This window comes from Poromitra crassiceps, assembly GCF_964638095.1.
Source record: "Poromitra crassiceps genome assembly, chromosome: 4".
Classification (NCBI taxonomy): domain Eukaryota; kingdom Metazoa; phylum Chordata; class Actinopteri; order Beryciformes; family Melamphaidae; genus Poromitra; species Poromitra crassiceps.
The window spans coordinates 38,416,522-38,488,078 of record NC_139626.1 but is presented as its reverse complement, the minus strand read 5'-3'; the positions used below and the strand labels follow the sequence as shown (position 1 = coordinate 38,488,078).

The following is a 71,557-nucleotide window of genomic DNA, read 5'->3' as shown; positions in this document are numbered from 1 at the left end:
TAGCGGTTAGAAACGGGAAGATCTCATACAAAGTGGACTGAAATTTTATAAAGTATTTTAAAAAGTATTTCTTCTTCTTGGGACCTGTTTCATGCATTTTCAGTGGCAAAGTGAGCGGAGCACATTGACTGTATACATGCGGTCCTCACCCGAGAGCTTGCGCTGGGTTGCCAGGTCCCACGACACATTATACAGTCTCTGGACATATTACAGAAACTGTGAAACACCCATTTGAGTTGTTGTATCACTATGAAATCAGGAGACTAGCGTGAGAAATTACCAATCTGGAGCACAGCGGGAGAAAGGGTTAAAAATAGGGAGACTCCCCCGTAAATCTGGAGTGGTCAGCTATAGTGTGTCAGTTACTCAGTGGTGTTTTGAGAAATTGTTATGTGATGTGAAAAGGTAGTTCTAAGCCACAACTAGTCAAGTCAAGTCAACTTTATGTATAGAGCACATTTACAACGACACAGGCCGATCAAAGTGCTTTACAAGTAAAAACAGAGCATAAAGCAGGTACAAATGCACTAATCAGAGAGCAAGGTGCAGTACAAAGTGCAGTAAAACAAGTAATAAAAATGGGTAGAAGTTGAAAGACAAAAAATGGATAAATGCACAGCCGGGGATTTGCTAGGAACTTCAGTAGGCTAGAGGTGGGCGGGTGAAAGATGATATACCGTAATCGCAATTTTGTTGAAAAACGTTTAGCCCTAGTGGATACAATGGAAAATATAATCTTCATTGACTTCCTTATGTGATATTTTGCCCTCTTATAGTCATCTTGCACTAGCCTGGGTAAAACCAGCCTTCAATGTGACGTCACAGGCTATGCCTGTAGCGTAAGTCTTTGTGACTGATAGAACATAGAGGTCACATGGAGGCTAGGTTTACCCAGGCTAATCTTGGACAGTCTCTGTTGCATCTCGTATTTGGAATGCTTTGTGACTGAAGAGATAGGAAGAACATCTGGCCACTAGATGAGATGGGGGAGGGGGGGATGTACCATTTGACACTACTTGAGGTGGGGGAGGGGAAACTAGAAACAGGCTGTACCATTTTCACAGCCACTAGAGATGAGGTGGGGGAGGGGAAACTAGAAACAGGCTGTACCATTTTCATGGCCATTGGCCACTTGAGATGAGGTGGGGGAGGGGAAACTAGAAACAGGCAGTACAATCTTCAGGGCAACTAGATGGGGGGGGGGGGGGGGGGGGGGACTAGGAACAGGGCTATACCATTTTCAGGGCAACTAGAGATGAGGTGAGGGAGGGGAAACTAGAAACATGCTGTACCATTTTCACAGCCACTAGAGATGAGGTGGGGGAGGGGAAACTAGAAACAAGCTGTACCATTTTCATGGCCACTAGAGATGAGGTGGGGGAGGGGAAACTAGAAACAGGCTGTACAATATTCAGGGCAACTAGAGATGGGGGGGGGACTAGAAACAGGGCTATACCATTTTCAGGGCAACTAGATGAGGGGGGGGGGACTAGAAACAGGGCTGTACCATTTTCCTAACTAAATACAATCCAAATTATTGAAATTCCATTAACATTAACAACTCTGCATACTCTCACAAATCCCAAATGTGTGACTGCATTACACAGCAATACACTCAATAGGTTACTAAACTGTATATAAACTACTAAGAAAAAAGTGTAGGAATTATCCACTGCAGGTCTAGAAAGCAACCAAAATGGACAAACTGCTCAACCGTTGACATTAAGCCACACCCACATTCTAGGGCTGTGGTGCATGGAAAATTACTGGACTGTACCACTTTAGGCCAAGAGGGGGGGTTGACAATACAATGTGATGAGAACTGCAATTTATTCAACTTCAAGTTGCATGCTGTACAGTTTAATACCAAGGTGAATGAAATGTACGCTTCAATTTAGGCCTACTTTACAATAATTAGTATTACAAATAAATAACGAGGCTAATAAAAGTCCCCGGAAAACGCAGAATTAACACTGAAAGCTTTCAGAGGGTGTTAAAGTGACACAGTGAATAGGCTATCATTCCCAACACTCATATGTCAGGGTTGACAAACTCATACCAAAAATCTGTCTCTGTTTTGCCTCTCCCAGACAGTCATCCTTGCACAACATAGCTGCTGCTTCATTGACCTGGTAGGTAGATTGTTCAGCCTTTGAGCTGCAAATAAATCAAAGATCCAATATTGTCTAAATGCTATCATTCCAGTCCTTTGATATGAACTGTGACTAAATGACGTGATTAGCCTGCCCTATATGATTGCTGGCACTGGAGTAAGGACAACATGTCCTAAAAACGTCGTCGCTGGGCGCTCTGGTCGCTGGCTGCTCGCTCTCAGTCCTCAGCAGTCACTGCCAGGGGGCGGGGCGTCCAAGCAGCGCTGCAGGCAGGCGAGAGCACCCGAGTGCAATCAGATGAGGCGTCAGCAAGGAGCAAGCTGAACACTCCCAACCAGCCAGCACACACTCACTGCTCTTTTTCTTCTTCTACAAAAACTTAAAAGGCGCCACCCACACTCACTGCTCAAATGACCCATCACTGTTGCTTATTTTTATTTTAATGTAGGCATTACAGGTGGTATTTATGGAAAATAAGCAGTGACATCTTGGAATCTTGGAAAAGAGTTTCACTGTGGGTGTGTGATGCACCTGGGGAGTAAGTAACTGTGGCGCCTCGCTCCAAATCTGTGCACGCCTCAGTCCCACGAGAGTCCCGTGGCTCGCACAGTCGGGTAGGCAGAGCAAGTTGGACTACTTTTCTAACCAACATACAATGGACCAAGCCAGTTGCTGGTCGAAACTGCACAGGATTTGCTCATCTCAAACGAGCTAATCAGTTTCAGTTGTGGCCAATGAGTCATGTTTTTTGTAGTCGAGCTATTCGGCAGGTCTGCCATGAACTGTGACAAGCAGGGATGTATTACTGAACGAGCCTACCGGGCCCAGGGGCCCAAGAGCTCAGGTGGCCATAGAGCCTCTTCGCAGGGCCACCATGTATCCTGCCCGGGCCTGGGACCAAATGATTCCTTAGGGGCCCAAACCTTTATTTTTGACAAAAATGTCCCATAAATGTATGGACACTTAGAGCGTTATTGTGCTTTTAGCTTTAATTGAGTGTACCTGTGCTATAAAGCCTGTGTTATTGAGATACAGGTGAATTTATTTCTTGTTATTGTGCTGTTGGATTTGAGTGTTCAGGTGGCTGTGCGGTAAATCACATTGAGATGCAGGTGAATTTGTGTCTTAGTTATTATTTCTGACCGTATGTGTATGTGTGCTGTGAGGGGGGGCCCTTTTATGGGTCCAGGCCCAGGGTCCCCTCATGTCCTAATCCGCCTATGGTGACAAGCATGATTAAATAAACAGACTTCCACATCTTTCTGCAAAATGGTACCTAGTCTCTATTTCCAAAAACACTAACTAAACACTAAAAAACTAGTACATACTTGGATTCAAAGCCGACGAAAGAGGTGAACTGAAAAACACAGACGAGGCAACGTGTAAACACACCGCAGGAAAAAGTCATAGCAAAGGGTGCTCCACTCTCTTCTTCTTCTTATTTCGTGTTTATTGTCGATTCGCAAACCAGCTTAGAGATTACTGCCAGCAACCACCAACACCAACAACTGGAGTTGCTACACTCTCATTATGTCAAGATGTTCCCCTCGGGAGCGGCTGCTGAGTCAAGTGCAACACCTAGTGGTGAAATTTTGTGTATATTCAAGATTCAAGATTATTTTTATTCGTCCCAAGGGAAATTTGTCTTGGACATACAGACTGCCACATACAGTACAACAATGCCATAACAGTGCCGACATGTGCACACATACAATTAAAGTGCAGACATTAATCACTTACAAGTACAAACACTTATGACCTGAGTTGAGGAGATTGACTGATAGTGGGATGAAAGAGTTTTTATATTGAGGTATCTTTTCTTGTTCTTGGTTAGGACTCTGTAACGCCTGCCAGATGGAAGCAGTATATTCTGAATACAAGACATGAGAGGAGTCAGCAATGATTTTTCTAGCTTGTCTAATTACAGTTTTCTCAAACAGTATTTGAAGGGTGGAGTGCTCTCACCCCCATCACTTTCATTGCACCAGTCTATTTATTTGTGATTTCAGCTTAACCGATAAAGTTGCCAAACCAAGCAGAAATTCCATAACGAAAAATAACTCTATAACAGCATGATAAAATAATAACAAAATCCTCTGTCCGACCCCAAAAACCCTGAGTCGTCGCAGGAAGTACAGCAGGAGGTAACCGGTGTGGTTTGGTGTTTGACTTCATATCAAACCGGTTTGAACATTTTTACACTGGCCCAACTCTACCTCAAAGCCACATGCTGCCGTAATGGCTAATTTGGATTTCCATAGTCATGGAGCCCTGCTGAACCATGCTGAAGTGTTCCCATTGAGTGTTCCCCTTCCATTCCAATGGACATCACTTTTCTAGGATGTCTAGATCTCTGATTACTGTCCTCTGACTCCACCCAAATGCACAAACGTCTTTGATTGGATGTCTATGAGCTGATCAGAGTGTTCACATCATCTGAAGTGGACTGCAGAGCCACACAACCTTTTCCACCAAGCATGGCTGACCGTGACGTCACATTTTAATCTATTAATCATATGGCTGAAGTAGCCTAGTGTTGTAGAATGGAATTTAACCACTCCTCATCGGCATTATAATGATTCAAACAGCTTATATAAACTTATATGAGGAGTGGTGACATCATTTGTGTTTAAACTGTGTTTAAAGTCCTGAACACGGCCCCTCCCACCACCCAGATGCACTTTGCCACTCCCCCTACCCACCCCTTGAACCCTGACTCTCTACGACCTTTCTATGTCTAGCTACGGCCCCTTTTCACTAGCCCTGCGCCTTTCCTGAACACGGCCCCTCCCACCACCCAAATGCACCTAGCCACTCCCCCTACCCACCCCTTGAACCCTGACTCTCTACGACCTTTCTATCTCTAGCTACGGCCCCTTTTCCCTAGTCCTGCCCCCTTTCCTGACCACACCCCCTCACACCACCCAGACACACCTAGCCACTCCTCCTACCCACCCTTAAAACTCTGACTCTCTATGACCTTATCCCTAGCTACTGTATGGCCCTTTTTCCCTAGCCCTGCCACTTTCCTGACCACACCCCCTCTCACCACCCATACACACCTAGACACTCCCCCTACCCACCCCTCAACCGCTGACTCTTTATGACCTTCCTATCTCTAGCTACGGCCCCTTTTCACTAGCCCTGCCCCCTTCCCTGATGACGCCCGCTCCCACCACCCAGATACACCTAGCCACTCCCCCTACCCACCCCTCAAACCCCGACTCTCTACGACCTTTCTATCTCTAGCTACGGCCCCTTTTCCCTAGTCCCGCCCCCTTTCCTGATCACACACCCTCCCACCACCCAGATACACCTAGCCACTCCCCCTACCTACCCCTCAAACCCCGACTCTCTATGACCTTCCTATCCCTAGCTACAGCCCAGTTTCCCTAGCCCTGCCCCCTTCCCTGATGACGCCCGCTCCCACCACCCAGATACACCTAGCCACTCCCCCTACCCACCCCTCAAATCCCATCTCTCTAGTCTACAACCTTCCTATCCCTAGCTATGGCCGCTTTACCCTGGCCCCACCCCCTTTCCTGACCACACCCCCTCCCACCACCCAGATACACCTAACCACTCCCCCTACCCACCCTAGAACCCCGACTCTCTACGACCTTCCTATCCCTAGTTATATAGCCCCTTTTCCCTAGCACCGCCCCCTCCCTTGCCCTGCTCTGGATTGGATCCGTGCCAAAATTTAATTTAATAGGCCCATGCTACACCCTTCCACCAAGTTTTGTGACAATCGGCCCAGTAGTTTTTCCGTAATCCTGCTAACTAACAAACAGACAAACGGGGCCGAAAACATAACCTCATTGGCAGAGGTATACAGTGCATCCGGAAAGTATTCACAGCGCTTCACTTTTTCCACATTTTGTTATGTTACAGCCTTATTCCAAAATAGATTAAATACATTTTTATCTCAAAATTCTACACACAATACCCCATAATGACAAAGTGAAAAAAAAGTGTTTCTTGACATTTTTGCAAATTGATTAAGAATAAAAAAATCACATGTACATAAGTATTCACAGCCTTTGCTATGACACTCAAAATTGAGCTCAGGTGCATCCGAGACAGGATTGTAGCGAGGCACAGATCTGGGGAAGGGTATAGAAAAATGTCTGCAGCATTGAAGGTCCCAATGAGCACAGTGGTCTCCATCATTCATAAATGGAAGAAGTTTGGAACCACCAGGACTCTTCCTACAGCTGGCCGCCCGGCCAAACTGAGCAATCAGGGGAGAAGGGCCTTGGTCAGGGAGGTGACCAGGAACCCGATGGTCTCACTGACAGAGCTCCAGCGTTCCTATGTGGAGATGGAAGAACCTTCCAGAAGGACAACCATCTCTGCAGCACTCCACCAATCAGGCCTTTATGGTAGACTGGCCAGACAGAAGCCACTCCTCCGTAAAAGGCACATGACAGCCTGCTTGGAGTTTTCCAAAAGGCACCTAAAGGACTCTCAGACCATGAGAAACAAAAATCTCTGGTCTGATGAAACCAAGATTGAACTATTTTGCCTGAATGCCAAGTGTCATATCTGGAGGAAACCAGGCACCGCTCATCACCTGGCCAATACCATGCCTACAGTGAAGCATGGTGGTAGCAGCATCATGCTGTGGGGATGTTTTTCAGCGGCAGGAACTGGGAGACTAGTCAGAATCGAGGGAAAGATGAATGCAGCAATGTACAGAGAGATCCTTGATGAAAACCTGCTCCAGACCGCTCTGGACCTCAGACTGGGGCGAAGGTTCACCCTCCAACAGGACAACGACCCTAAGCACACAGCAAAGATAACAAAGGAGTGGCTTCGGGACACGTCTGTGAATGTTCTTGAGTGGCCCAGCCAGAGCCCAGACTTGAACCTGATTGAACATCTCTGGAGACATCTGAAAATGGCTGTGCACCGATGCTCCCCATCCAACCTGATGGAGCTTGAGAGGATCTGCAAAGAAGAATGGGAGAAACTGCCCAGAAATAGGTGTGCCAAGCTTGTAGCATCATACTCAAGAAGACTTGAGGCTGTAATTGCTGCCAAAGGTGCTTCAACAAAGTACATGTATTGAGCAAAGGCTGTGAATACTTACGTACATGTTATATTTTCGTTTTTTATTTTTAATAAATTTGCAAAATAAAATAAAAAATCACTTTGTCATTATGGGGTATTGTGTATAGAATTTTCAGATAAAAAATGAATTTAATCCATTTTGGAATAAGGCTGTACCATAACAAAATGTGGGAAAAGTGAAGTGCTATGAATACTTTCCGGAGGCACTGTATTATGCAGGACTACAGTCTGCAGAGGCAAGTGAGACAGGAGATGTCAAAGCTTGCAAAACACATGGTGTTTGCTGATGTGCCTAGGGGTTAGAAACGGGAAGATCTCACACAAAGTGGACTGAAATTTTATAAAGTATTTTAAAAAGTATTTCTTCTTCTTGGGACCTGTTTCATGCATTTTCAGTGGCAAAGTGAGCGGGGAAACTAGAAACAGGCTGTACCATTTTCATGGCCACTAGAGATGAGGTGGGGGAGGGGAAACTAGAAACAGGCTGTACCATTTTCACAGCCACTAGAGATGAGGTGGGGGAAGGGAAACTAGAAACAGGCTGTACCATTTTCACAGCCACTAGAGATGAGGTGGGGGAGGGGAAACTAGAAACAGGCTGTATTAATATTCAGGGAAACTAGATGGGAGAAGGGGGGGGGGGCTAGAAACAGGGCTATACCATTTTCAGGGCAACTAGATGAGGGGGGGGGGGACTAGAAACAGGGCTGTACCATTTTCCTAACTAAATACAATCCAAATGATTGAAATACCATTAACATAGGGCAACTCTGCATACTGCCACAAATCCCAAATGTGTGACTGCATTACACAAGACACTCAATAGGTTACTAAACTGTATATAAACTACTAAGAAAAAAGTGTAGGAATTATCCACTGCAGGTCTAGAAAGCAACCAAAATGGACAAACTGCTCAACCGTTGACATTAAGCCACACCCACATTCTAGGGCTGTGTGGTGCATGGAAAATTACTGGACTGTACCACTTTAGGCCAAGAGGGGGGGTTGACAATACAATGTGATGAGAACTGCAATTTATTCAACTTCAAGTTGCATGCTGTACAGTTTAATACCAAGGTGAATGAAATTTACTTTTCAATTTAGGCCTACTTTACAATAATTATTATTAAAAATAAATAACGAGGCTAATAAAAGTCCCCGGAAAACGCAGAATTAACACTGAAAGCTTTCAGAGGGTGTTAAAGTGACACAGTGAATAGGCTATCATTCCCAACACCCATATGTCAGGGTTGACAAACTCATACCAAAAATCTGTCTCTGTTTTGCCTCTCCCAAACAGTCATCCTTGCACAACATAGCTGCTTCATTGACCTGGTAGGTAGATTGTTCAGCCTTTGAGCTGCAAATAAATCAAAGATCCAATATTGTCTAAATGCTATCATTCCAGTCCTTTGATATGAACTGTGACTAAATGACGTGATTAGCCTGCCCTATATGATTGCTGGCACTGGAGTAAGGACAACATGTCCTAAAAACGTCGTCGCTGGGCGCTCTGGTCGCTGGCTGCTCGCTCTCAGTCCTCAGCAGTCACTGCCAGGGGGCGGGGCGTCCAAGCAGCGCTGCAGGCAGGCGAGAGCACCCGAGTGCAATCAGATGAGGCGTCAGCAAGGAGCAAGCTGAACACTCCCAACCAGCCAGCACACACTCACTGCTCTTTTTCTTCTTCTACAAAAACTTAAAAGGCGCCACCCACACTCACTGCTCAAATGACCCATCACTGTTGCTTATTTTTATTTTAAGGTAGGCATTACAGGTGGTATTTATGGAAAATAAGCAGTGACATCTTGGAATCTTGGAAAAGAGTTTCACTGTGGGTGTGTGATGCACCTGGGGAGTAAGTAACTGTGGCGCCTCGCTCCAAATCTGTGCACGCCTCAGTCCCACGAGAGTCCCGTGGCTCGCGCAGTCGGGTAGGCAGAGCAAGTTGGACTACTTTTCTAACCAACATACAATGGACCAAGCAAGTCGCTGGTCGAAACTGCACAGGATTTGCTCATCTCAAACGAGCTAATCAGTTTCAGTTGTGGCCAATGAGTCATGTGTTTTGTAGTCTAGCTATTCAGCAGGTCTGCCGTGAACTGTGACAAGCAGGTATGTATCACTGAGCAAGCCTACCGGGCCCAGGGGCCCAAGAGCTCAGGTGGCCATAGAGCCTCTTCGCAGGGCCACCATGTATCCTGCCCGGGCCTGGGACCAAATGATCCCTTAGGGCCCCAAACCTTTATTTTTGACAAAAATGTCCCATAAATGTATGGACACTTAGAGCGTTATTGTGCTTTTAGCTTTAATTGAGTGTACCTGTGCTATAAAGCCTGTGTTATTGAGATACAGGTGAATTTATTTCTTGTTATTGTGCTGTTGGCTTTGAGTGTTCAGGTGGCTGTGCGGTAAATCACGTTGAGATGCAGGTGAATTTGTGTCTTAGTTATTATTTCTGACCTTGTGTGTATGTGCGCTGTGAGGGGGGGCCCTTTTATGCGTCCAGGCCCAGGGTCCCCTCATGTCCTAATCCGCCTATGGTGACAAGCATGATTAAATAAACAGACTTCCACATCTTTCTGCAAAATGGTACCTAGTCTCTATTTCCAAAAACACTAACTAAACACACACAAAAACTAGTTCATACTTGGATTCAAAGCCGACGAAAGAGGTGAACTGAAAAACACAGACGAGGCAACGTGTAAACACACCGCAAGGAAAAAGTCATAGCAAAAGGTGCTCCACTCTCTTCTTCTTCTTCTTTATTATTTTGTGTTTATTGGCGATTCGCAAACCATCTTAGAGATTACTGCCAGCAACCACCAACACCAACAACTGGAGTTGCTACACTCTCATTATGTCAAGATGTTCCACTCGGGAGCGGCTGCTGAGTCAAGTGCAACACCTAGTGGTGACATTTGGTGTACATTTGTGTGGTTTGGTGTTTGACTTCATATCAAACCGGTTTGAACATTTTTACACTGGCCCAACTCTACCTCAAAGCCACATGCTGCAGTAATGACTAATTTGGATTTCCATAGTCATGAAGCCCTGCTGAACCATGCTGAGCAGTAACTAATGATTAACTACTATATTCACGAGCTGACATTTAGTAATTATTAAGTATTGATTAACTACTCTACTCAGGAACTTAGATACTAATCATTAACTAATGACTACCTACTCATTAACTATGATTAACTAGTGATTGACTAATGATAAATTATTCCTTAGCTACTCATTAACTAACTATTAGTTAATGATTAGTTTACTAGTAACTACTACATTATTTGTGTACGTTATTGTAAAGTGTTACCGAAATAAGATTAGAGCTGGGAAGCACAAACTGTTTTTTAATGCATTTTGTTGCTGTTATAAACACAAGACAGCCAAATCCAACAATTTCAAAAATCCCATCTCTTGCCACCAGGGGGTACTGCAGCACCCTCAGCACCCACCTTCCACCTCCCTTGTGCTGAAGTGTTCCCATTGAGTGTTCCCCTTCCATTCCAATGGACATCACTTTTCTAGGATGTCTAGATCTCTGATTACTGTCCTCTGACTCCACCCAAATGCACAAACGTCTTTGATTGGATGTCTATGAGCTGATCAGAGTGTTCACATCATCTGAAGTGGACTGCAGAGCCACACAACCTTTTTCACCAAGCATGGCTGACCGTGACGTCATTTTAATCTATTAATCATATGGCTGAAGTACATCATTTAGATTTTTATTTGGAGGAGGGGGGGGGGGGGCCCTCCTCCAAATAAAAATAAAAATCCGTCCAGTGGGATGGATGGGGGATTTGAAATCCAAGGCAATTTGCATAACATCTTGCGCGTTTTATAGCCTACCTAAATGGTGAATGGAAAAATCGATTGCCTTGTGCAGGGTGCACTTGTGGCACTGTGTTGCAACAATAATGGATTGTGCTCTCCTGCGCGTGGCTGATAGGCTACAACTTCATTCATAACTTTCCACTTCAATGGAATTGCACTGGACTAACGTTTTATCATTGGAGTGGAGGATGAGCGGGTTGTGGCAGGAAGGCAGGTTTGTTTGGTTATAGACTGATAATCAGCGGAGAGGAGAGACTGTGCAGCGCGCAGGAAAGCACGGAGGCACATTAAACATGGATCTGGGTATCCTGAAAAGATTTTTCTGCTAGCACAATTGTGGAGGGGATTTCGCTGCGCTCGCTGTCCTTTATACGAGCGCAATACGGCTCTGGAGCGCATGTGAGAGGGAGGGAGAGAGAGACACACAGCGCGACTGCTTCTGCTGCTCTGGAGGACATGTGGCAACTGCAGCCAGTCAGTGTTAATTGGCGTGAGAATTGTTTGGGCAGAGTGAGCGCGTGAGATTGAAGGTGAAAGTGTGTGCCAGAAACGTGTGAGTTGGCAACCCTGATCAAAGCTGAGAATCACATAAAGGTGAATGTCTAAAATAAATGTTAATTATTACTTACAGACACAGAATGTAGTTTTATTGTTTATTGTATGTGTTGTAACTATTTATGTGTTTTTGTCAAGTTTTTTATTGTGCATTTGTTTTAGAATAATTGTTTAATTTTTTTATTAGGGGATGCGGTTACACGTAGAAGAGTGGGATTGGGGCTTCTCAAGGGCAGTCTGACTGAGTGTATGCCTGTGTATATGTTTTCATAAAACTGGGCCAAATAACCAGTCTGTATTTATGTATTACTAGTGCAGTGCCCGTTCCCCCCAAAGCACAACCCCGTGGGTAGTCCAAAGCCAACCCCCCCCCCCCCCCCCCCGCACACACACACACACACACACACACACACACACACACACACACACTGCACTCTGTCAGGTCCACTCTAAGTGCACTCCCCAAGTTCGAAGTCGATCCATTCTCGGGATAGCCTATGCGAAGGACAGACATAAGGTAAAGTAAGTTAAAGGTAAAGTCCCACTGATTGTCACACAATGTGTGAAATTTGTTCTCCGCATTTGACCCATCCCCTGGGGGAGCGGTGAGCGGCAGCATGCGCCGCGCTCGGGAATCACATGGTGATTTAACCCCCCAATTCCAACCCTTTGATGCTGAGTGCCAAGCAGGGAGGCAAATGGGTCCCATTTTTATAGTCTTTGGTATGACTCGGCCGGGGACCTCCCAGTCTCAGGGCGGACACTCAGACCACAAGGCCACTGAGCTGGTAGTGATAGTGAAAGTCCTGGAATTATTGTATAAAGAAGATATATATAGTGCAGTGCCCCGTTCCCCCCTTTCAACACCATCATCAGGTCCCCCTAAGTGCATTCCCCAAGTTTGAAGTCGATCCGACAAACGGTTCTCGAGATCCGCAAAGGACAGTCATACAGAAGTCGATCGGACAGACAGTTCTTGAGGTACGTGAAAGCTGTAATGTTATAGGTTGAATAGACTACTTGCACAACTCCACTACTTCCTGAAATGAGTAGTGCATCTTGGTTTCCTGTCCTACACTATTCACCTTATTCTTTGCCCACACATGGACGCTTCCGCATTACGTCATTCCGTAATAGTATTTCCGTTTTGACTTGCCAAAAACTCTGCAGGCAAGATGGCTGCGCACACTCACTCCGCATCTAAACTGGCAGAATTACTCCGCCATAAACTAACATATCTTGGCCAATACGTATGTAACATGCAAAATAAAACAACCCGTAATATCTTAATTTTATGTAGAATGCAGAGAATATGTAACTGTTTAGTTAAAATTGCATTCCAGGAATATTGTGCTCTTAAGATGACGTTAGTGGAGTCGAGGCTGTTGCGTCCTGAAACCCACTAGCGTAACCTATGTGCGATTCGAAATAACGCATCCGAGATAGAAACGTTATGAATATAGCCACGTTATAAACAACAAACTAACGCTGTTGATCCGTATGGAAACAGTGTTACTCGAAATGGTTAAAATTTATTATCAATTTGGTCATTCAGTGGCATTTTACTGCCATATAACATAACTAACTAGTGGCTAACCACAGAAGCCACAGAAGGCAACTAGCGCTGAACCGGAAGAACAAATACGTTTGCGTTGAACGCGGAAGAGAGAAAAAGTGGGCGTGGTGAATAAGGTGAATAGACCAAATCACCGGGGATGTTTACATTTACTTCCTGTTACCCCTGGTTCCGGTTACCTCCGCACAAACTGACGTGTTGAAGACAAAAACAGACAAAGAAGACAAAAATGGTTCATTCGTGTTGTGTTGTTGGGTGTCCAGTGACCATAAAGAGCGGGTCAAGATTTGGATTATTCTAAATTCCCTCTGCAAAGGGCAAACATGAGCAAAGAGAACTCTGGATTCGGCAGCACAGGCTTACTACAGCTACAACATCCGGGTTCCGAGCTGTATCCGAGCGGCATCAGTAGCCTCTGTCTGTAACGTAACGTTAACGAGTCTGCAAAAAAACTGCGAGTTTGACAGTTGTAAACAAACGTTATTAGCTAGCTAACACTACATAAAACAAACACAGAAGAAAGGCTAGATACGTCGGACAAGCATGTTTACCAACTGTTTGAACATTTAAATTGAAAGTAGTTGGTCGAAAACAACGAGAGTTTGACAGCATTTATTTGACAACACGCAAATTTAAACCTGGCGCCTTCCCGAAGTGGTACCCGGAAGTAAATGTTGTTTACATGGTGACGTCACAGTGATTTGGTCTATTGGATGAACTGATTAATGTCAGGTGTGCCTGACTGCTGCAGTCACAACAACAGTGATCAGGCAGGCACACCTGACATTAATCAGTTCATCCAATAGTGTAGGACAGGAAACCAAGATGCCCTACTCATTTCAGGAAGTAGTGGAGTTGTGCAAGTAGTCTATTGCACAAAGTTTACCACTGAAATTTCTGGGGTTCCCAGCAACACACCCGTCAAGTTTGAAGACGATCGGATGAATGGTTCTCGAGATACAGTAAACCGCTTTTTGTGTTGCCAGTAGGTGGCACTATGACTATGCATAAGTCCAAATTGCATGAAATGTGGCACCGCACTCCATCCGGGTCCGAGAAGCGCTGGGTCCATGAATAGATGAATATGGGCAGCAAAGTGTCCTCCGGCCATGCCATTTCAGCGGCCAGAACCCGGAAACTCCAGGGTGTATTCGGCCACCGTACCCCGTCCCTGGCGGAGATTCAACAGGCGAGTGGTGGCATTTCTGCCCCAGGCGGGGTGATGGAAAATCTGGTTAATTTCTTGTGCAAAGCAGGAATAATCTAAACAAAGTCCAGACTGCTGCTCCCACAAGGCATTAGCCCACTGTAGCACTCTGCCTTTTAATAACGTGATTACGTAAACAACCTGGGAGACATCGGAAGGAAACGAGGACGGCTGGAGTTGAAATACCAGGGAGCATTGCGACAGAAAACCACGACAGCTTTCTGGATCACCTTCGAACCTCTCCGGAGCTGGAACATGAGGTTCCTGTTGGCTTGCTTCACCAGGCGCGGGGGCAGCCTATTGATGTCCAGGCAGATTAACAGGCATGCTGCAATGTTCTGGACAGTGGTGGCCAGGTTAGTGAGCTGAGTATGCAGATCGGTGAGGGCCTGACCATGTTGCCCCAGTTGCTGTCCCTGCATGGTCAAGGCCATCCGCATCTGGATGAGTTCTGCTAAGGTCCATACTGGCTTGATATTTCTTTCACAGGTTTAGAGTGGACCCAAGAGCAGAACAACACGACTGGAGGCAGGTTTATTTATTTATTTGTTTATTTGGACGGGACAGTGCAAAATTAATGAACACAGAAACCATAGAACAGATACTAAAACCTGGAACATAGTAAAAGTGTAAAAATTGCCGGATTTAGCACGAGGCTAATTTCCATCCGTTGTCCCCATAAAACATAAAACACAATAAACATAAAATGTAAAACATAGTAAAACATACATAAAACATAGGTGATAGCAGCAGTACACTCTAAAACTAAGTAAAACATAAGTAGCAGCAATACACTCTAAAATACATGGCAGCAATTACTCATATAAAAATAAAATTACATAATACACTAAAAGAAAAAGAAGGAAAACATACTACCTGTGAGTACATGACTGGTTTGTTTTCAGCCATTTTTTGAGACTGCTTTTGAACGTGGCAAGGGTGGGGCTGTCCCTTATGGAGACGGGGAGACTGTTCCATATTTGGCTGCCTTTTATTGACAGCACATTCTGGCCAAACGTGGTCTGTCTACGATTGACCTTGCAGTCTCCTCTGGTTTCTGACCTGGTGCCAAGTCCAGTGCTTCTATTTTTATGGATGAATTCCTCTAAAGGAGGGGGAGCTAGTCCATATAGGCACTTGTAGAAAAAACAGGCACTCTTCAAGACCTTGAGATTCTCAAAGCTCAGGAAGAGATGTTGTTCCAGAATGTTACAGTGGTGGTATGACAAAGGTTTTCTAGCAAATGCCTTGATGGCTCTGTGATAAAGCTGTTCAATAGGTTTTATGACAGTGGCACCTGCAAACGACCAGTTTGTGAAGCAGTATTCAATGTGAGAGAAAATCATGCAGTGGAGATATGTTTTAGCTGCATCAACTGTTAAGAAAGGCCGGATTTGTCTAAAATTGGCTAAATTAAAGTTAATTGTGCTTTTCATTTTTTTGATGTGTTTCTTGAAGGAGAGGTTCGAGTCCAGAATGACTCCGAGGTACTTGAAATGGGAGACCAATTCCAATTCCTCCCCCCCCCAGAAACACATTGGACCTTGTTATGCCAACTGGTCGTTTGCTGAACATCAAACATACAGTTTTTTTTGTATTTAGCAACAGGCACGTGTTTTGCAGCCAGTGATGGACCTTCTCTAATACACTCGTGAGATTGCAGGAGATCAGGTCGGTTGTTTTTCCCTGTACAAAAATGACCGCGTCGTCAGCGTACATCTGCACGCCGAGGTCAGGGCATATGTCCGGCAGGTCATTGATGTACAGGGAAAATAATAATGGCCCAAGGATCGATCCTTGTGGCACACCAACTGGGTTGTCAAGAAAAGGGGACTTGACACCATCAACCATGACACACTGTTTTCTGTTTGTTAAGTAGGACTTAAACCATTTTATAGTATCAGCAGAGAAATTGAAATGAGATCATTTAGCCAGAAGTACTTGGTGGTTGACAGTGTCAAATGCCTTTCTGAGATCCAGGAACACAGCACCAACATATGGGTTTTTGTCAAGCATATGCTTAACCTTCTCAATGAAAAGACAGTTAGCTGACTCGGTAGAGTGATGCGCGCGGAAGCCAAATTGTAGTGGGTGGAGTGGGGTGTGACCTTTGTCAAGATGTTTAATCATAAGTTTCGACACCCACTTTTCAGCAACCTTAGATATGGTAGGTAGGATGCTGATTGGCCTGTAGTTGGCCACATGTGCCCTACTACCTGATTTAAAAATTGGGGTCACAATGGCCACCTTCCAGGATGATGGTACCTCCTTTTGTTTAATTGATTGGTTCACCAATATGGTGATGGGTTTAATTACAGCGACCGAGTGCACCTTTAAAAAGTCTGTGTCCAGGCCATGGGTGTCCCTGGCCTTAGAGCGTTTCAGTGCCACAAGGATTTTTCTTACCTCTTCCTCTGTTATTTCCTCCAGCTCAAAGAGGGGTCCAGCATCCACAGTTGGACTGGGTGAAACACCAGAGGGGGTAGAGATAGTAGAGTAGAGATAAAGCTAGCAGATAGCAGAGAGATAGCATAGTAGAACATCGCTTTTATACCTCAGCACATTCGCGGTATGACATCATTGATGACCTCACAAGGTCCCGGGAGGTATGACATCATTGATGACCTCACAAGGTCACGTCTGACATCACACAGTCTGGAGACAGCCTAGACCGTCTGACATCACCGATGACCTCACAGGGGAAACTCTGACATCACCGATGACCTCACAAGGTGAACTCTGACATCATCGCCGATGATGTCACATCATCGTTGCGTCGCGGGCTCCTTCGGTTCGAACAGGCCTGATGGTGGGGCCTTACGGAGCCTTTTCTACAGCCGCCCCTGTATTCTTCCAGAAATGGCCCTCCAGTCCCATTAGGCGTAAGCAGGGTTCGGTTAGTCTGGCAATGAGGGGAGCTGAATAAGCTTGGCCACGGGCCGGGTGTAAGTACGTCACCTTTATGTCAGCAGACCTCACTTCGTTGTCCAGTTCAGGGGAAAGTTTGGTGACTGTCCCCATCGGCCAAAGTGCGCGCGGGAGTCGGGGGTCTATGATCATCTTGACACCACAACGAGGAGACTGAGCTCATCCGCGTGGGAGGGCGCCTACGCCACGCGAACCAGCTTGACCCGGAGGCCGTCCATCCAATCGTGCTCGATGCTAATCACCCAGTCACACAGCTGATCATAAAGGCATTCGAACAACAGCTGCATCATCCCGGCCCCGAACGAGTCTTTGCTGAGATACGTCGGAGATACTGGATCCCCCATGGCAGGGAGGCTATTCGCCGGTTCCAGACGGGCTGCGCCAAATGTCAGAAATGGCGCAACAGACCTGACGTCCCCAGGATGGCCGACCTGCCTCCAGCGAGGTTGCGCCTAGATGAACCTGCCTTCTTCTCCACAGGAGTGGACTATTTCGGTCCCTACTTGATCAAGATAGGACGAAGGAGCGAGAAACGATGGGGGATACTCTTCAAGTGCATGACAACACGGGCCGTGGATATTGACCTGCTGTCCAACCTGGACGCCGACTCCTGTCTCATGGCTTTGAGACGGTTTACCGCTCGTAGAGGCAAACCCTCCGAACTGCTATCTGATCAGGGGACCAATTTTAAAGGAAGTGACCGCGAGCTAAAGGAAGCAGGCCTTGCACTTTTGGGTTCATTCGGATCCCCACAGAAGATTTGTCGCACCGAGTACACTCCTCAAACAGGCTAGAACGGGAGCCTGCGGGGCATGCTGCACGCGCTCTGTAAATGACACTTTTTCTGTCAGATCACGGTTCATTATGGTTGTAAATATAATTATTTAGCTAATAGCTAGAAGCTAAGCTAACAACAACACAACAGTCAACGTTGATCTGCCCTGGATGGGGTTACAGTGCTTATCTTCCCCCTTCTGTGGTTTCTCTGAAGAAGTGTGGTTTCACAGAAGGGGAAGATAAGCACTGTAACCCCATCCGGGGCAGATCAGAGTTGAGTCGCTCGGTGATGTTGTTAGCTTAGCTTTTAGCTTGGCATTATTATAGATATCTGATGTCAAGATTATGGACGTTTCAATTCCATTACCGCTCGTGTGGAATCATGCCACATATCGTCAACAACAAACAGCAGCGGGAGATGTGATCTATCTATGTGATGGACACCTGGACAGCAAACGGAGTGGGCTGTCGGGACTCCCAGCAGACGATGGTTAGTTAGATATCGATTTCATGTTCTCATAATTATATTTACAACCATAATGAAGCACGATGTGACAGAAAAAGTGACATTTACAGAGCGCAAGCACCTTGCCCCGTATGCTCTCGTTATAGCCTGTTTGAGGAGACTACTCGGAGCTCAAAATCTTCCGTGGGCATCCGAATGAAGCCAAACATATTTCGGTGAGTAAAACATCATATTTTAAGCTGGAAATGGGGACCGTGGTGTAAAAAACCGAAATTCTCCTTTAAGTTCTACCTTCCTGGTCTTCAGGCCCGCCAGAAATGGTGCACCGAGAAGCCAGACCTGCTCATCGGAAAGGTTGTGATGATCATAGACCCCCAGCTCCCGCGCGCACTTTGGCCGATGGGGACAGTCACAAAACTTTCCCCTGGACTGGACAACAAAGTGAGGTCTGCTGACGTAAAGGTGGGGACCCGTACCTACACCCAGCCGGTGGCCAAGCTTATTCAGCTCCCCTCACTGCCAGACTAATCAACCGAACCCTGCTTACGCCTAGTGGGACTGGAGGGCCATTTCTGGAAGAATACAGATTCCCTGCAGGAATCTGAGGGCGGCTGTAGAAAAGGCTCCATAAGGCCCCACCATCAGGTCTGTTCGTGGGGTAACTAACGCCCATCAACCGAAGGAGCCCGCGACCCAACGATGACGCCGTGACATCACACAGTCTGGAGACAGCCTAGACCGTCTGACATCACCGATGACCTCACAGGGGAAACTCTGATATCACCGATAACCTCACAAGGTGAACTCTGACATCATCGCCGATGATGTCACGGCGGTATAACTATCAACTGGCCATTTGTTTGAAAAGTAAAGCTTCTGTATTGGCTTAAAATATTTGATATTGTGAATCCGCAATGTTTCTACAAGAACTTCTTACAAAACTTTGTTCGGTACGTCCATATTTTGTTAATGACTGATGAGTCTCGCGTTGAGGCTAGTTGTTTGCCGTTTTATTTTCTTATTCGTTGTGTCTGATTCTCAAGTGAACGAGCTATTTCCGCTGCTTGTTTCCTGTCTAGGGCGGGCTCTAGGCCGGAAACAGGCCGAGTGACAAAATCCCTTGTAAACGGAGGCCAGGCTCTTTCTCGCCGAGAAGAGCCTGGTGACGCGAGGGTAATTCTCAGGATACAACACCTACCGTGACATCACCGAGAGATAACTCCAGGACCACTCCCCTCTCCTCTTCACACACACACACACACACACACACACACACACACACACACACACACACACACACACACACACACACACACACACACACACACACACACACACACACACACACACACACACATCTGCACCAGTGGTCAAGTTGTGGTGTTTATTGTTTATCACAATTAGTTTAGCCATATATGTGATTAGTAGCTTGTAGTCATGTATAATGATTGTTTACCTGCAGTATTAATGTTCCATTGATATTTTCAGAGCTAAATAGCCTCTAGTGATTAGAATTCATGTATATACCTATATCTGTGGCCAAGTTGTGCAGAAGCCAGTGTTTGAATCCAACCTTCTGGCAGTCATAGCTGTACAGTGTTAAACTATGAACACCTAGCTCCTAGCTATTATGAGATTGATTGATGTGGTTTGGTGTCTATAGTCATAACAAGGCTGTTAGACTGGTGTGTAGTCATATCTACACTGGTGCCCCTTACAATTTGTCTGTTTGTTTCAAGTCCTGTGTTCAGCCACAGCTATGCCATTTTATGTGCGATCGGGCTGAAAACTTCAGGGTGTGTAAAGGGCGGGCGAGGCCGCGCAGCAGAGTATTAATAATTCATGAAATATTAATAATCATATTAATAACCAAACCTGCTCTGAAATCCTTTATGCAATCTACAACATACCGCTGCACTATACCTGGACGCCCACTGGTTGACAGCTTTGTCTTGAATTTAATTTCCTCATGTTTAATGCTTGTGTTATACAGTACCATCATCCTAAACCTTTGACAGGCATCTAACATAATTTGGGAATCCCTCCTTCATCCATCTAAAATCTTTTGTCAGTTTCCCCTTAATAACAGAGCTTCTTCCTGATTTACATGGCTTTCATCCTGCCCCACTTTAGGTTGTTTAGTTTACCAAGCAGCCGTTTTCTATAAGGTCCTGTTGTAGTGACTGTAACCACACCATCCATATCTGACCTGGTATGAGGCACAGTACTGAAAACAATCCATGTTGATGTTCTTGCCCACATATATACTGGCATGCTATGGACTCGTGTATGTTTTCGACAAAGAAATGACACTGCTGCTGATGAAACCAACTTGTGTCAAAGCTTGACTCCATTCAGCACTGTATTTTCTTCTCTCCTTTTTTGGCTGATTTTCAGTAAATTGGGTATTTCAAAACATTTGTGATGTAAATTATTTGTTGGTGCAATGATGTATTTTGGATCAATGAAATGATAAAACTTCTAATACAATTTCCACACTTTTTTAAAATTCTCTTGGAATTGCACCAACACAAACCAATTCCAAACTGAGACTCTTTTGTGTAGCATATGGTATAATATGAGGTATGGTGGAACAATGATATTGATATTACAAATAATATTTTAAGCATTTTTGGGGGGGGTTTGATACAAATATTCACATTAAATAAATCATTATTTTTGATGTTTGCCATGCTATATATTGCATCATTATTTCAAATCAAATATTTGGTAAAGTTTTCTTTCTTTCAGATTTTTCCTCATGTTTTTCTCCCCAATTGACCAATTTCCCTCCCTGCTGTTGTTGCTCCACCCCCTCTGTTGATCTGGGCAGAGTTGTAGAAAAGGACATACTTCCTCCGATACATGTGCAGTCACCAGCCGCTTCTTTTCACCTGACAGCGAGGAGTTTCAACAGCAGGACATATAATTGTGCGTCTGACCAAGCTGGAAGTAAACCGCTACCGGGAATTAAACCCGGGTCTTTTACATCTATCCCCAAATATTTGATATGCTTGATTCTTTTTGATTGCTGAATGATGCTGTATGTTCTATGTTTTTTATTTGAAAAGCAAATTAATCAGATAAGTAGCAGCAGCAGAGCTGGGTGTCTTCACACTGAAACCATAACTGTGCAACCATAGGAGCTAAAATCGAAATAGATTTGTAAATTGGTTAGACAAGCGCAAAAGTACTCATTCAAGAAAAACATGGAAATTTACCTTTATTGAATAAAGAATAAATTACAATAAATAATACATAAATGTATAAATAACTGAATTACATCTCAATGTATCACAACAACTTTGAGAAAAGTGGGTATTAAATGAAAAGAAAATCACATTGTGAAATACTGATATTCAAAGAGATGAGTGATCTGTGGAGAGCGGGCTGAGAGTTTAGTACAGGAGTTAGACAGCAGTGCTTTGTCTTATGATTTAGCAATTCACTGTACACACATCACACATTCAGAAAGACTTGATGTGATAATGCAATATGTGAACTGATTGGCTGTCGGTCTGGAGGAAACAGGCTACATGGCTACAAGCATGCACACAAACACCGAGTAAAAACAGTGAGAAAGTTCCCTTTTTTGTAATATTGTTTCAACTGCTCCTTGAAACCCAATGACTGCACTAAAACGACAGATGACTACAATGTGTTTTGCAGACACCACATGTCATATCAAACTCAAGCGCATACGCATGATTGTATAAAATGTTTTTTGTTGTTGTTTTTTTTTGGGGGGGGGGCTTGAAGATACAATTCAAATAAAAAATATTGATAAATATAGAACGATTAAATTGCTTGTAATAGTTGGATATTGTGCTCTATTGAAAACAGTGCATGACAGAACACTATAAAGGTTGATTTCCTGAAGAAAACTTGGTAAACATGTTAAGTAATAAATTGGTTCATTTGGAATTACGACACCGGTGCTCTGCTACTATTCTTGTAAAACTGATATGACTCCCAATGTAGCAATGGAGGACCCAAACTCTTCAAACCTCATCAGGAAAGGCCGGCTTAAAAACAACCTAAAAATCCATCTGGCCAATCGGAATATCTGAGGCGGGAACAATGTTGAACAAAGTGCTTCTGTCTGGCTCTAGTCGGCTCCCAGACGTTTGGTGAGCAGTGCCAACAGCGCCACCTACACCAAACTACTACTCTACTCTGAGCGAAGCGGATAGACTGAGAACTGAGTCTAGTTTGGCTCTACTGAGTTTGTACATGGCAGAGCACTGCCACCAAGTGGTGGAGAGGAGGAACTCCACCTCAAATTTGCATTGGCACACAAAATAACTGCTCTCAAGCGGTGAAGAGTCGGAGCACTCAAATGCTTTACATGGCACAAGACTTCAAATCGACAAAAGAAAATGACAACCTGTGGGTTTTCACTTCAGTTGTCATCTTTTACAGTAGTGATGCAAAGGTCGACCCGGTTACACATGTAGGTTTTGGGTCATAAAATAAAATAAAAAATGTTCATGAATGGCCGGTGGATAAGATGGAGAGAAAATGCATTAGATCACCCAAAGAAGAAACTTTGTGCAAATACCACTGTTTTTAAAAGGCTGGTTTAGGGCCAGAGGAAAATCAAGAGTCTCCAAATCGCTTTTGAGAAATTGTGATTGTTTTAGACTGCAAAGTTTGATTTTATGAGGTTATTGACCACGCTGCACTGTCATAGCATTCCGCAATTTATGCAATGTAAAATAGATTGAATTAAATCCCGCATGCCTGGAACCTACAAAAGTGGGTACATTTTTCAGATTCAGAAAGTAGCCCCCAAAAGAAAAGTTTGAAAACCATTGCTACAGGCAATCTATCCTCTCCAACATTGCAAGAGCCAATAGCCAATGGAAAGGAGCACAACAATGCTGTGTGACAACGCCTGCTATAAGCTGTACTGTCTCAAGCATTTCACTTTGTGTTTGTGCCACTATGGTGACTCATGGAGTCTGCAGCATGTGCAGTCGTGCATCACTGCATCCTCTGGATTCTCCAAATACATTTGGTGAGCGGCACCCACAGACTTGTATTTCACATGACAGCTATCTGGCTGACGATGGTCTGAAGACCCAAACGTTCTTTTTTCTGTTTGTATCACTTGTCACTTCTTTTTTTTTGCACTATGGTGAATTAAAGCCGGATTTTTTGCATCCGTATGCCTCATTTTTTGAAAGTGTGCGAGCCCTCTTCACTCTTTGTTTGGACTATTTACCTGGCCTCCCGCACCTTTAGCAATCGGTTGTAAGCCTGAGTCTTAAAGAGCGCAAACTTCCTCTGCTACTATCGATTACATGACCGCTATCTCTCATCTTAGTATGCAAGTCAGTGCACACAGACTCATTTCAAATGGAAAAACAAACATGAATAGAGTGAAGAGGAGAAGAGTTTAGTTTGTGTTTATGCTGATGGTGGCTATAAAAGCACTCCTGACAGAGGAGTGAGTGCAGTCAGGCCCCTAATGAGCCGTTATTGCTGAGAGAAAGAAAAAGAAAAGCAGTCTGTTGTAATTAGACTGTAGAGCTGGCCTTTGCATCACTACACAGCAATTTGGTTTTTAATCATCAGAACATATCATTGCTTGCCTTAATTCAGACAACAGGTGCGTCACACTACTCAAACAGATTTAAATATATACTTAGAAAATAGGCCTCATAAACAGACAAACAAACAAAACCCCTACTGATGGCACATGTTAAGCTTACACTACCTGGGCAATGAGAAAATGTGAAGGCATGGGCAGTAGAGGAACTGGAACTGTCCTTCTATCGAACTATTCTCTGGAATGACTTGGAATGAAAGTTGCTGGAAGGGATGTGCATGTGGATGGGGGGATGGTGATGACCTGTGCTGATGTTTACCAGGCCTGCAGGAAGATGGGGGGGAGTTTGGGGTTAGACGTGGAATGATTCAATGACACCGATTTACACAGATATAAATGTTCTCCGAGCATGCAGTGATGCCACCATGACATGATATAGATTCATCTATCAGCTTCATTGCACTGTTTTGGTTCTCTCTCTCTCTCTCTTATAGAGACACTGCATGAAATAGGCCACGCCCATCACGGGGGAAAGCTCTCCATTCAGTTCCATACACCAGCGTCATTTTCCTTGAATTAAACATAGCTAAAAGCTGTCGTGTGGTGGGCTGCGCAGACAACAAATGTAAAAAATCTGCAATTAAAGTTTTTTTGTACTCCCGAGCAAAACAAGGAAGCCATTGAGAATTGGCGTGAAGAAAAATGTGGATCTAGCTGTCAAGGAAGTAAGTTGGTGTTCATCTTCCGTATATGTGATCTTTGTGTGCAACACGTGACATAGGAGAACGACAGGATTGGGGGGGGGAGTTTTTGTTTCCCCCCGTTTTGGGCATGGTTTCTGAATGAGGATGCACTCCGCAGTGTCTCTATGGTTTCTCTAACTGACTCGTTACAGGTTGCTCTCTTGGGTGTCATTGGAGGATATGGGGTGCAGACCTCCGTTCTCGTTGAGTCTCTTGGCACGGTAGGTTTCATAATGTATATTATGGGTGACCTCCTTCAAGTCCTGGAGGTGAGACCTGAAGAGAAACAGAGAGAGAGAGGGAGAGAGCATATCATTCATATCTATTTAGCAGGTATCAAGCTCTTCATTGCTGTATTTTAATACAGCTTAATGGTTATTATAATTTGGGTTTAACCGAAGAGACTATTTTACCTGATCAGGAAATCTCTCAGCTGGGCAAATTCACAGTGGTTGGGGTTTTCCACTGCAACAAAAGAGAATCAGGGTGAGGAGCTTGCCACAGTCAAAATGTCTCCCATATCTTCAGTTATGAGCACTTTAACTGAGACCACTGACATTGTCTTTGTGGTGAAGGGAGAGGGAGGTCACTGCTATTAATAACGGAGGCCATAAACCCACCTTCTACCACTCCCCACGCCGTCTTCCTGCCCAGAACCCGTTTGCCATTCACTTGATACTCTTTATCGCTGCCCACGACAGCAAACGGCATCGCCTCCTATGGATAGAGACATTTAAACAAGGTTCAACGTACCGAAGGGAACTGGTTTATGAGAGGGAACAAATACACAGAGTGACATATTTCAGTAAGGGAGGGAAGGCAAATTGCTAAAAATAACAGTTTCAAGCCTTTGTGGTTTCATCTTGGTCATGTCGAAAAGGATGTTTCAAGACTCGTTATCTTAATTAAAGAGGGAGAATGTCATTCGTACATTATCGGCTGGACTGAGCGATGGATAGCATATAAAGTGGTGCATGCGCAAGAGAAAGAGTGGAGCCACTTACCCTGATCTTGTCGTTGTCACTCTTGTCCTCCATGTCCTCGTCAAACTCTTTCTGTGGGTAGAACTCTATCCCGCCCATGTCCAGCTCCTTCCTGACCTGCAGGACAAAGCAAAGTCAGGACGAGCACAGTTATGCAACACATCTTCATTAGAGCAATGTCATTAATCACACTTTTACCCAACACTAAACTGAAATATCTGGGTTAGGGTTCAATGAATTTCAGGAATTTAAGCATTCTACATGATGAATGTCTTGAATTGATCGTGCTTTTGGAGTGTGTGCATACTATAGTCTTAGTGATGTTTATGAGATTTTTACCACGGCTCCGCTAGCAGGCGCCGTGGTCATAAGGATGCATTTTCGGGTGAGTCAGTCAGTCAGTCAGGAGGGGAAAGCGAGGCGTTGCTTTGTGAGCGCTGTGGTCCTGTACAGGATCTGTACTTGTTTAAATTGACTCAATCCCAATGGAAGTGAATTGATCTAAATGGAAACAATCTAGACCTGCAAGAACACAAATAAAGTTCTGGTAGAACCCAATGCGATTGACAGTGTGGTAAGGTTGCAGGGTCAAAGGTGAAAGTCTCACCCTCTGTTTGAACTCCTGCCTCTCATCGATGGTCATGGTGTCAGCCTTGGCGATCACAGGGATGATGTTGACCGAGTGACTCAAGTGCTTCATGAACTCGACGTCTAGCTGCCGAAGACTGGGTGCGAGAGAGACAGAGAGAGATAGACAGAGAGAGAGACAGAGAGACAGAGACAGACAGACAAATAGGAAGACACAAAGTCATTAAGTGGGTTTAATCTGTGAATCCAAAAGAAGGCTAGTTTTACCATTGTGAAAATATGATGAGGATAACAATAGCGGAGTGTTAGATAGTGTGATGTGTTGAAAAGTGGCCTCATCTCTGGGCAAAGGTTGCGTCCCAATTTCAGTTTGAAATCATTGCAGATAGTGAAAGGACTGTGCACAATGGTAAAATGGTAAATGGCACAAAACACCCTGCTGATCACAATGATCCTGGTTAAAAAGGATGGGATGCACATGCTACAATACACAGAGGACTGTATCCGTTTATCCAATAAAGAGCAATTTCACAGTTGTCAGCATGAGCTAATTGTGAGCTGTTCAGAGGATGGAGGTTGTCTGCAGCAGAAAGTAGCACACGGCTCAGGGCTTTGTTAAGAATCCAAATTGAAATGTATTTGGATGAAAGGTCATGGAAACTCTGTGTGTGTGTGTGTGTGTGTGTGTGTGTGTGTGTGTGTGTGTGTACGTACGTGCGCGCGCGCCTGACATCCTGCTCTCACACGGTTTGAATGCCAGTGCCAATAAGCCAAGACTATAAGAACATGCCCCTTGTGAGATCAGATACTTGAGGATGATCTGACTGATTACTCAACGAATCTCCCGTCCCAACCAGTTTAACTCACGAGTGTCCGGTCGGGGAGATGAAATACAGACAGCAGTGCACCCTGGTGTCGGGGATGCGCTTCTTCCTGGCAATGTTGACCTCCTCCTTTAGGAACTTTTCATACTGCTCATTGATGTACTTGGCAATGGGCTCCCAGCTGTGGACAGACAGGAAGAGGTCAGTTTGACAGCGAAACAAACGGGGGGGGTGGGGGTTGGGTGGACAGTACTTGAGTTGAATCGTAATCGGTTGCGTGCTGTTTCCCCCCCATCACAATAGCATGTGTAAGTAAGGTGACATTGTTTTTGATTCGATAAGGCAGTAATGATGCCATTCATGAGGCAACTATTGATGAGTTACAAAACCCACCAGTTGTCATTGTTAATCTGGTCCCCAAAGCCTGGAGTGTCGATGACGGTTAACTTCATCTTGACGCCACCCTCCTCGATGACTGGAAAAAAGACAAATAAATCAACTTAAAGTGTTCCTTCGGGTTTAACACGTTGACTGCCACTGACGTATATATACGTAAAAAAAAATCCAGCGGTTCACTGCCATTGACGTATTAACACATTCACTGCCAACAACGTGTAAACACGTTTTCAGAATCCAGCTGTTGACTGCCAACAGTTCTTGGCATCGATTTTTTTTTTTTGACGGTGGGTTGTGCATCTAACCCTTTTACATATCTTATATAAGTATTGGACGTGTACAACGTGTACAACCCATTCCACCGACCCACTAAGTGGCGACAAGGAAGTAGGAAGGCAAGCAAAAAGCAGTGTGATCCATTTCCATTCTCATGAAAATGGATTGGCGGAGGCGCTTTCGTTTTCGCGTTGATTGCTGGCGGTGCGGGATTGCAAACTTGCATCGTGGATTGCGGATGGAGCACACTTTGAGGCACGCAGCGTAAATATGACCAGAGTCGCAGGGGCTTCATCGGAGCTCTCGGCCAGGGCTCCGGGAGGCGGGCGAGTCCAGCCGGGCTTCCTCGGGGAGCGGCCACGCAGACAGGCACAGCCAGGCACAGCGGCAGCGGGGCAGTGAGGCTGGTGACAAGCAGCAGGCCATTTTGCCTTGCAAAATAGCACCAAATTGGAAACAGCCATTAAAGGCTTTTAGAATGGGATTTTCAACCCATTCTTTTTTGTTTCTTTTTCGCTCTAATTTAGAGTAATTTAATTTCTATTCAGAAATTTATTTGAGAGGTCGAGAGTATGAGAAAGTGAATTTGCACAGGTAGGAAAGTGCTTGTTACACGGCGCTGCAGCCAAGAAGAACGCCCACGGAGGGAGGAGTTGAAGCAACTCTCCCTCTCGCTCTCTCCCTCTCTCTCTCTCTCTCTCTCTCTCGCTCTCTCTCTCTCCCTCCCTCCCTCTCTCTCTCTCTCTCTCTCTCTCCCTCTCCCCCTCTCACTAGGATTAAACCTAGTGCGTCTCCCTCCCCTCGGGAGGGAGAGAGAGAGAGAGGGAGGGAGAGCGAGAGGGAGAGAGAGAGAGAGAGAGAGAGAGAGAGAGAGAGGGAGGGAGAGCGAGAGAGAGAGAGGGAGGGAGAGGGAGGGAGAGAGAGAGAGAGAGCGAGAGGGGGAGGGAGAGAGAGAGAGAGAGAGCCAAAAATGAATGGTTAAAGTGACTGTTCTATCCAATTTCACAAAAAGCCGTTTATCTCTGAATATTTTTTCTGACGCTAAAACCATGCTGTATTCAACTGCTAATGCTTACATAACTACTAACTCTACAAACTAACTCTTTTAGACAGAGAAAGTACACATTCTATTAGTACTTTTGAGATATTGTATGTTCACAAAGTCCAAGCTGAAACGAATCCTCGGCTCTTGTAAAATGAGCCAGAATCCTCAAAAAACGGCTTGGCAGAAGCTACCTACAGCAAAAAAAAACGTTTTTTTTTTTTTGACGGTGCTACGTGGATCAATGCCCCCCGCGTCTCCTATGGAGATATTGGAAGTATTGAATGTGTATAATCTATTTTACCGACCAGCTAGGTGGCGACGGTGCCCTCCCGACAGAGAGAAAGTCAACCAAAAGCAGCCGCCTCCCGCGGCTGCTTCCTCCATTCTCAAGGAAATGGCTTGCCGATTTTACAGTCATCAGTCACCAGACTCGCCGCTCTCGGGCCGCGCCAGCAGCAGCACACGGGGGATTGCAAATTTGCATAAGCCTAGAGTCGCACGGGGCTTCATCGGGGCTCTCAAACCCAAGAGACGAGTGAGACCTATCCACACTCGCTGCCAGGGAGGGAGGCTGCTCAAACTCGCTGCCAGGGAGGGAGGCTGCTCGAACTCGCTGCAGCAGCAGCAGCAGCAGACCACTCGCTTGTGACAAACGCAGGCTGAAAGCCACTAGACACGCCCACGGAGGGAGGAGTTGAAGGAGAGGGCGTTCGGAACTATATTGTTTGGATGTCTGATCTCTCACTGATGCCAAAAATAAATGGTTAAAGTGACTGTTCTGCCTGTTTGATTGAATTTCACAAAACTGCGATTATCTCAGCTTTCACTCTCAGACAGCTGAAACCATGCTGTACTCAACGGCTAATATCTACATAACTACTAACTCTACAAACTAACTCTTTTAGACAGAGAAAGCACACATTCTAGTAGTACTTTTCTGAACTTTGTGTTCACAAACTCCAAGCAGAAAAGAATCCTCGGCTCTTTTAAAATGAGCCAGAATCCTCAAAAAACGGCCTGGCAGAAGCTACCTACAGCAAAAAAAAAACGGCTGGCAGTCAATGTGTTAATGAATGCAGTGTTATGGATCTGTATCCAATGTATATTTTGATGCATGAATGCATGAATTAATTGATGTATTGACTAAGCATTTATGAGAAATAGGGTCTTAGCACTGAAGCAAGTATAAGGAGGATATGAGCTTTCTAGACAGACACAAGTCGCCAAGGACATAAAGTAGAAATGATGCGATTGGGCCATCTCGCCATGCTTCTGCTGTTCCAGTCTCTGACACTGCTGGCTAGGGGGCGGGGCTTAATAATGCCAGGTCATTCTCAGCTGCAGGCACTGTGCGTTAGCCTGGTAAACCAGCGTGTAAATAATGAATTGATTTGATATAGCGCTTTTCAATGACCCACAGCTGACTTCCTTGTTCCTTCACAAAATATTCTCACATTGATTTCACATGTCAAGTCAATAAGTGAGGGAACAACAAGATCAAAGCCTCAGAGGTCATACTGAGCATGTGTAACCCACGTTGTGCCTCCGCAGCTGGGAATCGAACTCTGAAACTCCGGCATGGGAGGCGGACGCTCTAGCAAGTAGGCAAAAACCCATGGGCTCGAGCGGCTGTCGCTAGAGCATCTCTTGAGGTCTCAGTGAGTGAGGTTTACACACTGCACAGCACTACCCGCTGGCTACTGTTACACATGTGCATATAAAAGTAAATCCAAGCACTCTACTGAAATGGGAAATTTAAGTGATGTTAAATTGGGCAAATTAGCTTTTTAAAATTAAAGCTGTAACTTTTTGAAGAGATAAATATATATATATTTTTTTTAAAGATTCGCCGATATATTTGATGAAGGAACCATAGGCTATGCAGACCAATAATGGGACGTTTAACAATTGACCAGTCACACAAAATGTCTGTAGGTAAGGCAGCAGCTGACCAGCGTGTTTGTAGCTCAGCTGGAAAAAATCCCAAGCTCACTTGTCAACTATCAGGGTGCACTGATGTTGGCAGGCTATGTAGGATGTCAAAGATAATTTGTTTTCTTTGCTAAAAAAACCAATATCTGGCCTTTTCCTATACTCACAGTGGGATACTGCTTTGATATCTACCGTCTTGGGGATCTTCTCATCACGGGCCCATCCTGCACTCCTCCTGCTCACCTGGGACTTGAACAGTGTGTTCATGAGAGTCGATTTGCCAAGCCCACTGTGACCTGGGACCGAGAGAGGAAGAATGGAAGAATGGAGAAAGAGAGTGATGGAGAAAAAGAAGAAGAAGAAGGAAGCGGGTGAGAGAGAAAGGCATACAGAAGCAGAGGGAAAGTGGGCATATGTAAAGGAGGGAGTAGACAGTAAAACGGACAAAAAAGAAACCAACGATAAGGTAACGCATAATATTCGAGGATCTTTTTCAGGTGTATTTGCCCGTCTTTGACTTACCCACTACCATGATGTTGAAATCAAAGCCAGTTTTCATGGTCTTCTTCCTCATCTGCTCAATGATGGTGTCAATACCAATGTATCCCAGCAGTGTGGATCCACCTCCGGAGCCTCCACCATGCGCTGCAGCGTGACCTGCGCTGTGGCCCGTAACGTGGCCCGGGGCGTGACTCCCAATGGGAACCGGAATGTTGCTGGGAGGAGGCACACAGACGCCACCCCCGATGCCCAGGCCCTGGGGCGGGAAGGGGCTAGAGGGGGAAGGAGCCCCCACATGAGGGGGCTTGGCTGGGACGGCTGGTTTGGGTCTCACTTCTGGGGGAACTACGTCTGACATGTCTGTAGGAGAGGAGAGGAAGAGCCACTTGAATGGACACAAAACAAGGGCAACTTTGGCCCAGGACCACGTGCGTCATGTAGCAACAAGCAGGCGACCTCATGCAACTCAAGCCCATTCGAGGCATCTTTCAACAGCCCAAGTTTGGCACTGATGACATCACTGATGACATCATCCCCGTTCAAGCCCATTGGCACTGATGACATCATCACTGATGACATCATCACCGTTAATCCATTCCTGACTGAATGCCTGACTCACCCCAAAACGCCTTGTCTTGACCACACGCTGAGTAGGCTGCGCACATGGTAAAAACAGTCCAATAAAATCATGAATATCCTCAGAAAGTAGGGCAAGTTTGAGGCCTCGTCACCTCACTTGTTCTACATTCATGAAGGCGTAGGGCAGGGCGATATGTTTGAAATCAATATCATGATAATCATAAGGATTATTCTAGATATAATATCACAATATGGTCATGTATGCAAAATCACGTTAAATAATCAAATTGATGTTCATTGTTAATCTCATTTAATGTCGAAGTGAACCGGAACGGAATGCACCAGCGCGAGCGTCGGACACTGAAAACGAATTGAGAGGCGGACCATACAGTATACGTGTTGATGATTTGATTTGACAATTCTGAGGACTGGCTTTGGCATTGGCCAATCCTGCCGTGTTCCACCCATAAATCGAGTGGGATTCAGCCTGTTGTCATGATACGCGAGTGGGATCCGCAGAGTACCAGGCACCCACCGGCTTCGTGCGGAGCGAGCGGACAATCCGATCCATAGGTGCTGCCTGCCCGCATGGAATCTCCGAGAGACGACCTCTGACAGCCAGGGAGGCTGTCAGGCTCGGAAGCGCGCGCCATTATCGTTATAAATGTAAATAATATTCCTGGAATGCGTGTTTTAACGAGCCAGTTACATTTCTTTGCATTCTTAGACATTACCGTTTGATTTAGTTTGCATAATTGCTCAAGTTAGTAGTTAGTTTATGGGCTAGAAACTCTGCCAGATGACAGGCACTAGGCGCCATTTTCCCCTTCATTTGGAAGAGAAAATGATCCTGAAATGAAGATTTGATTGACAGCTGCATGTCGTGAAATGATTGGTTGAAATGGGGTAGAAATTTGATAGTACTAGGTGACGTCAGCAAACTGTAAATTACTGTTATCAATGAAATCTTGAAAAACGAATTTTTGATGTGAAAAGGTGTGAAAAACTAAAGAAATTAGATTGTTGTGATTTGTTTTGCATACATTATTAAATAGGTGCACTGAATACCCAGGTATTTGAACTAAAAGAAAAGAAAAGTCATTTTTGGGTTCAGCTCGAGTTTAACCGAATGGTAATGTTAGTTTTGATGTCAAACAAAGACTATTCAAATAATATTTGTACCATACCTCATTTTATGAGAGCTTTTAAGAAAGAATTGCTTGTCATCATATTTAGTCAACAGAAATGTGCGTCACGATATTAAAATATCTTCATATCATCACGATATGATTCCACTATAAGACAATAAACGATAATGCCCAGCCCTAAGAAGGAGGCTCTTGCAGAAGGCTCAGCAGGTGAAGAAAACAGTGCAGGCAGATGGTAATAGTAACAGGCAGGCATAAGGTCGAGCCATGATGTGGATAACCAAACCCCTCCAGGGTGCACAGTACACATGGAACAGGCTGCCGCTACGCTCCTTGATACAGATCACACAGGTCACTGAGGCACTGACTGTCAATTTGATTCACAACAATAGCCATGAAGTCCTGCTCTCTCTCTCTCTCCCTCTGTTTTCACATACACACACACACACACACAAAGCATAACGTCACCAGATTTGCAGAGCTGCAAATCACAGCTTATTTCAGCATTAATCATGCGCTAAACTCTGCAGGCAAATCACTGTCACACTGTCCTCGACTGAAAGGTTGCAAAAATAGCTTATATCCTCTGGTGGCATGAAAGCCACGTCCTTCCCCACCACCTAATAAAAAAACAATTATCTCTGGCCTGGGTCCCCAAGCAAGATAAAGTAACACATTGCTGGTCGCTGTTTGAGCCAAACTCAGCTTCCAGCAGGCCGTCGAGCTGCGTTCAATCATGCAACACATCACATGAGGACTGATTAGCTCCATCCAGACCTGACCGGCCCCTTTGTCCCCCTCCATCCATGCTGCTAGCGGCGGTCTGAGAGCTAGCCAGCGGCTAGCTAACGTTAGTGCGCTCACGGTAAAGAGTCGGCAGCAGTGATTAGCCCACGACTTACCAATTCCCGTTTAATTGACCCAAGGCAAAGCTTCCGCGGTTGATATGATCGCGCGGGGTCCTAGAACACACGACGGATGTCTAGTCCAACAACACACGGATAGATAATAAGATGTAGAGAGCGGTCATGTGATTATAGTCTGGGTACCTCTCCGCTCCTTCCCTCTGCTCCGAGAACCCCCCTTTCCCGTTACCAAGGCGACAAGAGGAGAGGAAGTGGGGAGATGCAGCACGCATGCGCAGTGGAGCAACCTCCAAAAGGGACATTTTTGGCATCGTCGATTGTGTTAGTGCCACACAGCTTATTTTTAGGGAGCAATTTTGGGGCGTGGCCGCGTGGATCACGTTACACGAAAATCTTGAAATGCATCTCTGAATCAAATGTGTACACACGTTTTTGAACTGAAACAAATGTCCTATTGTGAAGTTACTGTGAGGGCCTTCACTTCTGTAACACTATAATATTCATACAGTGTTGTCTGTGATCCTTTCTGTAGGCCTAGCTAATGGTAGGCTATGTTTGATCTCCTACTACTGTACTGTACTGTAGGTATTTTTATGTGGCACAATTTTGACCAAAATAGCTCATTCATACAGTAGGCTACAGTAGCCTATATTATTATTATCATTACTACTACTACTACTACTACTACTACTATTATTATCAAAGGACTACTAACCAGATACAGTATAATAAACAGTGCAGGTAAACAGCCAAATAACTTAAGTGAGTTTGGTCCCTTGGTGATACATCACTCACATGTTATGTCTTTGTTGTTGTTCTTCTGTCCTTCGCTTTCTTTTGTGCATGTTTCCTTTGCGTTTGCTCATCTCTGCCGAGCTCCGTGTTGAGTTGTCTTCCTGGACCAGTCACTTTTACACAGTGTTCTACCCAACGTTGGCATATCTCCCCTGCCCGTCTGTCCACCATGGGGCCAAGAGCATTCAGCCGCTCTGCCCCTCGCCTCTGGAAGTCCCTCCCCCCCGACATCAGGAACATCGACGCCATCAACATCGACTCGTTCAAGGCTAACCTCAAAACACAACTGTTTAGCCAAGCATATGTCTGAGACACTTTTCCCTCTGGTTGCTCTGCTGCAAGCTCTGTGCTTTTGTGATGTAATTTAACTGTTTTGATTGATTGTATTTTGTAACTGTTTTTTTCTTGTTGTACGGCGACCTTGAGTGCCGTGAAAGGCGCCTTATAAAATAAATGTATTATTATTATTATTATTATCTCTCTTCAGCGTGTCTGTTACTCTACTGATAAGGAGCGACGTCTTAAGTCCCTTTGCTATCCTCTTTGACCCCCGACCCCCTCGTCTGAGTCCCTATCTTTTCTCCCTTATCTCTTCCCCTGCAGAATAGTTTTAACAGGCCAAGTAAGAAAGTCTCTGTTCACAGAGTCAGTTAAAGCCTTTCAAGTAGTTTAGATCTCTCTGTACTCACCCATTGACACATACACTGAACCCGGGTAGTACATGGTGACGTAGTACGGGTCCTCTGGCTCCTCGGCGATAGATGCCTTGGCTGGCATCGGGCGATTCAGTTGGTGTGGTGGAAGGGTAGGTGTTGTTGTCTCATCTTGTCTGTGGCAGTGTATGGATTGTGGCTGGGATGGCAGTTCAAAGATCCCCTTTGAACCGGTGCCAACCCCGGTCGTGCTGAATGGATAGCGCTCCATGGCCGGTAGCCAGCTTACAGCGCACTTTTCTGAGGAACATTCTGGCAGCTTTGTGGGTCCCCCGTGGTCAGGTGGTCCGAATGAATCTGTTTGATTCAGTTCCAGGTCGCTGGGATCCACGGCTTTGTGGTTTGCATTTTGCCCGGGAGACGGCTCGCGATACATCAGATGTTTCTGTGAACTGCTGTGCCGTTTTGAAGCCCTTCCAGTCTGTGCTGTGCTGCATTCAACAGAAGCGGGCGGAGAGGGAGCGTGTGCGGCCTTTTGTGTTTGAGGTGCCACCAGACAGGTCTTAACCCTGTTTAATCTGTGTGACTCACTCTGTGCCGCTTCCAGTTCCTGATCAGTGTCTTCTGACTGGCAGCTCTCGTCTTCTGAAATGCAGTCTGATTGGCTCCTTGTGATCCGCGTATGCGTCTGGGTGTTTTGAAACTGGGTTCTAGACCAGAATCTGGGTTTCTGAAGGTCCTTGATGGTGCTACTAGACGCACCAACTTGTTGAAAGAGTTTAGATGAAGGATTTGTTGAGGTTGTCATTGTACTGTCTTCTCCCGGAGATCTCCTGAGGTTAGTGGCTGATATCAACGTTGATTCTTTCCTTGTTTCGTTGTACAAGTCAAAACGCCTTCTCCTGGCTTCTATGATGGATGAACGCGTTGACTGACTCAAGGGACGCTCTGCAGAATGTGATATATTGGGACTTGTAGGTACAGATGCATTTGTGCTAGGCGGCCTTTGCTCATGTGACAGGTGATAAGAAGCAGTGTTTGCAGTCTGAGTGTGATGCTTACTCTGAGGGCCGTCTATGTATTTCGTCAGTGGGTTGAGGTTTGACTGAGTAGCTGGTCCATCAGTTCTTGATTGAAATTCTCTCCGAAAAACATAAGCAGACTTAATCCCTTCAGACTCTGACAGAGAGCTTAGTTTACCTGTCACTCCACTGTTTGACTTTGGTTTAGGAATTGCGGTACTTTCTACATTCACAAGAGTTTGGTTTATTTGATCTTTTACAATATTCCCAGTTTTCTTTAAACCAAGCTTGCCTTGCAACAGGCAGGGATTCTGAGACATGATTCTTGGTCTGTGAGACTCTAAATAAGGAGGAGCCTGATTTCCAGATGCTCTGCTCATTTTATCCCTGGAACCTCTTCTTAACTCGGAATGAGTGAAGTCCAATAACACATCTTGATCAAGAATGTTATGTCTTGCCTTTTTTGAGGGCCTCTGTTCACCGGGCTCAGGCTCACCTTTGGTATTAGAGATGGGAATTGATTTAGCTCTTCTTTCTTTGGCAACAGGAGATGTCTGTTTGGCCCCTTGGCACGGGGATGACGGAGATGGACTTAATCTGGGCGTGGGGACAGTCAGAGTTGGAGATATGCTTGGCTTCGCCTCTGGCATGTGGAGCAATGACGGAGAAACAGCCGCCTGTGAGATGGGGAGATCTGGAGAGTTGCTTGGCTTTGGCTGCAGGGTGGAGAGAGTGGGGGAAGAATTTGGCTCGGGAGCAGGAACAATGGAGATGCGGGGCTTAGTTAGAGATGGAGAGATGTATGTTTTGGGCTTGGTCCTGGGAAGGGTTGCAGCTCTGTCTCCATGGTTTCTCTGTGAGCGGGGACAGCGTTCACATGGTGTTTTGACTGAAGCAGATGTGGACGATTCGGGAGAACCAATTGGAAGAAAACATCTGGAGCTAAAAGGGGAATGAAAAAATAAATTGAAAACTTTTAATAAAAAAAACAATAATAATCATTTCAAAGTATGCAATGCATTACAAAGACATAAGACAGAAAATGGAGCTACAAGCTGGATATACCTGTCAGGGGTGAACTCTTTTGAGTTGTGTTTTTCAAAGACAAATCCCTGCTCATCAAAGGATGGGATTTGGATGGCTTTCTTTTTGATGACAGGAGAGGAGAAGGAGAGAGGAGGTGGCAAACAGACTGGTAAATGTTTCTTGGGTTGTCTTGGGGCTGCAGATACTTGAGGGATCAAAGGTGCAAGATGGTCAGAAAAACTCATTGCGTTTTACATAAGTTGGCGAGAAAGAGGTGCAAAGACAGCCTGGTGAATAAAGTGAGGGAAGGGAAAAATAAAGGGGAATCAAATTGTTAGATGCATATGTCAAACATGACCTATGTGCACACATTTGTATCGAGTACACTCAATCTGAAATATAGTCGCATGAATAGCATGCAGTAGAAAATATTGCAAACTTAAAATTCTACTGCATTACCGATATTTGCAAGAAAAGTCGTTTTCTTTCAAATGAGGGGGAAAAAAAAAGACAACCAACCTGCAGCTAATCCCAGCTGTGTCTCTGTTGCAGATGCAGGGAGTGTGTGAGGAAGACAAAGCAAGTGCAAGACGGAATGGATCAGTAGGAAGTAGAGGGGACAGCGGTGGCATTCTCTCCATTCCTCTGCACTAAGGCTGCACTGTTTCGCTCACCCACTCTCACCCCTTATTTTGTTGTGTTCTTGGGACACAGTCTGGGAATATGAAATGTGAGATTTTGATGCCTTTTTGTGGACTGGTTACAGTTTAGATCAGCTTAAAATTAATCTCAAATACTATTTCAATCAGCTATGACAGTTGCAAAATAACACGCAGAAAGCAAATAAGTTGAGGATAAAACAAATGTATTTTCCATAATGGAAGCATTTGGTCATTTTAAGAGTGGTGCGCACACCCACAATCTCCTCACCATGCTGTCCAGCAAAAACGAGGAAAATAATAATACACTGGAGCATGACCAAACACTCATTTTATGAAATCTTGGTCCATCTAGGATCAACTTGGCACCTTGAGCAAATTCATTGCATTTATTCGGCACATATTTTAACAAAGTCCCTATTTCTAACACATACACCATTTTGGCACAGTGGCACTAACAATCCACATGCTTGATAGCAGCTGTCATTGCCAGGTGTTGCTTCTCACACTGGCAACTAATTCATTGCACTCATGTCATCAACTTCACTTGTCAAATGCACTATAAACATTGTGATGGAAAGTGATTGTCAAGTTACAAAACATATGTAAAAGTTGGCACAAGTATAAGATGGCATGAAATTCACATAAAATATAAGCACATTTTTACAAACTGGCATCACACATTTCTAAAGGTCGACACATCCTCCATGCACTTCACATCCATTTTGATACAGTCTTCCCCCTCTTGCCTTTGGCTTGGTTCGAATTTAAAACCCTTCTGGTCACTTTCGCCTGATCTCTACAGCAAATGTCCATGCAAGAGGTCAGGGAAAAGTTGGAATGGTAGGACAGAGCTTGCATTATTAGATAATGAAGACAGAGCCTCTCTTTCTCCCTCTTAAAGTGCTGGCTCCCATCCCACCGGTGTCCTGGCTGCACCCCCGTCCAGATGGCCTGTCGTCCGCTCCTCCTCGCCCTTACTGGTCATATCAAGGCATTGCTGTCATCATCTCTGCAGTTCACACTGGCCACCAGCGGGTGATGCCGGACTGTTTTGTTGCTCCACTTGTGGGCCTCCTGCAGCCCGGGCTCCAGGAAGTAGAGGCAGGCTCCGAACCCCGCCAGCACCAAAACTGACACCAGTAGGTAGAGGGGCACGAACCAGTCCAGGAACAACCAAGACATGCTGCTGTCAAGGAACGGGAGGAGCGAGGAGAGAGGGGCGGGAGGAGGAAAGGAGCACGAACAGGGAGGGGAGACGGGGAGGAAAGGGGACGAGGGGGCAGGGAAGGAAGGCAGGAGGGAATAGGGAGGGTGGAGGAGATTTTGAGTTACTCAGTACTTGTCCAAGGCCACCTACAGTAAGTGTTCCCCTCACTTACTCTCTACACATAGTAAAGCCTCACACAACACTTTAGCTGCAGCATTGTAATGTCCCATTGTTTTCATTCATTCCTTAGAAAGCTTCCTTGCTGTACGATTCGCTTGCCTAGAAAATTGTAAGGTAAAGAAATCAAGGCATTAGACTGTCAGCAGCTAGGATGTTGCCTAACGAGTATTTTCATCAGACTGATAAAAAAAATTTTTTTTGCAGACTTTATCATTGCATGGCTATGCTAAGAAATAGCAAAATAGTAAATAAAGGCATCCTAATGTAGCACATACGGTACCTGTACGTGTAGACGTGGCTGTATCAGTCGGTCTCTAGATGTGATGTTTGACTGCGTGTGAGAGTCAAATCAGGCATTCGATTATTTCCAGAGGTGATGCGGTGCTGCTGCTTGTGCTGGCTGTTGCACGCAAGCTAACAAAATCACAGGTGCTCTCGGAGAGGCACAAGAGACAGGAGCTGCATGCGGCTTCATCCTCCAGCTCCTGGCTCTGACGTTCAGAGGAGGGGAGGGGGTTGCTATGACAACATCCCTGCCGAGATGGAGGGAGTGGGAGGGAAACTTATATAACTATGTCTTTTTCTTTTTGGAGGGGGATCGGGGTGCGGAGGGGGGGGGGGATCGGGGTGCGGAGGGGGATCGGGGTGCGGAGGGGGTGCAACAAGCCCTTCAGATGTCTCTGGATGCTCACCGCCTTGCCGCTCGCTGCGTAAAAATCAATTCCACTCCATTTAACACAGAGGCCATCACACAGTTTATGAGCCATTGAGAGCGAAGGCGGTGTTCTTCTGTGAACAGCACTTCTCATATCAGCTCTGACTGACTGCAGCTGCAGTGCTTTATGGAGACACTCCCCAGAGTAAAGGGAAAAATACGATTGATTGTTGTCGTCTTTGGCTGTTTCCAAGACAAAAGGCTGAATACAAAAAGGATGGCTTACATCAGTGGTTCTCAAAGTGGGGTCTGGGGACCCCCAGGGGTCCTTCAGGGGCTTCCAGGGGGGTCCCCAACCAAAAGGGGGAATCATTTATTTTCATGATAATTCCATCATGAGTAACACAATGAGAGAATGTATGACTATTTTGGTCATGGGTTTCATACACATTCAGTAATAAAACATATAAACCCCAAAAATCTTGTTAGATTCCCCATCTGACAAGATTTTGGGGACAAAATCTGATCTAATGGGGGGGGGGGGGGCTCTGTGGTCTAAAGTGTGTCAATTTGGGGATTTAAAAAGTCTGAGAACCACTGGTCTACATAATGCTAAGTTATGAGAGGATGCAATCTCTTAATGATTGCAATTTTCGGCTTCTTTCCCTACGAACATAAGATAGTCATGGATAGGGCCCCAGTGTACCTCACAAACTACCTCACCAGAGTAGGAGAAGCACACAGCCATAGCACCAGAGCTAGCCCACAGTATACCTCACAAACTACCTCACCAGAGTAGGAGAAGCACACAGCCACAGCACCAGAGCTAGCCGAGCCAACCTACAGTCAGTTAGGTGCAAACGGAAAATTGGCCAATGTTCCTTTGCTTTCCAGGGGTCCAGTGAATGATCTGCTCCCACTGGATATTAAGGAGGACTCAAGTCAAAGCACCTTTAAAGTTAAACTTAAGAGGTGGCTACTAGATAGGGTTCCTGAGTAAGGGACTATGCAGAAATGGCGTGTTGTATTAATTAGTCTTCTTTTGTTATGCTGTAATAGAGTAATTTTAATTTTAGTACTAGATAGCCAGATTTTATTACGAAACTACAGTATGTGTGGTGCAATGTCTGTATATTTAATGTACTGTATGTCTAAGAGCAAGGACCACAACAGAATTAAGTTTTTATGTACTTTTTGTGTTATCCTTGATGCCTTTTTTTTTTTAGAATCGCATGTACATTTAATGTATGGCATTTTTTTTTAAACGGATCATCAAATAAATCTATATCTAAATCTAACTTCAGATTCATGAAAAACAGTAGATGAAGAGGCATGTGGCTTCCCGTTTGTAGGATTTACATAAACATAACACATTCTGTAAACAATGTATCATTTAATATATAGTGGTTCTGTCCTGAGGCCAGGTGCAAGGGCAAGGTTATGTAGTCTTCAATATACAAAGAAATCTTTGTGAAATTATTTCAACCTTACAGAATGCACCAAAAATGACATGCAGATTATTGCCAGCGGCCTTCACTAACTACAGACAAAACATGTTACTGCTACTGTGTATTTGTGTTTGTGTTGCAGGTGCATTCAGTTTGTAATATTTCAAAATGAAAAAACAAATATTATGGCAATATTGGTTTAACATTATAAGTCTGACTTGTCTGTCTGAGTGTCTGCAGGGCCGGGCGACTGTGAGAGAACTTTGGTCTGAAGGAAGTCAGAGATGAAGGGAGCGACGACCTCCGGACTGTTCAGGTGGACGTGATGATCGCCGGCTACTGTCACCACCGTGTGCTGAGAGAGTGAGAGTGAGTGAGAGTGAGTGAGTGAGAGAGTGAGAGAGAGAGAGAGAGAGAGAGAGTCCTTTAGTATTCCATCATCTCAAGTATATCTCCATCCTTCACCTAAGTTCACACATTCACTGTGTTTTAATGGGTGGAGAAAGATCCTAAATAGAAACATCTAGCTGACACACATCCGCTCTTCTCCTCCATCAGCTGCATTTAACCAATATGTAGGTCATTTATTTAACCAATATGTAGGTCATTTATTTAACTAATATGTAGGTCATTTATTTAACCAATATGTAGGTCATTTATTTAACCAATATGTAGGTCATTTATTTAACCAATATGTAGGTCATTTATTTAACTAATATGTAGGTCATTTATTTAACCAATATGTAGGTCATTTGTTGAGGTTCATAGCTATAAATACTTCTGCTGCCTCTGTGATGTTCAGTATTATAGAGCTACATTTGCTTAGTTGGCATCTCTGCAGTCGTCTGTCCACCAGGCACAGCTACAGACTCCAGGTAAGAATTCGGCCAAATACTATTCATCGCTTGTTTTAATCTACTTACATGCAGGATGCATTCAGTTTGCCATTAGGTCAATACAATGAGTGCAAAGTTTAGACAAATTCAAATAATTTAAAGTCGATTTACAGTATTATACTTTTTCTGTCTGGATGCAGCAAACCCCACCCTCCTGGCACTCTAATAAGGTTAAAGCAAACACAAACAACTATTCCCCATTTATCTTTCTATTCTGTCCTAGGTGCACACTCATGTTTCTGTCCTAGGTGCACACTCATGTTTCTGTCCTAGGTGCACACTCATGTCTCTGTCCTAGGTGCACACTCATGTCTCTGTCCTAGGTGCACACTCATGTTTCTATTCTGTCTTAGGTGCACACTCATATTTCTGTCCTAGGTGCACACTCATGTTTCTGTCCTAGGTGCACACTCATGTTTCTATTCTGTCTTAGGTGCACACTCATGTTTCTGTCCTAGGTGCACACTCATATTTCTGTCCTAGGTGCACACTCATGTTTCTGTCCTAGGTGCACACTCATGTTTCTGTCCTAGGTGCACACTCATGTTTCTATTCTGTCCTAGGTGCACACTCATGTTTCTGTCCTAGGTGCACACTCATGTTTCTGTCCTAGGTGCACACTCATGTTTCTGTCCTAGGTGCACACTCATGTTTCTGTCCTAGGTGCACACTCATGTTTCTATTCTGTCCTAGGTGCACACTCATGTTTCTGTCCTAGGTGCACACTCATGTTTCTGTCCTAGGTGCACACTCATGTTTCTGTCCTAGGTGCACACTCATGTTTCTGTCCTAGGTGCACACTCATGTTTCTGTCCTAGGTGCACACTCATGTTTCTGTCCTAGGTGCACACTCATGTTTCTGTCTTAGGTGCACACTCATGTTTCTGTCCTAGGTGCACACTCATGTTTCTATTCTGTCCTAGGTGCACACTCATATTTCTGTCCTAGGTGCACACTCATGTTTCTATTCTGTCCTAGGTGCACACTCATGTTTCTATTCTGTCCTAGGTGCACACTCATGTTTCTGTCCTAGGTGCACACTCATGTTTCTGTCCTAGGTGCACACTCATGTTTCTATTCTGTCCTAGGTGCACACTCATGTTTCTGTCCTAGGTGCACACTCATATTTCTGTCCTAGGTGCACACTCATGTCTCTGTCCTAGGTGCACACTCATGTTTCTGTCCTAGGTGCACACTCATGTTTCTGTCCTAGGTGCACACTCATGTTTCTGTCCTAGGTGCACACTCATGTTTCTGTCCTAGGTGCACACTCATGTTTCTGTCCTAGGTGCACACTCATGTTTCTGTCCTAGGTGCACACTCATGTTTCTGTCTTAGGTGCACACTCATGTTTCTGTCCTAGGTGCACACTCATGTTTCTATTCTGTCCTAGGTGCACACTCATATTTCTGTCCTAGGTGCACACTCATGTTTCTATTCTGTCCTAGGTGCACACTCATGTTTCTATTCTGTCCTAGGTGCACACTCATGTTTCTGTCCTAGGTGCACACTCATGTTTCTGTCCTAGGTGCACACTCATGTTTCTATTCTGTCCTAGGTGCACACTCATGTTTCTGTCCTAGGTGCACACTCATATTTCTGTCCTAGGTGCACACTCATGTCTCTGTCCTAGGTGCACACTCATGTTTCTGTCCTAGGTGCACACTCATGTTTCTGTCCTAGGTGCACACTCATGTTTCTGTCCTAGGTGCACACTCATGTTTCTGTCCTAGGTGCACACTCATGTTTCTGTCCTAGGTGCACACTCATGTTTCTGTCCTAGGTGCACACTCATGTTTCTGTCCTAGGTGCACACTCACATCTCTGTCCCGAAAGTCCTGGAGAATTGCTGAGGCAAATTTCTGTTGATCCGGTTCAGAAAGTATTCTGTTGATGCCTTCCTCCGCTCTGGAAAAACAGACTGGTATTTTAGTCCAATGTGACATGATGGTATCATAGGGTATATGGTATTAGATGCATACAGAGACATGGGGCGGACATGCATGAAAGACACACAAGAGGGGAACAAGCTCCTACATAGCTTGTCGATTCCCATCCAAACCACAATCTTTAGCTGAATGTAAACATCTATTTGGCACTTTTGTTAAACGGTTATGATGTCTGCTAAGTCAACTTAAAAAAAAGGTGTCCATCTCTGCTGTCAAGAGACTGTAAAACAGTGACAAGTGATAACCTTGTGATGCAAACATCCCTTAAGGGAGAGTACTCTGCAACTTGTGCGCTGTATCTATACTGAAGTAGCGTAGTGTAGTATTCAATGTGAGGAACGTCTTACAGCACAACCAGCACGCAGGCTTGTATCTTTGACTGCAACCTCACACTCTGCTCCATACACACAATATTTTTCTGAAAACATGAATAGAAAGCATACCGGTACATGAATTGACTATAGACTGAAGGACAAAATTGGGTATTTTACAGGAAATTATGAAATGATGAGAGGCAAAACAGAGATGACAGGGTGGATGTGGTGCAGGAGGAGGTGCACAGTGACTTACCAAATTGATTCGCAAGTCTCTGGAGAATACAACTCCTGCAAACGAAAAACAAATTCAGTTCCCACTCCAGCATGAGAGGTAAAGCAGAGTGAGATTATTATTCAGCGAGTGAACTGTTTTTCCTGCAGGAGAGAAGGCAGTCAGAGACATGGGCGTCCAGGTAGTGCAGCGGCAGACAACACGAGGGTCGCAGGTTCGAGCCCCCTTGTTACCTCCGGCTTGGTCGGGCGTCCATACAGGCACAATTGGCCGTGTCTGGGGGTGGGAAGCCGGATTAAGGGTAAGTGGTTGCTGCACTAGTGCCTCCTCTGCTCAGTCGAGGTGCCAGTTCGGGGGGAGGGGAACTGGGGGCAATAGCATGATCCTCCCACGTGCTACGTCCTGCCGCTGAAACTCCTCGCTGTCAGGTGAAGAGAAGCGGCTGGCAGTGGCGACTGCACATGTATCAGAGGCATGTGCTAGTCTACAGCTTTCCCCAGATTGGCAGAGGGGGTGGAGCAATGACTGGGACAGAAGGGAGAATTAGCCAAGTACAATTGGGGAGAAAGGTGGAATCTGAAAAAAAAAAAATGAAGAAGTCGGAGACATAGAGACACTGCATGAAATAGGCCACGCCCATCACGGGGGAAAAGCTCCGTTCATTTCCACACACCAGCGTCCTTTTCCTTGAATTAAACATAGCTAAAAGCTGTTGTGTGGTGGGCTGCGCAGACAACAAATGTAAAAAATCGCCAGTTAAAGTTTTTTTGTACTCCTGAGCAAAACAAGGAAGCCATTGAGAATTGGCGAGAAGAAAAATGTGGATCTAGCTGTCGAGGAAGTAAGTTGGAGTGTTCATCTTCCGTATATACGATCTATTTGTACAACACGCAACCATGCACGTGACATAGGAGAACGCCAGGATTGGAGGGGGGGTTTCTGTTTTCCCCCGTCTTGGGCGTGGTTTCTGAATGATGACGCGTTACGCAGTGTCTCTATAGAAGCCGAGGAGAAGCAGGGGATTAAGAAATACCTCCTTTAACTGGAGTGAGACCTCTCTCTAAAAGGATGTGCGCTGACTGTTCAGACAGAGCGGGGTTTGCAGCCAGCAACCTGCAAGAAACCAAACGTGTTCTTCAGCCAACATTCGTCCGAACAGAACAGAAAGGAAGTTACTGGATGGCCGTCAGCTGGAATGCAGCCATACCTCTCTACGGCCTTCTCATAAGAGTAAACTCTCTCCTTCCTCTCTTCAGTCTTCTTTTCAAACTGCAGCAGCTCTTCCATCCCCTGCCTCATCACTTTGGCCATTTCTTTCTACGAGTGAAGAGAGAAACCATGAGTGGAACGAGTCAAAATCCTCATTTCCTTGAACATTATTTATAAGAACATCATTAGAACATCTTTGCTTTATAGCCTTGGCATACATTTTAAAATAGTGACACTGGCGTCAAACTACTGATGCAATATAACGGCTAAAGTATCACAATATTGCACAACATCAACACGTTTCCCTTACATTTAATGACACAATACATAAGAATGCTACAGTACTCAAAGCACGGGGTGTAAAGACTGCTTTAGTACCACATCTGTAGGTAAGAGTCCATACGAGTCCAGCAGAACCAATGCATCCACCATCTCAGGATACAACGCACTGAACTGTGGAGAACCAAGGCAATGGACCCATTTCACAGCAACCGTTTTGAGGTGGTAAAAGCAGAAAGTAAAGCAGGTGTAACTAATACAATTAATTATGCTTCCATTCTGTTGAGGTGTTCCAGTGCCAGGGCCCTCGTTAATGCTAATGATTACGCCTGCGTCACTTCCTGCTTTACCACGTCACAAGGTCGCTGTGAAATGAGCCTAGGGGATGAAATGGATCAAACTGCACTATCACCTGATAACATAAAGTGAACATAATCTCGGTTTAATGTTACTGTTGGAAAAAGATGAAAGACACACAAGACACAGTCGGTTACCATTCCAGCAATGTCTCCACCTGTAAATAAAGGGAGCGGACATTCAATAACAGTTACCATTTCTGTTGTGCACCCAAAAAAAATCTAATCAAATTTGGGGATATTTTTGTCCAAGAACTACAGAAAGTACTGTTTTAGAAATGTATATAAAATAATACTAAAATTATTTATACTTAAAATATATATGTCCCCCCCAAACACACACACACACACACACACACACAGGCTTGTGAACCATACGTCTCTGTACTCTGTAACGTTATCCCATGAGCTGAAGATCTCACTTTGTGTATTTTAACTGTGGGCATGTGTTATCCTCATCCGCAATACAACAACAGCATGTACAGTATATGCGCACTGCACGTGTGTGTGTGTGTGTGTGTGTGTGTGTGTGTGTTGCAGTATAAAGGAGCCAGGCAGTTAAAAACAGCGTTTGTCCACCTGTAGGCTATGTGAGGCACTTTCACTAAGTGTCTTAACGTCAGACAGATTGTTCCATGTGAATGCCAACGAGCATCCATCCATTCTGTTGAAGTAAGTCACATTATAACTTTTAAACGCCCTGGTTCTCTGCTTTTCTCTCTGTCTGTCTGTGCTCTGACTGACTGGTTCTCTGCTTTTCTCTCTGTCTGCTCTGTTCTCTGACTGGTTCTCGGCTTCTCTCTGTCTGCTCTGTGCTCTGACTGGTTCTCGGCTTTTCTCTCTGTCTGCTCTGTGCTCTGACTGGTTCTCGGCTTCTCTGTCTGCTCTGTGCTCTGACTGGTTCTCGGCTTCTCTCTGTCTGCTCTGTGCTCTGACTGGTTCTCGGCTTCTCTCTGTCTGCTCTGTGCTCTGACTGGTTCTCTGCTTCTCTCTGTCTGCTCTGTGCTCTGACTGGTTCTCGGCTTCTCTCTGTCTGCTCTGTGACTGGTTCTCGGCTTCTCTCTCTGCTCTGACTGACTGGTTCTCAGTCTTCTCGCACTGCTCTCTATAGTGCAGCAGGCAGGGAAGGGAACGCACGCACGCACGCACACACACGCACACACACACACACACACACACACACACACACACACACACACACACACACACAAACACACAATTCCCTCCGGCTTTGCCTGGCAGAGATAAATATACAGAATAACACTAACACACTACATAGTCGGCCACTCACCCATACTGTGGCCTATGATGGAGAACCTGGTCCACTGGAGAGCTGTGGGAGTCATTTAATTTCACAAATCATAAAGCAGGCATGTTCAAGATCAAATCACTGAACACATCTGCTGCTGTCTGGTTATGAAGAGAAGACAACATCGCTGCTGTGGTTTAACTGCCACAGACAAACCGTGATGACCAGCTGGGCTATAGATCCACTCAACCTTGTGTAAAAACCTACACTGACTTTTGAGTTGAACTATTGTTGAAATCACACACCATCCATGACTCTGCGAACATCGGCCACATACGCAGGAAAGGAGTAGAAGACTCCAGGCGGACGATGAGACGACAGACCATGACCTGCCAAGTCCACTGCCACATACCTACACTCTGGGGGGAGAGAGAGAGAGAGAGAGAGAGAGAGAGAGAGAGAGAGAGAGAGAGAGAGAGAGAGAGAGAGAGAGAGAGAGAGAGAGAGAAATGGAAGCTTATGGGCCTCTGTTATTGGACAGTGTGTTTTCTGAATGATTTCTGAGTTTCGATAACATTGTGCAGAGCAACGATTACTGAACTGAACTTAGGGGAATGTGTTTTGACAGAGAAAATAAATAAATAAATAGGCCCAGAACCAGTTTTTGAGATTGGGCACTAATACAAGGCAATGGTGAAATGTTCAAGTCTCAGAACATGTCACTCCTTATATGGAACTGATTATCAACTTAACATTTGGTGGGGAAAGTACTGAAGAGACACAGGAGTGGAAAATTACTGAGAGAAAAATAAAGATCAGTATGCACATACGATTATTTTCAATATTCTTCTACATTCCAACAAGGTAAATGTAAATTAAACAATTGTACAGAACAGCTGTTGTGATCTGGAACTTACAAACCACACACCCTGGGGAAATCACCAGACACATTACACATCAGATCAATAGCATGTAGCAGTTAATTTAGAGCCAACAGAGATACAGTGATTTAAAGCACAAGATGATTATGAATTGTAGCCTATAACCCAGCGTATCATCATTCATAAAAACTCATTATGATGAAGTAAATGGTTAGATCTTCTAGGATGAGGTGTAGGTGTATGTGTGTGAGATGTTGGTTTGGTAGACAACCCCCAGCCTAGATGATAATGAATTACCTTTGGGTAGCAGGGGGATGAGGGTGTTGAATGAACCGCAGTTGTCAGCCCAGCCATGCAGGCAGAGCACCGGACGACCATCATCAGGACCCCAGACCTGACCTCTCATCTCTCCCCATGGAACTGGCACAGTCAGCTCTGATAATATAGGAGGGATCAGCCGAGCTGCATTTTGGTAAACAAACCGCGTCACTGGGTGGCAAATGGAACCCTATGCCATAGGGCCTATGGAGCCCAAGTGGCGCAAGGCGTGAGTGTCTGACTCTAGCCAGTTAACTCTTGTTTACATTTTAAAAACGGCGACAGTTAACAACTTTAACACGACATGCATATTATACATCAAACTCTTGAGCAACTTCTGCTCTCACTCAGAATGTCAAAACTATAAGCGATGTGATGTATAGTTTTTTAGATATTAATGTTTGTTTGGCACAACTCTGCCACGGGGTTCCGCATTTCTGGGTGGCAAGTGACGTCACGCTGGCATCTTCAGCTGTTTGGGACTGCTTTAATGTTTGCTGAAATCACTGTCTATGTATCTTCATCCTATGTACTTGCTAGTAACAGTCCATTGTAGAGATAACTTACCTGCTCTTTTCATTGTTGTTAGCTACGTGTTGAAGTGTGTCTGACGCTCCTTTCTTGACCCTGAAAAATGCAATGTTATATGACTCCCTGGGATGAAAACGTGTTGCAGCCACCTGCACAGCTGAACAGTTAATTAAGCAGCTAGCAGAAGCATGCGGTGTGGCTACAGCCGACCTCTCACCAAAACAAATCAAACCAGAGACTTTTAATAATATAGACACCTCCAACTTCAAGTCACTTCCTGTGTCACCACTGCCACGCCCCCCTTAGAAGACTGGTCAGCCAATGAAGTTTCATACCATAATTTGTCAATAGACCTTATTCACAGCGCATCTTGTAATGACAGGATATTATCCCATCAGTTTTGTGATTTGACAAGTTCAGACTGAGACTGCAATTTTCATTCTCATACCTTCTCAAACCATTCATATATTGTTGCTTTTTAACAGTGACAGCTATCTTGTGTTGTTTCTCTATGGAGTTTGTGCTGTTTACCATCCTCCACCCTCCTTCCTCATATCAGTGCTGTGCTGAGGGAGAAGAGCATATCACCTGTAACTAAATTATACTCCACCTAGACACAAATGTACAGAAAGGCAGAAACTACATCCAAAAATGTTTATACCGGTATGTATGTACATATTTAATAATAACATTGTTATTTCGTCTTGAGAAACACTTTGCCTCAGTTTGAACTAAGATAAAACTGACAGTTCATGTACACAATGTCATTGACAATTTTAATAACTCATGCCACAATGTCAACATAATCCTGGTTTAAGATGGCCTATCAAAGACACTCTCTATATACATTGTATAGAGGGTATGCACACCCACTGGAACACGCCCCCTCAATCGGGAACGAGTGTCAAAATGAGTGTCAAGTTCCTCCCTGAGCAGCAGGTGTCACTTATCTAGGCTGATTACTGCATTCAAGCTCAGTCTTGCTGTGACTCAGTGGGCGTGACCCCACAGTGACTTCTGCCTTTGTGACATCACATGCATACCCTCTATACATCTGTTGAAGACCACTATTCATGTCTACATTATTTTCATACTTAGATTCTTCAAGTGTGTGCCTATTATTAAACTACAACACATTGTCTATTTTATTTATCCCCAACAGCTGACGATAACATGTTTCTGAAGTGCTGTGGCCAATGGATATGAGAAGACAAGACTAGTTAGACCCATACAGACTTGATACTGACCCAGTGAACTGTGTAGTCCTGCTTGTGAATGACACCTATATCTCTCAAATATCAGAATACATCCAGTAAGCATTCATTAAAACCTGGGTGTAGGTGACATCATTCACACAGAATCAAACATTGTAAATGTCTGTGATTCTGTTGACGACCAGATCGGGAGTTTTTCAAAGGGTGTTTCCACAATGCTGAAAATTATAATAATTTGGGCAACTTCACATTAACGCAACAAAGTACACCAAAATCGCTGTCAATGTTACTGAATGACTGAGTCCTCGTGAGTTCCAAATGGCAGCCAGTAGGTTGGTTAAACCCACTCCCCAGTATAAAGGCCAGTTAACCAGCTCGGCCAAGAGAGCTAGCCGTCTTGTCAGTGAGGTCGGTGGATCGAATCCCGCTCCACCCCTGGGCCAGCCCTTACCATGGGTTGCTGCCAGTACTGTAAACACAACACAGGCTACATCAAAATACTTTAATTAATCCAAGAGTCCGCCACAAATAACATGAAGCAACTGGTTGCTGAGTGACTACAGTCAAAGCACAGAGGTGAGTGTATACAGCACAGTATAAATACAGCAGCTCAAAACGGTCAATAGAACTTTTAGTTCTGAAAATCAGAAGCTTGTCAGCATCTGTACAAACGACTACTGCACTCATCCCAGTAACATGAGGGGATCTTTACTTAATAAGTTAGGCTTCTATTCAAGTTGCTCTGGAGTTAGCGTCAGGTTGTTTACAAAATGTCATTATGAGTATTAAGGGGTGTGTGTGTGTGTGTGTGTGTGTGTGTGTGTGTGTGTGTGTGTGTGTGTGTGTGTGTGTGTGTGTGTGTGTGTGTGTTATAACTTGGCTGTCTGAGTGTCTGCAGGGCCGGGCGACTGTGAGAGAACTTTGCTCTGAAGGAAGTCAGAGATGAAGGGAGCGACGACCTCCGGACTGTTCAGGTGGATGTGATGATCGCCTGCTACTGTCACCACCGTGTGCTGAGAGAGAGAGAGAGAGAGAGAGAGAGAGAGAGAGAGCAAGAAAGAGGGTGGGAGGGGGGAGGGAGAGTAAACATCTTTGGTATTCTGTCATCTCACATTTCTCTTATCAATCTTCGCTAAAGTTCGCACATTCACTGTTTCTCCCCAAATGTATTTAGTCAATTCCCTGTCCCGGTCGTTACTCCCCCCCCCCCCCCTCTCCTGATCTGGGGAGAGCCATAGACTAGCACATGCTTTCTCCGATACATGTGCAGTCGCCAGCTGCTTCTTTTCACCTGACAGGGAGGAGTTTCACCGGCAGGACGTAGTGCATGGGAGGATCACGCTATTCCCCCCAGTTCCCCTCCCCCAAACATAACAGGAGCCCCGACCAACCAGAGGAGGCACTAGTACAGCGACCAGGACTCATACCCCACTGGTTCCCACCTGCAGACACGGCCAATTGTGTCTGACCAAGCCGGATGTACCGCTACTGGGAATTGAACCCGGGTCTCTGCGGTGGTAGGCAAGTGCTTTTACCTCAACACATTACCCAGACGGCCCTGTATTTCAATGGATGAAGAAAGATCCTAAACAGAAAGATCTAGCTGACACACATCCTCTGTTCTCCGCCATCAGCTGCATTTGACCAAGTGCCAGTATGTAGGTCAATGTTGAGCTTCACAGCTATAAATATTTCTGCTGCCTCTGATGTTCTGCTTGTACTTACTACAGAGCTACGCTTGCTTAGCTGGCATCTCTGCAGTTGTACGGTCTACCAGGCACAGCTACACATGCTAAAAACAACACACAACAGCAATCACACACAGATATGAAGTGTACCTGCGTGTACACACAGAGACTGAGAACTCACATTTCGGTCCCTATAGGCCTGGAGAAGTGTTGAGATACATTCCTTTTGATCGGGTTCAACAAATATTTTGTCAAAGCCTTCATCTGCTCTGGAAAGACAGAAAGAAAGATGTTCACATTTATGACACGGTCTGGTGGTGATACAGGTAACAAGTACTGTAGGCAACTGTGAAATTGCACAAATCAAGATAAAAGGTTGTTTTTTGGGGGGTAGGGGTAAATTTTTTCATATTATGGAAGTTTCAATTTTGAAGAACACACTCAATATAACAAACAGTATTATGATCACCAACTACTTATAATTGTTGAGCAAACTAAGCTTGCTCACCAACTTTCAGGGCGATTTTATATGAATGTTGCTTTTAGGAGTACGAACATTCAAATAAGCATGATCTTGATTTCAATGTATTGACTTGACTTTATTCGATACTTTGAAAAGAAACGTATAGAAGCCAGCTTCTCATACACATGTCTTCAAAGGTATCAAGGATAAAGAAAACAAAGCTGGAAGGCTTATTTCCATTGTGGCCGGGGTGTGGGGAGGGTGTGTGTGTGTGTGGGGGGGGGGGGGGGGCAAAGCACCTTAAAAAAAACGCAGAGCTAAAAAAAAAATCATGCTAATTGCATAGTTCTAAATAGCTATATCCAAAATCAAATGAATAGAGAGACTACTCATGCCACACAACATCAACAACTACACCAACTGCAACATCATCATCACCACCATGAAATGCATAAAATACAAAACAATGACATCAGTAAGGCACAGAGCACAGCTAAACCTTTTAGGAGTCACCTCTAATCCATTTGCTCAGACTGGGCTTGAATCTATTTGCATTCATTTACAATCTCTAGGGCATAGAGATTTGAAATTAATAACAAATGCAAATAGATTAGGCCGACAGTTCCAGAGAACAGCCACACAGCCGCAGAATAGAGGAATGAGTCCTTACCGTCCTTACCCATACAGTTTCTAAGCCTAACGGGCACAAAATCAGTAGAGCTCCCTCTAGTGGAGTATGAATGTGTATCCCTGACAGTTAAAATTATTCCTGAGATAACTAGGTACTTCAACATATGCACTAGGCACAATTGTATCTGTTTCACTCTGTCTTCCACCTTGAGCCATCCCAGACTCTCATAGTGAGAGGGCTTGAGGTGGGTACCTGCCGGGAGCCTTAATAAAATGCTGACTAGCTTGTTTTGTGATGTTTGCACTGCAGTTTGTTCTTTGGAAGCTTTGGGACACTGCTGAACCAGGACAAGGTGGCAGCACTGTCGCCTCACAGCAAGGTCCTGGGTTCGATTCCCACCTGGGACGCTGTGGGCGCTGCACTGAGGGTGTGTCCCCATTCCCATGTTCCCAGTACCTATGGCCCAGGTGGGATTGTCAAAAATGACCCTTCTGTGTGGAGTTTGCATGTTCTCCCCGTGCTCCCCTGGGGTTTCCTCCAGATAAGAACCCCCAGCTAAAAAAAAAACATGGGGGGGGGGGGAGTTTTCATAGCTGCTTTGATTTGATTATATTATTAATTTTTATAAGAGCTTTCTGTGCCATGCTCTCTCCAGATAAGTGGTTATCCAGCACACCCAAGGTAATTTACAGATTCCTTCTCTGTAATTATAGTGTCTCCTACCACTACTCTAAAACAAGGTGATTTCCTTAGTCTGGCCTTGGACCATCTGGGAATCCAGAGTGTATTTCGGCACGTAAATAGACTGGGAAAGCTGTACCTTTTTTTTAGGCTTCCTGTACAGCGTGAATCTTCCGCCTGGGACTTCTGCCTCCGCACAGTGCTGCTCTGTTGTTGTACCGGCAAACTAAGAATAAATAAGAGTTCCGGTCCCCAACGCTAGTGAATATATAAGAATTTTGCCGTTTAGCATTCAAAATAAAAGCGACACACAATGTATGTTTTTAAAAGGCACGCTGCTCAGAAGTGGAAGTCCCGGGCGCAAGATCCGCACTGTAGAGGAAGCCTCAAAAAAGGGTACGACTGTCCCAGAGTCTATTTACGTGCCGAAATAGACTCTGTGTTCCCAGATTGGGCCTCGGACACAAATAAGATTGACTCAGTTGTCCATAGATGTAGGGACAACTTGTTATCAACTAACTAGTCCTGGATTTTCTGAAGTTCTGAGCTCAATGTTTGTTCAACCACACTTTTGTCTTTGTGGGAAACAAGCAGGGCAGAGTCATCAGCGTACAAGAGGTCAGGTGCAAAGCTTAACGTATTAGAAAAGAGATCAGGCCAGCACACTCAATGTCCTTTCACAAATTCAATTCTCATCTGGGCCCAGATGACAATTAAAATGTATTTTCTAGCAAGCTGCTTTTACGTCATTGATGTATGCCTCATCATTGGAAACCTTACAATCTGCACTTTCACAATTCAATAAAAGAAAAATGTTACCCAAAACATCGGTCCCCGTCACATTTAGTGTGGTGTGATGCATTGTGGCCGTGACGTGGTGCTGTTGCTGTACAGGTGCAGCATGGTAACGTGAGGAACCACTTACAGCACGACCAGCATGCAGGCTTGTATCCTAGACTGGAACTCCATGCTCTGCTCCATGCTCATACGCACTATGTTTTTCTGAAAACATGAATAGGAAGCAGACATGTTTATATGGACTGACTACTACAACACTACTACAACACTACTACAACACTGAGAAATAAGAAGAGGTGAACAGGGATGACGATAACTTACTAGATTGATTCGAAAGTCTCTGGAGAATATTACTCCTGCAAAAGAGAAACAACATGAGGGGAAAGGCAGACTGAGATTATCCAGTGAGTGAACTCTTTTTCCTAGAGGAGAGAGACATGAAAGCCTACATGTAGGATAAGAGGGGGATAAAGAAGTACCTCCTTCAACTGGAGTGAGACCTCTCTCTAAAAGGATGTGCGCTGACTGTTCAGACAGAGCGGGGTTTGCAGCCAGCAACCTGCAAGAAACCAAACGTGTTCTTCAGCCAACATTCGTCCGAACAGAACAGAAAGGAAGTTACTGGATGGCCGTCAGCTGGAATGCAGCCATACCTCTCTACGGCCTTCTCATAAGAGTAAACTCTCTCTTTCTTCTCTTCAGTCTTCTTTTCAAACTGCAGCAGCTCTTCCATCCCCTGCCTCATCACTTTGGCCATTTCTTTCTACGAGTGAAGAGAGAAACCATGAGGGGAATGAGTCAGAGCTGTTCACAGGAGTGGCAAAGCCCCGCAGAACTCGACAAGATGATGAAGATAGTTACGGCATATAATGCAATAATATCGCAATTCTGAACATTTTCCGCTCCACGGGGTTTTGTGATGGAACCCTTTGACATCTTGGGATTTATTATTCCATGTTTCATTCAGACGGCAGAAAGAAGCTCAACACAATCCCTCAGGGCAGTACAATGTCAAAGTCAATCACACCGACGAATAAAAGCAACAAATCCATTATGTTTTGAAATTTAACACCATTCAGGATGTTAGGCTGGCTTAAAACAAAATTCATTTTGGATCAAACATTGTCTGAATGTCTTCCATTTATGGCCTTTCAGTGTAAATAAATTCACTGATCTTTGGCATCAGCATCTCGGGGGGAAAAGATCACATATGATACATCCCTTCAACACAGTACAGCCCTGCAGTAATAGAAGGGGTGTAAAGACTGCTGTGGTACCACATCTGTAGGTATGAATCCATAGGAGTCCAGCAGAACCACTGCATCCACCATCTCAGGATACAAAGCACTCAACTGTGGAGAACAATATGGGACGAAATGGACCAAACTGTAATATCACCTGATGACAAAGGAAAATACTATGTATATTGTGTTAAAGCTGGCTAACACTGTTCAACCAATTACCAGTCCAGCAATGTTCCCACCTGGGAAAAAAAGAAGAAAAAAAAAGAAGACAGTGGACACATTAAAATAATATACTGAACATTATAATCACTGTAATTCTGGTGTAATAGCACTACATAGTTTGCTACTCACCCATACTGTGGCCTATGACGGAGAACCTGGTCCACTGGAGAGCTGTGGGAGTCACTCAAATTTCACAAATCAAGCAGGCAGGTTCAAGATCACATCACTGAACACATCTGCTACTGTCCAGTTTAACTAGTCAAGTCAAGTCAAGTCAAGTTTATTTATATAGCCCTAATTCACAAGCATGTCTCAGAGGGCTTCACAGAAAATATGTCTAGCTAATTCTAGCTGACACAACAGTAGCAAGAATATACAGAATAAAGATAACATTTGAACAATTGATGGAGAAATATAGAAAATATAGAAATGAGGATAGAGCAGAGGAGAGAGCAGGAGAAGGGAGAAGAGCAGGGGGAATGTGAGAGAGTGATGGGGTGGGGAGGGAATGGGAAATGTTGGAGGGTATAGGAGGTGGGGAAGGAGCAAGAGGAGAGAGCAGGAGAGGGGAAAGGGGGGGAGGGGTGTGTGTGTGGGGGAGAAGAGAGCAGGGGGAGGGAGGAGGTGGGGAGAGAATGGGAAATGTGGGGGAGGAGAGAGCGTATGGAAGAGTATGGGAGTATATGGGAGACTATATGGAGAGAACAGGGAAGGGAGGGCTAACTGACATAACATTAACAAATTACAATAGTAATAATAACACATCGAACTATTATATGATAGAGAAATATAGACACACATCTTGCAAACGGACATATGTCGATTTCTTAGCAACCAAACTATGCCTAATTTAATTGGCTGCAAGCCTTTAGTAGTGAGTCCCTTTGCCAAATAAACACATGTTCACATATAGAGCTTATGGGTGCCTCGCTTTAGGGAAGAATGGGTGCCATGCTTTAAATAGTGGCGAAATATTAAAAGCATGGGTGCCATGCTTTAAATAGTGGCGAAATATTGGAGGGGATAGAATGGGTGCCATGCTTTGGAGTAGAATGTGTACTATGCTTTAGAGTAGTGGGGGAAGGGGGGAAGAGGAGAAAGCAGGAGAGTGGAGGAGGGAGGGAGAGCGGGGGTATGTGGGGGAGGAGAGGGAGGAGGTGGGGAGAAAATGGGAAATGTGGGGGAGGAGAGAACAGAGAAGGAGAGGTGGGAGGGTGCAGGGGAGGGAGAGCAGGGGGAATGTGAGAGAGGGGAGAGCAGGAAGTGGCAGGGATTCGGGAAAAATAGGGGAGAAGAGGAGAAGGAGAAGGAGCAGAGGAGGGGAGAAGGAGGAGAGAGCAGGAGAAGGGAGGGAGGGGAGCGGTGGGATGTGGGGGAGGAAAGAGCATGGAAAGAGAGGAGGTGGGGGGGAATGGAAAATGTGGGAGAGGAGAGAACAGGAAGGGAGAAGAAGGGAAGGAGCGGGGGAAGGGGGAAAGAGAAAGAGAGAGGGGGGGGGGGGATCAGACAAACTGACTACTCTAAACATTAACCAAAGCTAACTGGGACATAGGGGATCTAGCTAATCTACAGCCTAGTTTGGCCTGTCCTACTCTGCTCTAGTCTGATCTTTGCCTGAACACTATAACAGGTCAGCCTTAGGCTGTAGCTAATCTATCGCCTACCTAAGCTATTCTAAACCAACCGGCATGTGACCTGCTCTCAGACCTGCTCACTAGTGACTAGTGAGCAGGGTCTGTCTGAGAGCAGGTCACTGGGGGCTGGGTTTACCCAGGCTACAGTTTAACTGCCACAGAGAGACTGTGATACACAAGTGATGAGAGAGATTTAATCTGGTGCAAAAATCTACAGCCTTATACTGTATATACCCTTATTCTTGAATTCACACACCGTCAATGACTCTGCGAACATCAGCCACATACGCAGGAAAGGAGTAGAAGACTCCAGGAGGACGATGAGACGACAGACCATGACCTACCAAGTCCACTGCCACATACCTACACTCTGTATGGGAGGGAGGGGGAGAGAGAGAGAGAGAGAGAGAGAGAGATAAACAATGCTCAGACACAGAACATCTTACATCTCTTACATTTACCAATATTAAATTACCTTTGGGTAGCAGGGGGATGAGGGTGTTGAATGAGCCGCAGTTGTCAGACCAGCCGTGCAGGCAGAGCACCGGACGACCATGATCAGGACCCCAGACCTGACCTCTCATCTCTCCCCATGGAACTGGCACAGTCAGCTCTGACACTGCAGTTATCAGATGAACACCATGAACAAGATCGACAATGATGGGTAGAAAATGCATCTCAGAGCATTTAAACAGCACCACAACTGAATAGTTACTGTTTTACTTCACTTTTCTCTCTTCTAGAAACCAGCTGTCAAATTCAGATGAGGAATTAGAGTTGGAATTGTGAACAGAGGTGGTGGTGTGCTCAAAGGATTGATCTTGGTGTCTCAAGGAGAAAAACGTGGGTGCTCTTGAAGAAAAGGGTTCAAACACATCACTGGCGCAGAAGCAGATTTCAGGCACTCATATGTGGAGCAAGGAAAGAATATACTAGAATAAAGGTAAAAAGCCTTTATTCTAACATGGCTTAAAGATCCAAAATATAATTTAAAAGACCGACCGGTTTCGACCTGCAAGGTCTTCATCAGGGCTTTGAATGAGGAAAAGACAGGCAGGACACACAATTAGTCACCTTGGTTTGGGGCTGTCACCCAATCCAAATTGGTGAATGAGTACAGGTGTAAAGAATCACATACATACATTCATACAAATAAACAAACCAGACTGGATAACTACAGTATGTTGGATACATAATAAAAACTATTAAGCCATGTTAGAATAAAGGCTTTTTTTTTTTTTACTTTATTCCAGTATCTTTTTTCCTTGCTCCACATATGAGTGCCTGAAGTCTGCCTCTGCTCCAGTGAGAGTTGGAATTGTATTGAAACTTCATTTAATTCAATACAGTTCTGTGAAATTCATTTTTTCTTCTTACTTACCTGAGATAGATTCCACATACTCCTAGGCTATATATCAACACTGAATATCAGAACTTTTTTTTTCTCCTTCCAGCTGGTATTAGATGAAAAACATGTACAGTAGCCTAATCGTAACATACATTATGGTTGACTGTATTTTACTTGTTTAACTGTGTTTTATTTGATTCGTGTTTGATTTATAATGTTTAGGATGTCACAACCTCTCTAAGAATGGAATTTAATGGAATTCACGTATGTTTCCTGTCATTCAAATTCTTCTGTTTCCTTCCAAATCTAATTACAACTCCTGGAGCTGAATTGCAATAATTTACCATACATTCTAAATTCGATTAAATGCAGTTCAATTTGGCAGTCAGTCAGTCATTTATTCATTCATTTAGACATTCACAGACAGACGGATAGAGACAGGTGACAGACAGACAGACAGACAGGCAGGTGACAGACAGACAGACAGACAGACAGACAGACAGACAGACAGACAGACAGACAGGCAGACAGACAGACAGACAGACAGGCAGACAGACAGACAGACAGACAGACAGACAGACACAGACAGGTTACCTGCTTGTTTGACTGTACTGGATGTCACCAACTGTCTGACGCCTTTCAAAGTTTGTATCATCCTGAAAGCTGTGCGGGGCTGGACAGTAGCTAAACAACCAGCGTAAACACGCAACGTGAATATGATGGACCGAAGAAAGTATCTTGAACGCAAAAAGCAACAATGAAACTTTTAGAGAACTTCTTCTAACCTCTTTTCTTCATATCTCCATGCTTCTAACCTTTGTCACTGTTTCCGGGTGTTGCAGAACCACGTGCTGCAACCCGAACATGTTATTGGATGAGCTGAAGTGTGGCCACAGTCTGGATACAGTCTGGACCAAACGCCGAAATGACACTACTTCGCCACTAGAGGGCTCAGTCAGGACGGGTTGTTGTAGTTGCCAGTGTCTCAGCTGCTCAGCTGGAAGAAGTTGTGGTTTTCAAAGTGGGGTCCTTGCGGGGGTTCCAGCGGGGTCCCCAGCTAAAAGGGTAATCATTTATTTTCACTAGAATTCCAACTGTAGCATAATAACAGAATGTATGACTAATTTGGTTATGGGTTTATTTCTGTAGACTAATAAAACATCTAAAAGTGTGACGACCCTCCCACTCTCTTGGCCCTGTCTTGCAGGAGGAGCCTGGTGTTGGGGTCTTTAGGCTGATTGGGTGCACCTGGGCCCAGTGCACTCATTGGGCTTAAGAAGACCTTCAAACCATTCAGTCTCTCTCCCTCCTCACCAATGCATGTTTTTTTCTGTTTGTTTGTTTTTGTGTTGTCTTGTTATTTTCTATTAGTTTTAGTTAATAAAACTATTGTTTTAACTTTTACTTTAGTGTACTCCCCTCGTATGTTACAACCATATATGAAAATGAGACAACACAAACTACATTAATTATATAATTATATACATTATTTGTCCACCTCCTGTCACTTAGCAACAGTGTTGTGCAAGTTATAGGCTATTACTAGTTACTTTCATTTGAAAGTAATACGTTACTTTACAATATTACTGTCTGTGTAGAGTAACTCGTTACTTATTACACTACTTTTGCATTACTGTCACCAAAATAACAACAGTAGCAGAATGACATTGCCACACCGGGACCATCCCGAAAAATAATTTCAACCTCCTTGAAGTCAGTGTAAACCTTCCAAAATTCGAAATGTTATCCTTTTCCTTTGTTATTGTCATCTATAGGGGTTATTTGCATAGAAACACACAATTTGATTAGGAAATTATTGTATATTTTATATATTATTATATTATATTATATTATATTATATTATATTATATTATATTATATTATATTATATTATATTATTGTATTATTTATATTGTTTATTTAAATATGTGCTTTGATTTAAAAAAAGGTAATTCAATTTGTAACTTGTGTTGGCTACTTGACAAAGTAACTGGTATAATATTACTGAAATGTTATTGGTAATAAGTTATATTATTGAGTTACTGCTAAAAGGAATATATTACATGTAATATGTTACTTTTGTAATGAGTTACCCCCAACACTGCTTAGCAACCATGTTAGCTACTGTTCAAGACCTTTTATTGACAGACAAATAACATTCTATCTACATGATTTAATTACTTTTGTTGGAAATCTGATTTGTTGATCATTTGCAGTCTGCAGGGTGTTACAGCGTTGTTCTTTTCTTTTAGTCCTTCTTGTGGTTTCTCCTTGTTTTTATCTCGCCATGGTTTTATGCTTCTATGATTTTATGATTTTATGTTTTTTATTGTTATATGCTTTTATTTATCTTATTATTTCATCATCTTATTTTTACATGATAGTGCAATAAGGGTCAGTGTAATATGGGGGGTGCAATTTTTCTTGCCTAAACAGGCACCGCCTGTTCAACCCGGGTTCTGTGCAATGCCTTGTTCAAATGCTACTGTTGTCTTGCTGTCATGTTGTTGTTGTTGTTGTTTTTCTTTTGTTGGTACATGTTACTGCCGCTCGACATGCTGTAATGCACTTTGTAGCCCAAGACAAATTTCCCCTCGGGGACAATAAAGTTTATCTGATCTGATCTGACAGCGGTTTTAGAAAAACTGCAGTCCATTGGCTTGCTTACTGGTAATCACTTATTGCTTAATAATACTCACCACCTTCCTTAACCAAAGATATGCACTCCTTAAATACAAAGCTTTTCGACTCCATTGCAGGCATGGCCACAGAGAATATATTTGTGTCCTTCAGACGACTCGAGTCACTAATGAGAATCAATGTTTTTGCTTTAGTTATTTCAACATTGACTGCATTCCTTATTGTGTCCCAAGTTTTCATCTCCTCTTACTGTTGCTCTGCCCCCAACAGTCCAACAAAGAGCGCTAGGGAATCAAAGGCTGTATTTGACATTAGAGGACAGACGGGTTAGACTTAGAGGTGTGGTCACCTCTAAGTTGGTGTGTGGTGATGGGTGGGTTAGACTTAATGGTGACATTATCAAGGCAGGGAGGGAGGGAGGGGAGGTATAAAAAGTCAGCTTTTGGACAGATCAGGCTCTAAAGCAACCTGTAGCATAGGAGTTTGGTATTATCACACAGGATATTTTACTGCTTTGCTGGTAGGTACTGACCTTTTGACCTTTGATTGTTTAGTATCCTTTTAGCTATATTGATGATTGAATTTGATAAATAAAATGTAATAATGGGCCTAAATGAAAACTCATTACGAGGTATTTTGAATTCAGAATAATAAGATCTCAGTCCAGTATCTCCCATTTAGGATGCAGACATAACAAACTAGTAGAGAATGTTCTGCAGGGTCAAGTTGAAAGAAAGAACGTCTTTTCAAAGTGTCATTGAGATGAAACGGACCATTCAATGCTGGAAGAAAAGCTTATTAGGAGCAGTGAGAGGCAGATAACATAACCTTTTTGAAAGAGTCAAGTTAATTTAAATATTCAACATTGTCACTGTCCTGGATAACAAAGATACCGTATCTATTTTGCTTTAATTGGACTGATATACTTTACTCACTACCCATTACCATCTGGCGAATACATCTTACAGCATCAAAATCAGCAGTGCATATTTCAGAAACAGCCTTATGGATTCAGTTCTCATACATTAGGCAGCTCTACCTTGAGGTGCTCTCACTGCATTACCAAACCCAGTGAGAGCTAAAGCGCCGCTTGGCTGTTGCTCCCTGCTTTCCTCGAAACAGTTATCTCCCTCCTTAAAACCATGGCATGCAGCCTGCCACATGTATTATCTTGCAAAGGTCATAGTGGGGAGGGAGCGGGGTAAATTTAGACGATGTAAAATCAAACATTAGAAACGGCATGCCATTATTGTTTCACTTCACTATCTTTGTTTTATATTCCTCACATTGAGGTTCTGTAATGTTAGTCGTATTTATCACGCGGTCTCCTCCTTCCTCAGATCATGGCCGACTTTGACATGGTGCTGAAATGCTGGGGTCCAGTGGAGGCCGACTTCACCACACATGGAGGTCTGGTGTTGACCCGGTCAGTGGAAATGAGAAGACTGTGAAAGTGATGTGTTGAACTGTACATAGACCCGGTTGTGTTATCAATCAAATCCACCCACATTGCTTTCACTTTGCTGCCCATTGTGCATCTGTTAGTCTCTCTCTCTCTCCTCACCTCTGACCCTGTCTTACATCCTTACACGTGTGTCCCTCTCCACCGCCCCCCTCCCTTCAGTTTATTCACAGAGCACCCTGACACCCAGAAGCTGTTCCCCAAGTTTGACGGCATTGGCCAGGGCGACTTTGCCGGCAACACGGCCATTTCAGCCCACGGCGCCACGGTCCTGAGGAAACTGGGTGAGTTTCTGAAGGCCAAAGGTGACCACGCCGCCATCCTGAAGCCGCTGGCCACCACCCACGCCAACACACACAAGATTCCCATCAATAACTTCAGGGTGAGGTTTCTTTACTTGTTCCTCACCTACTGTAAGCCTAAAGCATCTCAACCTCGCTGCCTCATCTAGTAAGCTTTCCTTCATATTTTCTTTAGAGTTTCTTAAAACTGCCGCATCCAAAGTTTATTCGAATACTATCTCAACCTATGGCGGAACAGCTGATTCTTGGTGAGACCTAGCGTGATGGCGTAAAAGCAGATGGTAGCCTATCATTTGCTCTCTTTCCTCTTCTGCAGCTGATCACTGAGGTCATTGCGAAGGTGATGGGGGAGAAGGCGGGGCTTGATGTGGCCGGGCAGGACGCCCTGAGGAAGGTGATGGGCGTTGTCATCGCTGATATGGAGGCTGCCTACAAAGAGCTGGGCTTCGCTGGTTAAAGCAGTCAACACCCAAAGGTCACACAATGAGAATGATAAGGTGTCAACTTGTATATAACTCGGCTCAACAATAAACAAATTCCTCTGCTCTTGCAATTGTGGAAATTTTAAATAGTATTTTTGTATCGCAGTTTAATGAAATTGGCATTGTTTCGCTTGCTTTGGATGACAGGATTTAAACTTCAACTGTACACCTAAGTCAGATATGAACAATAAACCATCTGTGGAACTGCAGTGCTGCTGATTATTTTGCATCTAGCCATCTCTCCAAGTGTCTTTTAACGACGGGTATTCATTTCATGAATACCCTGGCTGATACTCGTGCTTTTTAGACACACACACACGCGCACACACACACACACGCACACGTGCACACACACACACACACACACACACACACACACACACACACACACACACACACACACACACGCACACACACACACACACACACACACACACACACACACACACACGCACACACACACACACACACACACACACACGCACAGCTAATTACACTACAGGGAGTCTATTTTGCTAGTCTCCTCTGTGTCCTCTGTACTAAGTGACTAAGGTAATAATAAGGTTATAAATCAGTGTTAAACTAATTGTTGGTCATTACAAAATGATAAAGCATTAGTGAATGGATGGCTTTACTAAAGTGTGCAGTCTGAAGGCCAGTACAGCGCATTATTGCCAACCAAATCCCTTAACGGAGAATTTCACCGAAAAACAAAGCTGATTTATTTTGCACTTTATCTCTCACATATCCAAAAACTGTAAACAGTTTTGGAGTCATTCATTTAGTTTGACAGTTATTGAGAGTTTATTTGGGTTAAAGTTGATGCCAGTAATGTCATTCATGCACAAATGACATCATTGGCATCAACTTTAACTCAAATAATAACAACAACAATAACTGTCAAACAAAATGAATGACTGCAAAAATGTGTGAGATCATGTGCAAAATAAATCTGCATTGTTTTTCAGTGAAGTTCTCTTTTAGTCCAGGTTATTACTCAAAATCTTAAACTCATATCTGCACACAATCACACAAACAAATGCATGCACACACACAAACAAACAAGTACACCATAAAAACCCATGGTAACATTTTAGATTACAGCCCACAATGTAGGCCTACAGCATAATTAGAGTTACGGTGTAATTTTTTGTACGAACGGTGTACCAGTACAGTGGTACATTTTGGTACTACCAACACATAGGCCTATACGTAGGCGTAGGAACAAGATGTGAAGTTATGGAATAAGGGGGTAACAATTTGGCAAATTACAAGAATTTATATTGTAGTTCATGGTGGGAATAGACCCTTTTCACAGGGGCCATTTTGTGTTGAAAAGGCAGGGTACAGGTGCAACAAAACACTAATGAGGGTTTCCAACTTCCAATCATGGCCCCACAAAATGGCCCCTGTGAAAAGGGTCTATTACATGGAGGCCATGGTCTCCGTTGCCCCTCCCACTGGCTGTGATGCCCTCAGATCCCTAAGGCCACCTTGGCAGTGAGTGCCCTGCTACCAGCCTGCTATACGGGCAGTTGCTTTAAAAGCTTCAGTGGTCTCAGTTTAATGTAGCCTGCCCTATGCAAAGCATGTGTAATTGACTCATTTTAACACACATTTTAGAAAAATCGCTCTTCACGATGTCAACAGAGCAATGGCCTTTGTGCCGTGACATGTGGCCTTGTGCCAAACACACACACACACACACACACACACACACAGATGCACGCACGCACGCACACACACACACACACACACACACACACACACACACACACACACACACACACACACACACACACACACACACACACACACACACACACATGGACACACGCGCACACATGAGTGACTGTTTTGGACATATCTCTTCCCGTTGTCCTTTGGCTCCACTCTGCAATGTGGACGTGACTCTCCACAGCACATCATCTCTGAGCTGCCCTGCCAAAGATGCTGAGATATCAGGGCTCTGAGCGTGAACGTGACAATGGGAACATAGGCTAGTTGCCATGATAACAAACTATTATTAGAAAGTCTCTAAGCAGACGGTATCACCGGCTCACCCACTGCCCAGTGAGGTACAGGTTACCTGAGTTTACTATTCTAATAACTGACCCACTGCCCAGTGAGGTACAGGTTACCTGAGTTTACTATTCTAATAACTGACCCACTGCCCAGTGAGGTACAGGTTACCTGAGTTTACTATTCTAATAACTGACCCACTGCCCAGTGAGGTACAGGTTACCTGAGTTTACTATTCTAATAACTGACCCACTGCCCAGTGAGCTACAGGTTACCTGAGTTTACTATTCTAATAACTGACCCACTGCCCAGTGAGGTACAGGTTTCCTGAGTTTACTATTCTAATAACTGACCCACTGCCCAGTGAGGTACAGGTTAGCTGAGCTTACTATTCTAATAACTGACCCACTGCCCAGTGAGGTACAGGTTAGCTGAGTTTACTATTCTAATAACTGCCCCACTGCCCAGTGAGGTACAGGGTACCTGAGTTTACTATTCTAATAACTGGATTAAGGGTCAGGAGAGGTTATTTGTCCACTCTGTGATCAACATTTCTTTCTTTAAGCAGTGGCAGCCGATGGTCTTCAAGCATTTTGTGAAATGCATTATCTTCCTTATCCTGGATGGCCTTTCTCATTTCATGTGCTAGTTTTATATAGCCTTTTGACATTAAATGAATTCTTCACTGGAATTTTATTTGTGGGTATTATGCATCAGATACACAGACTTTTTCCCCAGGCATCTATACTGTACACTGGCATCAAGCTTTTCATCATTGACACCATACATGTGACTCACTGGTGGTAACTGGATGCCCACTTCCAAAATCTCAAATGTCAGCAGACAGGAAATGTCCCGAGTAAGTGTTAAAGAAGGCCGTGACTACTAGGAAACTACCATGAGAAACAAATGTGATGGAAACAATGAAAGAATGAGGAAGAGAGGGAATGGGTTGGACAACCACCATCTAAGGAGGACTCCCTCGTTTACCATGGCGAGGAAATAAACGTTTAGTTGTTTTTTTGCTTTTAATTTCTGGTGATGTTCAACCAAACCCTGGCCCTGTGTCAAATTGTAGCATTCCAGCGGCAGAGCCGATACCTGTTGTTACATCCAAGGGTCTACATTGTTTCCACTTAAATGTCTGCAGCTTATCAAAGATTGGCGAAATCCATGTAGGCTACTAGCAAGCAAAAGTAATGTCAGTATACTGGAGGCTGGAGGTTTACCCAGCCTCCAGTGGCCAGTCACACTCAGACAGGGACACAGAAAAAGCTGAGCTAAGGGGTAAAAAGCTGAGCTAAGGGATGGTCAATTCCCCACTGGTGAGCAGCAGAACACAGATAAATTGTGGGAAAGGAAGTCCTTGCTCAATTTCATCCCATTCACTACTTTCCTCTTTTGTCCTCCATTATGGGCTGTGGGAAGTTGAGGATTGAAAATAGTAAAAGCAAGCAAATATTTGGGGGATTCAACCCGTTGCCGTCAGTGACCATGAAGCAGACTTTTCCAAGGAAATATCCTGAACTTTGGAGAGAGCTGCACTCATTACTGACATGTGAATCTAGACATGCACATGTCAAAGCACCTAAGGTGATCTTTAGTCACGTGTGTTGATCAGAGTTGTGATTAAAGGGTTGGGTGGGCCCTGGGAGATTTTCAGATTTCAAAGTGGGCCGCAGCATTCTTGAGTTTGGGAACCTCCGCCTTAGAGAATTCAGTAGTCTCTTTCAGCCTACTGTGATAATCAGAAAGAAATAAAATAAATAAAATACATTATATATGTATTGTATATATGCCATTGGCCAGGTTTTCTTGGTTACTCTTGGTAACAAGACAGAAACAAAACAAAACAGATGACAGATTTAATTTGGGAACTGTCCTGACCAATTCGAGTTGACAAATTCCAGTTCAAGGTTTCCCTGGATTAAGTGGTGTGATATCTGGCAGTGTATTGTCTAACCAAGGTGTCTTGTCTCTTGCTTGTAGGTGACTTGATTGCAACTCGGTGCACCTGGCCCAGGTGCCACTGGTGGCCCTGCTGAAAACGCCAGCATAGACCAGCAAAGGTTTTGCTGGTGAGCAGCCTTGCATGGTCAACTTGCTGATGACCAGTTTTGCATGACCAACCAACTTGCTGGTGACCAGATTTATAATCCCTCTCATTTTTGCCAGTCTAGAGGGCATTTTTAGTGACACTTTTTCAACCATGGGGGCACCGGGGGGAGATTAATGATCCTCTTCTTATAAAGTGTTAGCAGCAAGTGTTGTTGGTGTCATGGTGTCCCTGAGTGTGAATGTGAATTATAATATAGGACAAAAGCAAAATGGATTATTACAGTGATATCAAGGACATTTATTCATGACATAATTGACAAAATATACATAATGAAACAGGCATATAGATTTATAAGATTTCATATAAATTCTCAAATAAAATATTTACTTCATGTATGAATCATTTCACGTGAATCATTTCACATAGAACATTTACTTCATGTATAAATCATTTCACATACAGTAGAACATTTACTTCAATAAAATGTAATTAGGGCAACACCCATTCACAATTTAAACTCAACACTGTCGGTGACAATACAAAAAGTGCTCAGCACAATGGCCAGGATTATTGAGGAGATCCCATCCATGATCTGTCTCATTAAGATTTTATAGGCAAAGCAGATTTGAGATTTTCAACACTCCTGGTCTGAGGTGTTTGATAACAATGCCCAGTGATTACCTAGTGCAAGATTTGGCTTTCACAAAGCAGATATGCAATCATCTTTACCATTGAAATGTTCTGTTTTCACTGATATATTGATAAAATGATGACACAGCTTCATCAAGTAAGCAGGCCTCTTTTCTCTGAAAATACCACAGATGCAGTTCCTTATCCAGCCTCTATGCATAGGACATCTTGCCCAGGTAGTTGGCGGGAACATAGCCCCTCTGACCATTGGCCTCGGCTAACCACCAGTCCTTATTGCCTCCCAGGTCACAGAACTTCAGGATCCGTACGTGCTGGTACTCCTGTAAGGTCAGCTCCTGGTCACCGCGGGCTTGGAAAGCATACACAGCATAAAACTAGGGAAAGAAAAATGCACATAGATCAGATGCATGCAGAGGTAAAATAAATAAATAAATAACACAATTTGAAAAATCTGATTTCTGCTCTTGCAAAATTGTTTCTGTAAACTAGAAATAACCGCCTCGCGGCTGCCTCCACCATCAAGTCAAGTTGCATCCATGTCTCTCCTGACTCATACAAGCACAACTACCTTGAAGCCTACGGCACAGTGGTGTGGCCATTCAGCCAGAACGTGACTGATTGTTGATTACACCGGAAGAAGCACCCATAAGGCATCATGGCATCTAGAAATAAGGTGGATACCAACCCCTCGAACCCCGACCGTCATTTCCCCTAGCCTCGCCCCTTACTAACCATGCCCCCTCCCACCACCCACCTCCTGCTAGCCACTCTCCCAACCCATCTCTCGAATCCCAACTCTCTACGTCTATGACCTTCTTATCCTTAGCTATGGCCCCTTTAACCCATCTTCCTTGATGGAACGGACGGACGTGAGGTCACAGTTACCTTGAATTTTGACCTTTGACCAAATTCTAATCAGTTCATCATTGAGTCCAAGTGAATGTTTGAGCCAAATTTGAAGAAATTCCCTCAAGGCGTTCCTGAGATATTGCGTTAACGAGCATGGAGCGAGCGGTCGTGAGGTCAGTGACCTTGTACTTTGACCACCAAAATCGAATCAGTTCATCCTTGAGTCCAAGTGGACGTTTGAGCAAAATTTAAAAAAAATCCTGAAGGCGTTCCTGGGATATCGTGTTAACGATCATTGGACAGACGGACAGACAACCCGAAAACATTTGAGAGGTATTGAATAATGTGCCCCCCCCCATCCATCGGAGGTAGGAATGCATTCTCCTGTAAATCCAGAAGGTGGTACTGTACTGGGTTGAATGCTGCTATCAATTATAACTTTCATTGGTTAGCATTGATTCACAAGTTGATGACTCTCGTCAACACTATGTTTCAACAACAATAGTTGTGTCATGTTTATTCACCGCATAATGCCTATGTAAGGTGGAACAAGGCACTGTGAAACTATCAGGTGTGCTGCCACAGCACTCCAGTGCAATCTAACAGAACTACTAATCCACTCTACTGTATACCAGCACACCTCAGTTTTACTGCTCCTCTGTTATAGCTGGACTGGACCTTCTTCATTGAGAAGGGTCTGAAAACCCAGAAAAGCTCAGAAGAAGAAGAAGAAGAAGAAGAAGAAGAAGAAGAAGAAGAAGAAGAAGAAGAAGAAGAAGAAGAAGAAGAAGAAGAAGAAGAAGAAGAAGAAGAAGAAGAAGAAGAAGAAGAAGAAGAAGAAGAAGAAGAAGAAGAAGAAGAAGAAGAAGAAGAAGAAGAAGTACTTATTTGGTGCGGCATGTGTGTGTGCCTGTGTTGTGCAGTCCGTCTTTCTGCACCCGTGGATATTGCCGTTATTGGAGACTTTGCTGAAGGCATTAGTCCTCTTTTTGTCCTTGACTGTTCTCAGTCTGGAAATCAACCTCCCGAGACAGAGTGGCTGTTTGACTCTTTGTAGTATCTCCTTTACGAACCCTCCTCAGTTAGCTAAAAGTATTTTTCCCTGTTTCACTAAAGTTAGCCACTGGATGTCTTGAAGCTAGATCAGTATCCCCACCACCTCCCCCACAACTACACACAACCCTGACCGACACACACCTGCTGAGCCTCTGCATCCTGTGTATCCTCCATGTCTTGGGGGCTTTCTAGCTCCCCCTGTAGACCGGAGAGGGTGGAGCAGCTGTCGGCGTTGACGAGGCTGAAGCTGCGCAGGCTGCTGCTGCCGCTAC

General features: G+C 44.4%; 5 protein-coding genes across 7 annotated transcripts in view; 1 reads left to right on the top strand and 4 right to left on the bottom strand.

The window, feature by feature from the left end:
- Window positions 1–24,982: 24,982 nt before the first annotated feature.
- On the bottom strand, window positions 24,983–31,741 carry septin3 (septin 3; the record flags this gene model as incomplete). Of its 2 annotated transcripts, XM_083635294.1 has the most annotated exons (10): window positions 24,983–25,112; window positions 25,250–25,301; window positions 25,457–25,553; window positions 25,841–25,936; window positions 26,427–26,544; window positions 27,275–27,412; window positions 27,625–27,706; window positions 31,048–31,176; window positions 31,403–31,525; window positions 31,613–31,739. In XM_083635294.1, the coding sequence occupies 10 exons, from the start codon at window positions 31,737–31,739 to the stop codon at window positions 24,983–24,985; spliced, it is 1,092 nt and encodes a 363-aa protein (XP_083491420.1). The 2 variants fall into 2 exon arrangements, with proteins under 2 accessions (XP_083491420.1, XP_083491419.1); XM_083635293.1 differs by having other exon boundaries at window positions 31,403–31,741.
- A 9,939-nt stretch (window positions 31,742–41,680) lies between these two features.
- LOC310775211 (serine hydrolase-like protein) lies at window positions 41,681–50,059 on the bottom strand. Its single transcript, XM_083635315.1, has 12 exons — window positions 49,876–50,059; window positions 49,288–49,425; window positions 48,415–48,528; window positions 48,152–48,193; window positions 46,999–47,018; window positions 46,604–46,678; window positions 46,224–46,333; window positions 46,050–46,129; window positions 45,038–45,072; window positions 44,815–44,885; window positions 44,339–44,426; window positions 41,681–41,977 (listed from the first exon to the last, which is right to left on the bottom strand). Exons 1-12 carry the CDS (start codon window positions 49,886–49,888, stop codon window positions 41,828–41,830), a joined length of 936 nt encoding a protein of 311 aa, XP_083491441.1. The 5' UTR covers window positions 49,889–50,059; the 3' UTR covers window positions 41,681–41,827.
- Window positions 50,060–50,569: 510 nt separating this feature from the next.
- On the bottom strand, window positions 50,570–60,552 carry LOC310775193 (serine hydrolase-like protein). 2 transcript variants are annotated; one of them, XR_014552639.1, is made up of 14 exons: window positions 60,357–60,552; window positions 58,890–59,033; window positions 58,671–58,784; window positions 56,910–56,951; window positions 56,778–56,797; window positions 56,592–56,666; window positions 55,968–56,077; window positions 55,794–55,873; window positions 55,636–55,670; window positions 55,442–55,518; window positions 52,923–53,010; window positions 51,930–52,066; window positions 50,875–51,522; window positions 50,598–50,678 (listed from the first exon to the last, which is right to left on the bottom strand). XR_014552639.1 is itself a non-coding variant. In XM_083635295.1 (13 exons), the coding sequence occupies exons 1-13, from the start codon at window positions 60,415–60,417 to the stop codon at window positions 51,501–51,503; spliced, it is 1,005 nt and encodes a 334-aa protein (XP_083491421.1). In that variant the 5' UTR covers window positions 60,418–60,552; the 3' UTR covers window positions 50,570–51,500. The 2 variants fall into 2 exon arrangements, 1 of the variants encoding a protein (XP_083491421.1); XM_083635295.1 differs by having other exon boundaries at window positions 50,570–51,522.
- Window positions 60,553–63,745: 3,193 nt separating this feature from the next.
- On the top strand, window positions 63,746–64,623 carry mb (myoglobin; the record flags this gene model as incomplete). The annotated part of the gene is made up of 3 exons (XM_083635313.1): window positions 63,746–63,828; window positions 64,027–64,246; window positions 64,483–64,623. 3 exons carry the CDS (start codon window positions 63,746–63,748, stop codon window positions 64,621–64,623), a joined length of 444 nt encoding a protein of 147 aa, XP_083491439.1.
- Window positions 64,624–69,072: 4,449 nt separating this feature from the next.
- The window catches only part of arhgef38 (Rho guanine nucleotide exchange factor (GEF) 38), a 17,564-nt gene continuing 15,079 nt past the window's right edge, over window positions 69,073–71,557 (bottom strand). The window contains exons 13-14 of the mRNA XM_083635281.1: window positions 71,427–71,557; window positions 69,073–69,754 (exon numbers count right to left, since the gene is read on the bottom strand). The exon at window positions 71,427–71,557 is cut by the window's right edge and continues 153 nt beyond it. Of these exons, the coding sequence (XP_083491407.1) occupies window positions 69,572–69,754; window positions 71,427–71,557 (314 nt within the window). The 3' untranslated portion in view covers window positions 69,073–69,571. The remainder of the gene's footprint in view (window positions 69,755–71,426) is intronic.

What these genes read in the sequence shown, in the direction of transcription:
- LOC310775211 (XM_083635315.1), bottom strand. An exon ending in GACTCTTACCTACAGATGTG is followed by an intron (nt 46,334 to 46,603) that starts GTACTAAAGCAG and finishes CTTCACTCGTAG; the next exon opens with AAAGAAATGGCCAAAGTGAT. An exon ending in GAGACTTGCGAATCAATTTG is followed by an intron (nt 44,886 to 45,037) that starts GTAAGTCACTGT and finishes TCATGTTTTCAG; the next exon opens with AAAAATATTGTGTGTATGGA.
- LOC310775193 (XM_083635295.1), bottom strand. Translation starts at nt 60,417, where the DNA reads ATGATACAAACTTTGAAAGGCGTCAGACAGTTGGTGACATCCAGTACA. An exon ending in CGTCATAGGCCACAGTATGG is followed by an intron (nt 56,798 to 56,909) that starts GTGAGTAGCAAA and finishes TTTTTTTCCCAG; the next exon opens with GTGGGAACATTGCTGGACTG. An exon ending in GATTCATACCTACAGATGTG is followed by an intron (nt 56,078 to 56,591) that starts GTACCACAGCAG and finishes CTTCACTCGTAG; the next exon opens with AAAGAAATGGCCAAAGTGAT.